The 72,089-nt window shown below is 35.4% G+C and overlaps 5 protein-coding genes across 5 annotated transcripts; 1 reads left to right on the forward strand and 4 right to left on the reverse strand.

Moving 5' to 3' along the window:
- Nucleotides 1-744: 744 nt before the first annotated feature.
- Nucleotides 745-12,491, reverse strand: LOC142640987 (NAD-dependent protein deacetylase SRT1). Its single transcript, XM_075815331.1, has 14 exons — nucleotides 12,084-12,491; nucleotides 10,462-10,491; nucleotides 10,267-10,359; nucleotides 9,713-9,832; nucleotides 9,118-9,218; nucleotides 7,909-8,017; nucleotides 7,150-7,229; nucleotides 6,859-6,937; nucleotides 5,952-6,005; nucleotides 5,591-5,687; nucleotides 4,814-4,896; nucleotides 4,328-4,395; nucleotides 1,970-2,072; nucleotides 745-1,319 (listed from the first exon to the last, which is right to left on the reverse strand). Exons 1-14 carry the CDS (start codon nucleotides 12,180-12,182, stop codon nucleotides 1,020-1,022), a joined length of 1,416 nt encoding a protein of 471 aa, XP_075671446.1. The 5' UTR covers nucleotides 12,183-12,491; the 3' UTR covers nucleotides 745-1,019.
- A 22,095-nt stretch (nucleotides 12,492-34,586) lies between these two features.
- Nucleotides 34,587-35,693, reverse strand: LOC142638831 (uncharacterized). The gene is made up of 2 exons (XM_075812892.1): nucleotides 35,646-35,693; nucleotides 34,587-35,525 (listed from the first exon to the last, which is right to left on the reverse strand). The coding sequence occupies exons 1-2, from the start codon at nucleotides 35,691-35,693 to the stop codon at nucleotides 34,587-34,589; spliced, it is 987 nt and encodes a 328-aa protein (XP_075669007.1).
- Nucleotides 35,694-40,064: 4,371 nt separating this feature from the next.
- Nucleotides 40,065-46,487, forward strand: LOC142641760 (nudix hydrolase 10-like). Its single transcript, XM_075816241.1, has 9 exons — nucleotides 40,065-40,193; nucleotides 41,187-41,393; nucleotides 42,906-42,971; nucleotides 43,512-43,649; nucleotides 44,186-44,263; nucleotides 44,352-44,402; nucleotides 44,495-44,529; nucleotides 45,590-45,698; nucleotides 46,176-46,487. The coding sequence occupies exons 2-9, from the start codon at nucleotides 41,229-41,231 to the stop codon at nucleotides 46,386-46,388; spliced, it is 855 nt and encodes a 284-aa protein (XP_075672356.1). The 5' UTR covers nucleotides 40,065-40,193; nucleotides 41,187-41,228; the 3' UTR covers nucleotides 46,389-46,487.
- Nucleotides 46,488-51,555: 5,068 nt separating this feature from the next.
- LOC142639271 (fasciclin-like arabinogalactan protein 1) lies at nucleotides 51,556-53,130 on the reverse strand. The gene has a single exon (XM_075813443.1). It carries the CDS (start codon nucleotides 53,000-53,002, stop codon nucleotides 51,764-51,766), a length of 1,239 nt encoding a protein of 412 aa, XP_075669558.1. The 5' UTR covers nucleotides 53,003-53,130; the 3' UTR covers nucleotides 51,556-51,763.
- A 10,825-nt stretch (nucleotides 53,131-63,955) lies between these two features.
- On the reverse strand, nucleotides 63,956-64,941 carry LOC142638795 (protein TIC 20-v, chloroplastic). The gene has a single exon (XM_075812860.1). It carries the CDS (start codon nucleotides 64,790-64,792, stop codon nucleotides 64,124-64,126), a length of 669 nt encoding a protein of 222 aa, XP_075668975.1. The 5' UTR covers nucleotides 64,793-64,941; the 3' UTR covers nucleotides 63,956-64,123.
- Between the last annotated feature and the right edge of the window lie 7,148 nt (nucleotides 64,942-72,089).

The raw sequence follows: 72,089 nt of genomic DNA on the forward strand, positions 1-72,089 counted from the left end.
AAAACATTAAACGCAGACTCTTTCATTTTTCAGTGCAATACTCCTATGCATCAGACATTGGGCTGGCTCGCGGTCATGCATTGTGCCTATGCATGCCTCCTCAATGCATATGAGGACTAGAGGTAAGCCAATCCAATCCTTTCACTTTTCACGTGTACACTGATTATTTTTATGCACATTCTATTTTTATTTTGTAAACATGATTAACAATTATATAAACTTATTATGAGAAGCAACGATTACAATATTTAATAAAAATGCATTTATCGGATAAGTTAAGACAACAACTTTGTTAATTTTATGAGTTTTCATTGGTCTTTTAAGGGAATATTAATTGTCGTTTTCTTAAAGAACAATCCTTATAAATTGTGGATTCATCTCATCTTTAACCATTTCTTGTCCTAACTGAAAGTCTAGGGACCGAGCTTGGGGCTATTGGCCTTTGAACTGACCCCCTTCTGAATTTCTAACGTTTCTTCATTGCATTGGGTCAAATGGATACAAATTACACTCAAAATAAAACCAAGCGTGTCAAGAAGGTGCCATGCTTACCATTTCAAGGCGGTATCGACCACCGCATGCCTCACAACAAGAAGGGTCCAGAGGCGTTTTATTTTCACGTCTCACAGAATGCTCATTGCATAGTGACAACTAGATATCTTTCTTGTGTGCTAAATGCTAATATTTGGTTATACGACATCATTTAAATTATAAATTTGTAGGAGAAATATTAACACATTTGAAGATTGCAATCACTAGTACATACTAAAAATAAGGGGTGGGGGAGGAGTCAATTGAGAAGCTATTAGCCAATGGTCACAATGGAATCCTCAATGATCTCAGAAACTTACAGACTGAAATTCTGCTAACCAATTAACCAACACATCATCCCCTACCCATATAACTGGGGAGACCGAGTGTAGTATCTAACAAAATTCACCCAGTCCCTACATATTATAATTTTTGTTAGTTTTAATGAATACCATATATACAAAACTCAAACCACAACCTTCTATTTTCTAATATCTAGATTTTCTCCTATGCACTTTTGATCGCTTCCTAGATGTTCCAGTACCATTTACACTTTCCCTTTGCCTTTTTACATTGCCGTTACTGAGAGAATCGGCTAAGACGTTGGAGGTTTTGATGTACTGAACAATGTTGGTTACAATGGCATAGACAGTTACCTCACTTTTCGGCATCATGATGGCCGTTCTCTCAATAACTGCATTCTGCCCGCAGCATAAATCTTGAATTGCTGTGTCTCTCAGCCTTTGAAGTACAGCGTCTTTGTCAGGGTTAAAGCAATCAATTGAAACCTGCAAAGAGATAGGTATAATTTGTCTGGCTTTGGTAGGAACAAGATTATTATACAAATGTGAGAGCAAATGAGTTATACACTTATAATCGTCTGATCTTCAGCCGTCTGTTTTATCTACAGACAGAAATGCTAACAAACATGCATACATGTATATACATATGAGCATACATATTTTCATTCTCACATACAGGTACTCAAATCATTTGGAGAGGTCGAGTACAAACTAAAAACGCTGACAAAAGCAATGGCTGACGTGTGATGACCAACAGGCTGGCATATTTTAGAAGTTATTCAGAAACTTTAAATATTTGTAGCGTGCTCATGATTGCTAAGGATCCTTCTGTCATTTCTATTATTTTTTCTTTTTTTAAAAATCTAGAACGTTGTCAAAGAAAGGAGCACCCTAACAGTAATTCAACACCAAAGAAGCACTGTAAGCTACCATCAGTATCGTGCACCATTGTTTTATCAAGAAAGTGAAAAAAACATTTCAGAGATGGCCTAATGAGCTCTAGCATAAACGTCACATCCTCACCCCATATTAACAGGACAAAAGGTGACCTCAAAATGTGTGCAAATTACAAAATTAACAACCTAAATAAAAGAAATCACACACATGAAATAAGTAGAACTGGTCCCTCTTCTCACCTTAAAATCAATAGGGATATTAATTTCAACAGACTGACAGCCACAACCATCAATGAAGTTGACTTTTAAGACCAATTCAAATGATTTTGCCTGCATGGTTCTCCTGACACATAACAATAACAACATGTAAGAAGATAAAGAAGCATAAATAAAATAATGTCTAGCCAACCTATCAGGGGAAAGAAGTGATTAATATTTTCCATTATAGGTGTTTAGTAGGTGAACTCGAAAAGCGGAGAGAACAAAACATTTGTTGAACTCATATTATATTCATGTATTGATTTTTTTTTTTCATGAACTAGAGGCATAAGATTGTCGAATAATCTAATTCTCTCCTATTTTCCTCCCATATTGAGAAGATTAAAAATGGCAGATTTCTTCCACTTTTCTATTCTACCAAATGAGATATAATATCAATCCATCTTCCATTTCCTTTCCAAACTTTTCTATCCTCTCACTATTCCACCCAACCATGCACACTCTAAGGGTCAAAAAGTCCATTCACATTCTGATTATAAACAGTCAAGCAACTTGCCCAATCCAAAATTATTGGCAAGCACCATACATCATTTTTTTTTTGGTAAGTAATTGTAATTTATTAAACTTGGAAAAGCGTATACGGGAAGTATACAGAGATTTAAAAAACAGAAAGAAACTAAAGAAAGAAAATGAAGCTATAAGATTAGCAATTCTTTTTTGATAAGTAATAAGACTTATATTCATCATGAAAGAACAAAAACAAACAAGTACAGGTGTTCATGATGGTGAACACAAAAAACAGCAAACAAAAACAACAAAAAAGAAAAGAGGAGGGCAGCTTAGGGGGCACTTCTAAGGGAAGAAAGAAACTCCAAAACAGAAGAACAGTTAGAAGAACCCCAGAACCTAGCCCAATCAAAAAGAGTATTTTGGCCGAGAGCTTGTAATTGTTCAAGCATTCTCTCTGGATCCCCAAAAGATCGCCGGTTTCTTTCCAACCAAACGACCCACATCAAACAACTAGGAACCATATTCCATACGTCCGAAGAAAATTTCTCCAACCAATTACTCCAACAGGACACCAAACTCTCCACTGAACCTGGCATGACCCATTGGATCCCAAAAGCTTGCAACATATGCACCCACAAAGAATAAGCTACAGGACAGTGGATGAGAAGATGGTCCACAGATTCCGCCGAACAGTGGCACATATAGCACCTATTCGCCAAAGGGAGGCCCCGGAGCATCAAATTATCCAAGGTAAGAATCTGACCATGGGCAGCGGTCCACAAGGAGAAAGCCACCCTCTTAGGAACCTTGACTTTCCAAATCCCCTTCCAAGGGAAGTAAGAATGGGATGTACCCCTGATCTTGTAATAGAAAGACCAAATATCGAACTTCCCATTCTCATTAAGACACCAATTAGGTCTATCACACCCAATACCTCTTGGGATACGAGATTGAATGAGATTTAGGAAAGAGAAGGCAGCCTCAAATTCCCTCTCATGGAAATTCCTATAAAATCTCACATTCCAATACCTACTACTCCCATCCTCCTGAATATCCAACAAATCAGAAATACAAGCTTCCTTGTCACTGGAACACGCATATAACTGAGGATATAGCATTTTAAGTGAGGTATCCCCAACCCACCTATCATGCCAAAAACGAATGCGGGAACCATCACCCACCACAAAAGCCAAGTGTTTGGAGAACGTCTCCCATCCGGTCTTAATACCACGCCAAAGGCCACACCCATGGGCCCTTCTACATTCTTTAGTCGTCCACCCCCCTTGACCCTCACCATATTTGGTGGCAATAACCCTCCGCCAAAGAGCAATGAGTCTAAAATATGGCAAGTACCATACATCATTCACTGAATCATATACAATTAAGTTTCGTGATGCCATATTTTCTCATTTTGAAGCAAATCCATTTAAATATGGAAAGCTTATTTTTTACTTAAAATGCATATATGATTAACTATACAACAATAACAAAGCCATGGTCTCAAAACTTTGGGTCAACCATGGATCCTCAAGAGACTTTTTGGGATTGGCCACATGTACTTTTCTCCACCATTCTATCCTATCCAAAATCATAGTCTCTATTACCACCTCAATTAACATATCCTTTTTTTATTACATCTACTAGTGTTATTTTAGGTCTTCCTCTTCCTCTTTTTGTTCCCTTAACTAGAATGAAATCTATCTAAATTTTTGAAGCTCCAATGGAATCTTTACAGTGCGGAACAGTATGACATTGCAAATTACTGAATATTTAGGTCTTCCTTTTCTTTCTTTTTTGGCAAAACACAGCATAAAAACTGTTCTATTAAACAAAAAAGGCATAAATACTATGGGATAGTGCTGACACCACCTTTTCAGCCGAAATGGTTGCATTTGTAGGATAGCTTCTTTATAATCTTGGTTGTCCAAGAAGGAAACCTGTAGACATGCAGCAGAAAAATTAATTCTAATTGGAAGGCTACATAAACAAAATGACTTGGTAACTAAAATGTTTGAAACAGGGAGTATGATAACCATCCTAAAGTGGTCTTACATAAGTTAATCTTTTGGAGTAACAGTCATTGATTTCACATTTACAGTTTATTTGTTTACCATGGAGAAGCGGAGAAGTTAACACCAGAGCAATAAAATGACTAAAATATATTTCTTGTTAATAAAGACAAGCATACAACCTTGCATTAAAGTAGTCAAAATAAACTGTAAATATGCATTCATGGATTGCTCACAGCCTTGCTTTGAGAGTTAGAATAAAGACTCTCACAGAATTTTACAAAGACTTTGGAATTCTTGTTCAAGGGAAATGAGCAGCTGCATGAATTTCTAAACATAAAATCACCTCAACAGATTTGATGAAGGGCAATGGAGCTCGCCGTCCATGTGCACTAGCAACTTGGAGGGTCCAGTTCACATATTTTCTATCTGTAGTTCAAGCAGAAAGATTATGTAAAAAAGCTATAGTTCAAGTAGAAAGATTATGTAAGAAAACTATAAGACTAAAAGCCTCAAATAATTAGAAGAAGCTCCTATAACTCCTTGTTTCGGTTGCTTCATAAGAATGACATCTAGGAACTAGTAATATAACAGAGACAATTATTTGACCCTCACAGGGTTAATTAGTTTTTTAACAGAAAACAATTTCATAAAAAATTTCACCTATACTTGGCCCAATTAAATTGAGTGACATGAACCAGAAAAAGGTCCTTGTTCAAAGTCTAATGAAGTTCTTATGTCTGCTGAAACAGAAATCAAGGAGATTTTGTCCAGATGCAATATGCATTACACAAAGTAAAATAGGAAGGTCAAGTATAGTTGTTTGCGGAAGACATGAGCTTTAATGCCAAATCTAATAGTAAACTCAGGGACAACGTAAGCATCCAGTTTATTCTATAAAATAGATAAATAAATAATATATATTTTAAAAGTACAAATCCAGTTTTGAATGTAGATGGTGAAGCCCATCACTACCACTTAAATTTGTCATTGTCAACAAATAGCCTAAAGATGAGCCCATTGGACTTGGATAGAAAACATCTGCTTCTCATAAATGACACAAATGTCATTGTGACAGCATTCCAGACTAAGATACATAATATTGCAAAGCCAAGAAATTTACCTATACTTAATGCTTGAGTTAGAATGACCTCAAAAAGATCAATCCTTACAAATGGTGGAATCTGCAGTTTAAGAAACTCCATGGCACTTGCAATGACCTGTTCTATTTCAAATTAATTAATAATTTATTGCAAACATATGCCTGATAATAAGCAATTAAAAGCTAAGTGCAGTTACAATGTTAAAACTGACAAGCTCCAATTGAAATATATCTTTATTATAAGACTTGAATGCTAAGACACACAGATTCCATATAAGAAATGCAAACAGTGCCTCTTGATGCTATTTCAAAAGTTCAGAAACAGAGGGGAAAAGAAAACAGGAAAGATCTCTCTGCAATTAAAAGACACAAATTGCAATACCTTATCTACCCGCCCATGGATCACTAAACTTGCTTTCTTGTCCTTTGGAGTTTTCTGTAAAGTTGAAGAATGCACATTTTAGGCAACAAGAGTTTAGGCTAACAAGCAAAAATGTATACACCATTCTCAAAAATATTGAACCAGCAATTAAGGGAGAAATAGAGAGACTGACAATTCAATATTGCACTTGTTAGAATATTGGTTAGATGATTAAATTTACCATTTCCTATAGCTTAAGCTTGTGGGAAAATCAAGAATTTATCATGGTATTAGAGCACATGATTTTGAGTTCAAACAGTGTCTTTGCTCTAATTTGATTTAAAAAAATTAAAGTCTCGTGTTGGGATCCATTTATTAAGGGGAAGTTTGAGTCCACACTTGAGGGGAAGTGTTAGAATGTTGGTTAAATAATTAAATTCACCATTCTCTAATAGCTTAAGCTTGAGAGTCAATTGGTAATTTATCAGCACCAGTTTATTATAATATACGGAACTGGCTTCTAAACAGGAAAGAATGAACTGTAATTAAGGAAAGGGTTTTAGTAAACAAATAGATCATAAGCCAAATAACAAAACTTATAAAATACCCTAGTGTCAGCTGGTACAAACGTTCACTCAAACACACAAAATCCAGATTTGTTATCTAATTGTGGTCTTAGATATTTAAGAGCATTGGTAAGAAATTGTTACGTGAGACAGACAATAAAATGATAACTTGTTATTGTTAACTGATAATAAAATTAAGCAACTAATATTAGAGTGAGTTTATATGTGCAAGCCCCAACCACTCATCATCACTCCAGCTTTCAATTTGGATTATGATTGAGCAGTTAATGCACTTTTTCTCCCCCCCCCCCCCCCCCACCCTAAGTAGGCAGTGAATTCATTTTGAACAAGAGATGAAGTACCTGAAGATTCACAATTATAATCTTTCCCCCACCACGGAGTGATTTAAGAGGTAGGTTACATGCTGGAGTTATTTGCAAACTGCAGAGAGAAATTATGCACATGACCATTAAACAAAGCATGAATGCGAGAAGACTCATAATTGAACCACAAGTGATCGTCAATCCAATTTGCCAAGGATGTCAACAAAAGAACTGAAAACGGGGCAATGTACTATGAATTTTTCATAAAAGATAAGTTGAGAATTCTGCAGGGGGCAGTTTAATACTGTCAAGTAAAAATCTTGCCCTTACCTTGTCCCCAAGCATAATACAACATCAGCCATCCTGCAGTGCTTCTCAGCAGGATCCATCTCCTTAGGGGGTAAGGCATCCTGCAGAAAGAGAGTATTTATCAGGAAACTGTTCTTCAATGAATTTTTTTAAAAATATATATACACACACACACACACATAGACACCAGCATCATCCAGTTTTCTTCACTATTTTTAGCCTATACATACATACATATTAACTCCATGAAGCATTTATCATTTTATGTTTCATAGAATGGCACATTGCACTGTGGCAAATCTTAGCCTTTTAACAATTCCTAGTGACTGCCCAAATATCAGCTGTTATTTATGAATATCATAGATATGTAAAAATACTATGAAACATAAAATTATATCAGCCTTTTAAAAATACTCTCTTTTTTTAATATATAAATAGTACTTTGAAAAAATACTTCACTACAGAGAGTATAAAAAGAGAATTCTTCCCTGCATAAATCATAACAATTGTCATCGAAATTGGTCCATAACCCTTTTTCCGGGCTTGGGATCAGCTGTGAACAAAATATACTGTATATGATACTAAGTATAAGGACAAGCAGAGTTATTTTATGTTCCTATGAATATAAATTTCACTAAATTTCCTTCCTAGTAATTAATAAACTTGCATTAGAAACAAATTGTTTAGTCTGAAATCACGTCCAAGCAGTCATTGATCCCAAATAATAATTTTAAATTTTGATCCTCACCAAACTGAAACAAGTAAAAATAAAATTATTACCTCCCAGTCAAGAACTGTATCCTTGAGTTTAGCACCACATTTTACATCAGAACACCGCCTTGATGTCTCCTTCAAACCAATAGTTTCCACCTCAAAATCCCGCAAGTACCTAAACAGATGTAAATAATAATTTAAATTTATGTTGTTATAAAAGTGATACCCATACACAGGAATAATAATTCTGAATCTTGGATGGCTTGTGATAGGATGAGATGGTGTTTGAATGGGAGAGGTAAGTTTGATGTTCACTCTTATTATATGGCAATTTGTGGAACCAATACTAATTCATTCCCTTGGAATAGTATATGGTGTGTCAAGGCCCCAAAGAGGGTGTCCTTTGTCTAGACATTAGCTTGGGGTACGATTCTTAGCTATGACAATCTTATCAAGATGTTCTCTGTAGTTGGCTGGTGCTGTATGTCTCGGTGCAATGGGAAACGGTGGACCATTTTGTTGCTCTACTGTGATGTTGCTTAGGTTCTGTGGAGTGCATTTTTTGATTTGTTTGAGGCTCATTGGCGGTGTCATTGACAGTAGCAGACCCATTATTTGGGTAGAGGAATTGCTTTGGGAAGCACTCTTCAGATGTTTGGAATCTTACTTCATTATCTTAAATGTGGATAGTGTGGAAAGAACATAATAGCCATACTTTTGAGGATATTGAGAGACCTCTTGATCAGATGAAATTCTTGTTGGTTCATACCTTGTTTGATCAGTCTCGCAGGGTTTTACACATTGTAATTCTTTTTCCTTTTCTTTTTTTAATTTTATGAATATTGTAATTCTATTTTTGAGTTCTACGACTCGCTTCAATTTTCTGTATGATTCTTTGTAATTCTTAAGATACTTTATGTTCATCATTGTGCAGTGAGTTTACTATCGTAAACACATTGTACTTTTCTTATCAATAAAATTCTTATTACCTATCAAAACAAAAAAAACAAAAAAAGGAGCATGAAGTAATCCACTCATTCCATAAATATTATTACTTATCAAAAAATAATAATTCTAACTTCATAAATGGAAGACAGAAACTTTCCACAGAGTAATAAGAACATCAACAATTTACTACATTTTCAGACCAAATATCAACTTAGAATATTAATGAACCCAAAAAGAAAGTGGGAGGGGGGGGGGGGGGAGAAACATCCAAAGATAGTAACACAATATGATTAGAAAATCAGTTTCTGTCGAAATATATAGCCTTACTCTACTCCACATGAAGGGCAAGCTTCCATAAACGAGTTCCCATGCAATTCAGCAAGTTTCTCCCTTGGAATTCCAGACCGAAGATGGAGGCCATCAACATTCTAGGATTTAAAACAACGGATTGTAAGATATGAAATATGTTTTCAAATAACTCCACATAAAACCCAATTGGTGGAATTAAGACACAAGAAAAACATTAAGTGATTACATCTTTTGACGCATCAAAAAAAAAAAGTCTTTGCATCTTTTGACATTATTTTGCACTTAGCATTATTTGGAAAAGAATAAGCAATGTTGCCAAAACAAGTCAAAGACCCAGAATGCCAGCATAGTATCAGTAGTAGTCTAAACTATTCCAAATAGCAAAAAATATATGAACCTTCATCTCCACACATTTATGGTAACAGGGCCCAAAAAAAAAACCACTTTAACAATTGATAGCTTGAAATTACGAGCGAGCATCAAAAGAAGGCAACAGATTTTAAGCAAAATTATGATGAAACTAGATTAAGCACTCATTAATAAAAGTTCGAGCTGAAGTATTTCCCAATGGGATAATATCAGAAATACAGTCAAGGAAATAATGCAGCCATACCTGACTAATAAGGAACTTCAAAATACCAGCCTTCTCAAGTTCAACCAAAGCCATATGAGTCAAGCTTGGCATTGCACGGTGAAATGGCAGCGATGCTTCAGGCAAGGCTTTGCCTTCACGCTGTACTGATAATTGACGATTAGAAGATACATACATAGGGATTTACAATGGATGATTATTTTTCTGAATGCTAAGGCAAACCATGGTAAGGTGCATGTGGCAAACAACTGCACTAAAAGCATGGCAGCTGTTGAGAACTTAATGAAATGTATGCCTTCATCTTTTTTTTCAGGTAAAGTTGCTTACAAACATAAATATCATATGAGTAACATTTGAACAATAAGAAAAAAGAACACAAAACTTTATAATAGATCTTAAATTAATTGTAAAAAAGTTGACTATAAGCTGCTTATTAAATTTAAGCAGCCCATTCTAGGTTAAACAGAAATTATTGAGGCAGGGGATAAAGGATTACTAAATTAATACAGTTCGAATAAAGAACAAAGAGGGTCTTATTTAGACTCATGACACTGTATGAATTTCACAATTATCACCTGAAGGGTCCATATTCCCTTGGGACCTCGGAAATCTGGTATACCACAAGAAGTTGATATTCCTGCACCTGTAAACACCACTAGATGCTTACTCTGCAAGTAGAAACAAAAAAATGTGACAGCATTGATTAATAGAAAATCTCAAATGAATTTAGCTAACATCAATTAGATGAGTGAGATGCTACAAGTTCAAACCTTTTTTACCATCGTGGCAAGTCGTTCAATCTGCAGAAAAATGCTAAGGTCAGCAAAAATAGTAAAGACATAAAAATTCCTAATAATTCAATTTATTAAACACAGGAAGAAATTTTTTAAAGAAACCAACAGCACATAAGTGAAGAAGTTTGCAATAATAATAATTGAATAAGCAACTAGATGTATACTATCTTCCACGGGGTATGAATAGTGATTTTGGTTTAACTGAACCAATAAAATTTAAAAAGGCTAATTCAAAACTACAATTGAGTGGAAAAGGGCTTTTCACCAGAATGAATATAATTCACATTAGATAGTTCAACAGTGTATCACAATGAAATCTGAACAAGGAAGAACAAACCAACATTTTGAGTGTCTTCTGATTTTTTTGGATGCCAAAAGATGACAATAAGGAGGAAAAAATATAAAAATCCTAAGCTTACAAATATATGTGGACGATTCAAAACATATATTTTTTTCTTTCTCCTTACATCACATAATCTATCAAGGATCCATAGCCAACCCCAAATATTGGGACTAACGCGTTGTTGTTGTTGTTGTTGTTGTTGTCGTTGTTGTACATCACCTAAAAATCCAATTGAATTTTTCTTAAGACCAACTATATAGTAGGCAATATTAAACCACATTAATTTTTTTAATCATTTCACACTATCAAAATCCATTATTCTATTGCATCTTTCTCCCACTTGATCCTTATGAAAAAGCCATATTTCTATTACATCATTGATAATTCCAAAATATTACCTTCTGTTCCTCATCATGAGAGTATCAGGATGTACCTCAATTATATACCAAAACAGAGCTTAGTTCTACAACTATCCAAAAATTCGATTTAAATCCTTAAACCTTAATGGCTACAACCCTAGGCATGTATAATTTCAACATCCCAAGTCCAAAAACACGATTCACCCCATCACAATCCTTCAACTACTGCATGCATAGTTTCACATCACAACACAATTGGCATCTCAAGTCCAAAAACACAATTCACCCCATCACAATCCTTCAACTACTGCATGCATAGTTTCACATCACAGCACAATTGGCATCTCAAGTCCAAAAACACAATTCACCCCATCACAATCCTTCAACTACTGCATGCATAGTTTCACATCTCAACACAATTGGCATCCCAAAGAAAAGATAGTAACCTTTGCAAATTCCCATGAAATACATATGGGTGATCAATAATGCCTCACATTATTAACCTACAATACCGAACCATCATACCTATATCACAAAATCAATAATGGGTATACGAATTTCAGCTTAATAACCAACAAAGCAAAGTGAAATTAAATTCCTGGAGTCCAAATGCCAAAACCCAGAAATGGGATCTCACAAAACAAGCCAGAATAGAACAAAGAACAAATTTCCACAGCAAAACAAATTGTAGAACCACCAACAAAAAACCCAAACTTTCACCAAGTTTAAGCACATAAAACAAAGTTACATTCATGGGTATCACAGTGTCATACAAGATCATCAAAATTTATCAAACCCATAAGGTCAATTAGCAAGCAAACTAGAAGCACCCAAAAAAGAAAAAAGAAAAGACCCAAAGGAGCAAGAATGTGAATGGGGAAAGATAAAGTCTCTACCTTTTCTTGCAAAACATGAGGTGGGTCGAAATATTCTGTCATTCCAACATTGCCCACATCTTCTATGTACGAAAGCTTCTCTGCATAGCCTAAAGACATGGTGTGTCTCACTCACTCTTTTCTCTCAGCTGGCTTTCTCTCTCTAAAAACCTCTCTCGCTCTCTCTCTCTCTCTCTAGAAAGTTGATAAAAACCTATAAAGTTTGAGACTTGGGAGAAGAGAGAGACCCTTTAGCTTCTTCTTCCCCCTCTTTCTCTCTCTATTGCTCACACAGACAGGGCATTTATAATTACAAACATTTTTTTGCTTCTTTTAAGGAGACCCCTCAAAAGCCAAAACTAGTACTCATGACACACTTCCCTGCATATCAGGAAAGAAATTCTTGCATACACTACACCTCTCTGGATTACCACAATGCCCTTGATTTTCCTTCTATTATAGAAGGTTTTTTGTCAATACCTTTTATTGAATTTAGTGACTTTTTGTGTTCCTATCACGCTTTTATCGCAACATTGATAAAGTCATTAATAGATAATCACTTTTTTCACTACCTTTTTAATTGATAATTTCAAAATTGTAATACAAAAGTCATATCTTTAAATTTTCTTAATAGAGAAACTAATGCTTTATGTTCATTGTCCACTTTAAAGTTTGAACTTGTGTTCTTAAATATTTTTAATAGAGGAATTATTGTTTTATATTTATTGTTCATTCCAAAATTGTGATACAAAAATTGTATTCTTAAATATTCTTAAAATTTGATAAAGGTATTTTTTAATAAAGGTAGTTGTTAATACCTTTTATTGACTTTAGTGACTTTTTGTGTTCCTATCGTAGCTTTTATCGCAACATTGATAAAAGGTCTGTTTGGATAGAACTTATTTTGCTGAAACTGAAAACTGAAAATTGAAAACTGAAAACACTGTAGCAAAATAATTTTTAAATGTGTGAATAATATTGTGGGACCCATTTTTAATGAAAAAGTTGTTGAAAAGTGAAATTTGTGGGACCCATGAACAGTAATTTTGTGTACTGTTCATAGCTGAAAGTCAATATATGCGGCTGGGTTTAAAAAAAAAAAAAACAAAAGCCAAAATGCGGACGTGGACGCAGAACGTGGATCCAAACGCCCTCAAAGTCATTAATAGATAATCACCTTTTTTACTGCCTTTTTAATTGATAATTTCAAAATTGTAATGCAAAAGTTGTATCTTTAAATTTTCTTAATAGAGAAACTAATACTTTATGTTCATTGTCCACTTTAAAGGTTGAACTTGTGTTCTTGAATATTTCTAATATAGGAATTATTTTTTTATATTTATTGTTCATTTCAAAATTGTGATACAAAAGTTGTATCCTTAAAAGAAAAATTATTGTTTTATGTTATTGTTATATACTTTGTATATATAACATCTATAATTTCATACGGATATATACAATTTTTGTTGTTGTTCATGTTCATATTTAAAACTTAAATTGGGTGATGTGTTTGATGTAAACTAAAGTCAGGTAATTGTGGGTTCCAGTTATCTCAATTGGTAAAATTTCTTATGGTTAAATAAGAAATTTGGGGTTCAATCTCCGCTTACACTAAAAATAGATTGGTATCTTAGTCTAGGGGTGTCCGCGGGTCGGGTTTGTGCCCAACTCGAACTCGACCCGAAACATTTCAGGTGGGTGAAATTGAAAACCGAAATCGACCCGAAATGCTAGTCGGATCTAGCGGTTTGGGTCTCATCGAGTTTCAAGTTGTATTGCCGGTGATGTTATTTTGGCCGGATCCATCGAGATCTGGCTAAATCACAACGAGATCTCGCCGGATCTCAACGAGATCGCGCTGGATCTTGTCGGATATGGACTGGATATCAATGAGATCTTGCCGGATCTCGTCAGATTTGATGGGATTTCAAGTAACCTTCGCCGGAGAACTCCAATACCATCGGTCTTTGTAAGTTTTCGTTGAAAATCCTTCGAATATCACTGGAGGTTTCTGGGTTTATGATCAGGTCTGGTTGCTCAGGTTTTGGGAAAGGAAACTCGCCAACCGACCCGAAGGCGTCGGGTTCTGTGGGCAGCCACCCACCGCCGACCGTCGGAGTGTCGGTTCGGGCGGTTTCTAATTTTGGCTCGGGCATGTTACTCGGGTTGGTCGGGTATTCAGGTTAAGTGGACAGTCCTATCTTAGTATGATGATAAAGATCTATCATTAAGAACAAAGGTTATAGAATGAAACCCACTTTAAAAAACATACGGTAATCAATGCTCTTCTCAATATCCTTGGGCTAATACGCTTTTTTGGGGCCACATGTGTGCCAACTTCACTAGCCCATTTTGCTAAAAATTATGTACAAAAGGAATGGGTTGGACATATAAAAGTTTGCACTTGTTCAAATTACGCTCTAATTTCCAACTATGAAACTTTTCATTCTGCAAATATGCGTGTGTATGTGTGTGTATATATATATATATATAATGGGTTCAAGTTACACCAGGTGTAACTTTGTAAATGTTACACCTTTTTTACACCGTATATTTGTAGGAAATCAAACGGTTAAACAAATATATTAGCCACCTCAACCAACCTACTTAATAAGGATCTTTTATGTTTCTCTTCCTTATTTATTACAAATTAAATTTATCCTAATTTCTCTCTCTTGGTTCCCCAATATAAAACGAAATTCTCTTCTTCTTTCTCTCACCTATTATCTCTCTCTTGCTTACCCAGTATTAAAAAAAAAAAAATCTCTAGAGAAGCAGATCTGCTTCTTTCTCTCAATGTGATTTGGGTAGAGAAAGAAAAGATAAAAACAAAATGATTTTTTTTTACGAATTAAAAAAAAAAAAAGAAGAAGAAGAAGAAGAAGAAGAAGAACTTACGGAATTAAGAAGCTTGACCAAAGCTTTGAGGTTTTTTACTCTTTGATTCTGAGATTTATTTTTTTCCCATTTACGAGACTTGGTTAATTGATTTTGAGTAGAAATGTCAGTATGAGTTTGAGTTATGTTTTGTATGAGGCTTTGTTTTGTATTTGTGGTTGACACCTCTAGCAACTCATGTATGGTCTTGGTGAGCTGTTATGATTTTTAGATACACTAATTTATACAATCATTTTATATCTATAAAGTTTTCTATCAATTATTCTTTTTAAAGAGAGTACGTGAATAAGGAGATTAGGAAAACTGAAAACCCCAACCAAATTATATCAATTGTAAGAAGAAAGGGACATCATTAAACAACACCAGACGAGGTCTATGAAAAGTAATAAATGAGGATAGAGAAAATTTGTTATTACTTGGGTAAATAAGGTAGAAAGCAAAAATCATTTAATGTTGTTTTTTCAACCGTTGAATCTATTAGAAATTTACGGTATAAAAAATGTGTAACTCTTAAGGAGTTACATTAGGTGTAACTTGAACCTATTTTTATATATATATATACACACACACATATATATAGATGAGTTCAAGTTATACTAAGAAAGTTACACGTTTTTTACACCGTAGATTAAAAAAAAATTAAAAAATAACATTAAATGTTATTACTTTTCATCTGATTACCTTATTAATTCCAAAATATTTTTCTCTCTCCTCTTATTTATTGCTTTTCACTTATTAAAAAGGCACACCACACACCACCATTTTTGAGAACCTGCAAAACACAAACTCGTCTACAGTAGTACACCTTGCCATTGCCAAAGTGGGAGTTTCAGCAAAGAAACAATTGCACGGTACACTAGAAATTTGTTAGGTTGGCACTGTTTGCAAATCAAGCATTTTAGAGCTGTTTTCCTACCAAACTTAATTACCATATATCTATAAGAGTTTCTAAAGAGTTTTACTTTAGAAAGAATCCAAAAAAAAAGTCAAGTTAAATTTTAATTTATTTTTAATGATTCCTCCCATTTGTAATCAGTAATCATATAGGGTATTTCCTCAACAACAAAAAAAAAAAATCATATAGGGTAGGTAGCATCCCAAAGTCTATGGGAGAAGATTTGTAGTATTCTAGCTTAGACACCCGTTTGAGGAAGCTAGAAATGTCATGGATAAGCTTCAGATAATCCAATTGCACACAGCAAAAAATACCAACATACAAGGAGGCAAATGATTTACACAATAAGCCTTTTGTACTCCTACTAAACGGATATGGCTGGGAGAAATCCAACCCATCATATGTGATTTACAGCAACCTCTATAGTTTCTTCAATAAAATTTCTATCGTTCACTTCAAAAATTGAAAGTTTGAGATAAAATTTTGGCCTTTATCAAAAACAAAAAATGAAGTGCTCTTCAACGGGGTGGAAAGAAAAAAGAAAAAAAAAAGTGTGGAAAGTAATAAATAAAGAGAGAGAGAGAAAAAAAGTTATTAATTAGGCAAATTATATGAAAAGCAATAAATGTTTAATTGTTTGTTTTTAATCGTTAGATCTTTTAGAAATTTACGATATAAAAAAGCAAAAAGGTGTAACTTTATAAGAGCTACACCAGGTGTAACTTTATAAGAGTCTAGCTAATTCAACTAGTAAAATCTCTGATGGTTGAATTAAAAGATCTGGGGTCCCTGCCTACACCAAAAACTAATTGATGTCTTGGTTTAGCGATAAAGAGCTATCATATAAAGTTACACATTTTTTACATCTTAGATTTCTAAAAGATCTTATGATTGAAATAATATTATTAAATGCTATTATTTTCCATTCAATTATGTGTCTTATCACTTATGTAGATACTGGAGGGGGGGAAAAAAAAGATATCTCTTATTATCTTAATTTTATTATAAAAACTCTATAAACGTAACATTTCTGGTTGAATGGTTTGAAATATGTTACTAGCATTTATCAACAATATCTAGGAATTCTAATAGACAGCCATTAATTGTCATTTGTTGGCTTTTGTGAGTTAAGTTAAGGAAAATATGCATTAATGATTTGCCTAGTGAGGCATTTAGAGCATCTCCAATAGGCTCTCTAAAGCCTTATTTGGAGAGCAAACACAGAAAAATCATCCTTTATCGCGGCTAGAGCATTTTCAGCGTGGTTTTGGTAAGTTAATCGTAGAATTTAATAGAAGACTAATGAAGAACTGAATTAACTATACTTGAAACTTTTAGGATTGAAATGACAAAACTCTAATTTAGAGGACTGAAATGACAAAAGGTGAAATTTAAATGATCAGTTTTTTCGTCCTTCCTTTTACTCCCGTCTCTAGTCTGACAACCTAGGCGCTCCCTTTTTCGTCCTCTGCGACTATCTTCCTTCATTCCCTTGTCACTAGTTTTTTCCACATCCTTTATCGCGGCTAGAACATTTTCAGCGTTCATGTACTTCCATGCTTTCAGGAGCATCTCTACCATTGTCTTAGGGGGATTCTTCATGAGTGAAACTACGAACTCTCTGGACTTCAATCCAGCTTTAAAGGTTGTTAACTGCACCTTGTCGTCAGCTTCGTCTACCTCTAGAGTCTCCCGAGTAAAGCGTTTCACATACGACCTTAAGGTCTCTTTCTCCCCTTGTCTAATAGTGAGTAAATGGTCTGCTAGCCTTTTCGGGCGTTGTCCCCTGACGAAGTGGCGCAAAAAGGCACTGCTTAACTGTTCAAAGCTGTCAATGGACGATATTGGTAATTTCGTGAACCACTCTCTCGCAGTTCCTTTGAGAGTGATGGGGAAAGAACGACACAATATTTTGTTAGGAGGCTGTTGAAGACCTAGTGTCGTCTTAAAGTTGTTGAGGTGGTCCAAGGGGTCCTTGAGTCCGTCGAATGGTTCAAGTTAAGGCAGGCGAAATTTTGATGACACCGGGCATTCCAGAACTGCTACCGTGAAGGGGGAATCCGTCGTCTTGACCATTCTATCCAAGTTTCGATTTGTTTTTCTTTAATGGCGTTCCTCAACTCATCCATCTCCTTTCTCATTTCCCGAAGAAGCTTTGAACTCGATCCCTTTGGGGTAGTTGGTCTTCTGCAATCGCTCCGTCTTTAGCTATCCCCCTTGTCTTCCTAATTGACCCTAGAGCGGTTGTCTTCCTGCTGGAGTCGCTGCCTCATCTCGTGATTTTGTCTGGTGAGCTCTTCCACACTAGCTGTAAGTGCTTGGATCTGCAAAGCCAATGTTGCAGGATCTTGATTGGATTCCATCTAGACTTTAGAGAATGGCTGTAACTATATTCTTGAACCTTAGTGTGAAAATGTCGCTCCCCACAGACAACGCCAAACTGATGATGCCTGAATCGTCAGTCAAGTGGGTTCGTCCAGATGATGCCAGGCCCTCGCCACTTCTCCTGCACAAAGAGACTAAGGCTTTCCTAAGATGGACACCGGTGTGGTGCATGCCACAACGTCTCTAATGCCAAAGTTGGTACATAGAAATCTTTTGAGAGAAAATGAGAAGCATAAAAGTATTTACTTGGGTAAGGATTATGTACCTTCTGTGTTCCTAGCTTTATGATTTTTGGCCGTTGGGGCCTTTGATTATGGTTTTAATGCTCTTCTTGTAACATTTTAGGGCTTATTACTGCAGATCTTGATGGGGTTCCAACGGTCTGACAGCTGGTTAGTAACCGTCCTGGGCATTGAATCCTCTTACTTATGACTTGCTTGCCCTCGTCCATGCCGCTTTGTGGGTGGACGAAGGTTTCTCATGAGTTTGTCAAAGAAAGATATCTCATCAGTCCCATCAACTCTTATAAAGTTACATATTTTTTACATCGTAGATTTCTAAAAAAATTAATAGTTGAAAAAATTATGTGTCTTATCACTTATGTAGATATTGGAGGAAAAAAAAGATATCTCTTATTATCTTAATTTTATTATAAAAATATTATAAACATAGCATTTCTCATTGAATGGTTTGAAATATGATACTAGCATTTATCGACAGTATTTGGGAATTCTAATAGACAACCATTAATTGTCACTTGTTCACTTTTGTGAGTTGAGTTAAGAAGGATAAGCATTAATGATTTGCATAGTGAGGCATTTAGAACTGATTAGCTGCACTTTGACACTGGCCAATTACTGTGAGTTTGGAATAACTCATTTTATTGATTTATTTTGTTTAAAAATAAAATAATAATTGTACTTAAAAAAAAGAGACATAAACTGGTTGAAAAGATAAATAAACCAACTTACAATTTACAAACCGTACCAAACATGAAACATGCCTAGCCAATAAATTTACCTGGGAAACAAACAAACTTCCAAATATTTTAAATTCTATCTGAAGTTGAAAGTTTTCCCCCCATTGTTTTCACGTTATATTCAGTTTACACATAATATGACAAGATTAGTGTAATGTAAACACCCAGGAGCCTAAAAGTGGTAAAGGGAGTTCTGACTTTGAATGTGCTTTAAGTTTTCAGATTAACTTTTATAATCATGAACAAAATGGTGACTATACTATTTCTATTTGTTGGCACATTACATTAGCAAATGACCTTATGATTCATGCTTCAAAGCAAGAAACATCATGGGGTCAATCAGATTAGACTGCTGATGGACCTTCAACTATTCAGCAAAAAAAGAAAAAGAAAAAAAGAAGAAGATGGAGCTTCAACTTGGCTCACACGTTTTACCTACCACCATTGTTGTACTATCAGCCCTTGTGTATTCTATAGAATGTCCTAGAAGTACTGTTTTTTTCTCTTATTAAAAAAAAAATATCTTTCTTTTTTTCTTACCGACCTAAATAAATTAAGGATGGGTGTTTCTGTAGCAAAAATCAATAATCAAATATTTTTATTAATGAAATCTTGCACAATTCCTTTAAAAAAAAATTGATTGATTGTAATAAAAAATTCAAATCTTAACTAATGTACTTCGACACTCGTTAATTGAACCCTTAAAAATTAAAATTTAAAGAGATTTTTGTTTCTTTTTTTTTAAATTAAGGGAAATTGTCATTAATTTGATCATAGACAAATCACACAGCTAAACCTTAAAAAAAAATGTGGGAGTTTTTTTTTTATATATTAAAAATGAGGAAGATAGTTTTATTATTGTAAAGAGGAATACAAGGGTATGAGCATTAGCTATGCCTTGGGGCTTGGGCCACTTCTAGCAAAGTAAGAAAAAGGTGGGACGGAAAGATTTGATCCATGACTAAAGAAAACAGCACACGATCAGAGAAGAAGCTATTGGAGACCATAAGCCCAACAAAAGATTCAAAATTATGCTTCATAGCCCATCTACATAGCGTATGTACCATTACTGAGAGAATTTGCATAGTTTGCATCATGCAAAATGGCCTAAATAGAAAATTTTGGCCTATCAACCTAAAAAAAAAAATTTCACATAAGTCTTGTAAAGTAATGCATCTATCGTCCATTTTTCATTGTAGTTATTGGAAAAACTTTGTAAATTTATTGTACAATGTATATGCATTTTTTATTCATTCTTTATGATTTTCGATCATGAAGGAAGATAATTGATGATAGTTGTAACGTGTAAAAATTGAGAAACAATTAAAAAATAAAAAAATTTATATTTTAATAAAATAAATAATATAATAGATAATTTGAGATTCTGATATGAGTGTTTATAAAAAATGGTTATGTAAAATAGAAAAGTAGGTTTTTATGCTAAAATAGACAAAAAATAAGTTTGTATGAGCTTATACAAATGCTCTAATGCATTTTATATGTTTTGATGGAGATGTTGACTCATTTTTTTCATTTTAGTTGCCATCTAGAAAGTGAATTGAAATATATATATATATATATATATATATATATATATATATATTTAAATAGAAGAGAAAGTCTATAAACACATAAAATTTGACAAAAAATCTTATAACTGCTGATGTGCCAGATTGTTAGTTGTAACTCGTAAGTAAAAAAGTAATACTAGTAGTAGGTCCAGATAAGAACCAATAAAAGCTTTGATAATTCAACTGTTGTAAAAAAAAAACTTGTGAAAACATATATGTGGCATTGCTCTATTTAAAATCGTTAATATTTTATCTAAATTCAAATAATTATATGAATAAACTTTCATTCACATCGTGAATATTTATGCAGAGCAACTACAACATCAGCCTCTCTTTTTTAAGAAGGTTTAAACTACGGGAAGGGGAAAAGAAGAAATGAAAAATACACATTTACTAGCTCATAAATATATTTTATGAATTTAATGAATGAATGTCACCATGCATATGAGAAGAGAGAACACCATTCTTCGTACTCCAGGAGTATCTAAAAATTACTGTGTCTAATACCTTACCTCATTGGTCATCAACATGGCATCATTCCTTTCCTTGTTCCCATTTTATTTCTTGTTGTCCCTTAACCTTCCATTACGGCGTCGTGGCCCCCAATTTACATGAGCTTTGATGAAGATTTTACAATTTCTTCCAAATACGATAATGACCTTTAGATCTCTATGCTCCAAGAGTATCTAAAAATTACTCTGTGTCTAGTATCTTATCTTATCGCTCTTCACCATGGCATCATTCTTTTCCTTGTTCCCATTTTATTTCTTGTTGTCCCTTACCCTCCCATTATGGCATTGTGGCCCCCAATCTAAGATCTCCACTAAATCCAACAGATTTCTTAAGATCTCCATTAGCTTGCTAACATCAATGTCACCCTAGGTCACAGCATTGATAGATTCATTCAATTGCTAATTATAACTTTATTGGATTGGTCAACACAACCCAGATGTTCTTGGTCAACACAACCCAGATGTTCTTGGTCAAACCCAATGTGATTGGCTTGAAGAGAGAACACCATTCTTCGTGCTCCAGGAGTATCTAAAAATTACTGTGTCTAATACCTTACCTCATTGGTCATCAACATGGCATCATTCCTTTCCTTGTTCCCATTTTATTTCTTGTTGTCCCTTAACCTTCCATTACGGCGTCATGGCCCCCAATCTACATGAGCTTTGATGAAGATCTTACAATTTCTTCCAAATACGATAATGACCTTTAGATCTCTATGCTCCAAGAGTATCTAAAAATTATTCTGTGTCTAGTATCTTATCTCATCGCTCTTCACCATGGCATCATTCTTTTCCTTGTTCCCATTTTATTTCTTGTTGTCCCTTACCCTCCCATTATGGCATTGTGGCCCCCAATCTAAGATCTCCACTAAATCCAACAGATTTCTTAAGATCTCCATAAGCTTGCTAACATCAATGTCACCCTAGGTCACAGTATTGATAGATTCATTCAATTGCTAATTATAACTTTATTGGATTGGTCAACACAACCCAGATGTTCTTGGTCAAACCCAATGTGATTGGCTTGAAGAGAGAACACCATTCTTCGTGCTCCAGGAGTATCTAAAAATTACTGTGTCTAATACCTTACCTCATTGGTCATCAACATGGCATCATTCCTTTCCTTGTTCCCATTTTATTTCTTGTTGTCCCTTAACCTTCCATTACGGCGTCATGGCCCCCAATCTACATGAGCTTTGATGAAGATCTTACAATTTCTTCCAAATACGATAATGACCTTTAGATCTCTATGCTCCAAGAGTATCTAAAAATTATTCTGTGTCTAGTATCTTATCTCATCGCTCTTCACCATGGCATCATTCTTTTCCTTGTTCCCATTTTATTTCTTGTTGTCCCTTACCCTCCCATTATGGCATTGTGGCCCCCAATCTAAGATCTCCACTAAATCCAACAGATTTCTTAAGATCTCCATAAGCTTGCTAACATCAATGTCACCCTAGGTCACAACATTGATAGATTCATTCAATTGCTAATTATAACTTTATTGGATTGGTCAACACAACCCAGATGTTCTTGGTCAAACCCAATGTGATTGGCTTGATTGGATTTGGCAGGTTGAATCAGTTGATACTTTACTCAAAACCAATTAACTTGATCAACCCTAATTTCACTATTAAAGTAGTAAGATACTTGGATACAAAAATAAAATAATATTTGACTGTTATTGATTGTCATCATGTTACTCTTTTATTTTGTGCCAAAATGCAAAAAGATCTCCTAGGATTTGGAATAGTTAGCAAACTAACTCATCTCCTATCAATTTTGTATTATTGACCTTTGAGGTTTATGAATTGTCCAAATTCACCATTCTATCTCAATTTCACTAACTATAAATGATAAAAAAATGGTCACATGTTGTGCATGCGATCACTTTAATTAATTAATATATATACACATCACTTTCAAAATAAAATATTTATTTTAAAATTTAATTTAATGTTTTATAAATTTTGAATTTAAATTTAATTAATTGGAAAAAAATCACATTCGACTAAATGAAAATCGTAAAATTAAATTGAATTAAAAAAATTACATTTGACTAAACCTATTTGATTAATAAGAAAACATAAAAAATTACATGAATACAATTTTGAATCCTATTACAATTAATTGAATCCTCTTATTACAAGCTAAGATGCTACTAGCATCATAGAAAAATTACCCATAAGGAACAATGGAATCAATCATTACAAAATTTTGGATGTCCTACATTTGAATCTTTTTATTGCTAGCTAAAATTTTTTAAGGGTTACAAAAAATTACTTATCTCGAACAAAGAAAAAAACTATGACAACAAAAACAAAATCTCCATATACAATTCCACCAACCAAGCATATCAAATCAACCATCGCCCATTCTTCCACAACCTTGACAAAAAACAGAACATTTCTAGAAAAGTCACAATTGTTTTGCTCCAAAAGAGAGAAGGAAGATCCACGAAACAAAGATAAAGTCTTCCACGGGCTTGACAAAAAACAGAACATTTCCAGAAAACTCACAATGTTTTGGTCCAAAAGAGAAGGGGGATCCACAAAACAAAGACAAAGTCGACGCCTAAATTTATATATATATATATATATATATATATATATATATATATATATTTTTTTTTTTTTTAAGATTTTATTTCACAATAAAGTGGTCATGTGTACTTTCTAAAAAAAAAAAAAAAGTGGTAATGTGTACAATATATATTTGTCCCTTTTTTGGTAATTATAGTTTTTTTTAAAAATTAAATGATAATAGATGCTATTTATTTAAAATCACGTTATACAATGAGAAAGAGAAATTCTGGGCATTTTTCTAGTCAAACAATGATTTTCTCATTTTCTTTTGCATCACTAATAAGAGAAAAAGCAGCTTGATTAAATTGTAAAAGCAAAATAACAAAGGACACAAAATAAAAACTTTCACAAATCAAACTAATATCCTCAAATACCCATGCAACTTCCATAAGAAAATCCCATCTGAATTCATGGGAATATGCTTTCCTCATAACCTTAAGGTTAAGACTTAAGATTATCCTACCACAATAGAGCTAAACTGCCTCCACCCTAATTCAATTCTTGAAACTCCAAGGCCATGTCTCATCCCAATTTTCAAAACCACAAATGTCACATCAAGTTTCAATAAGAGACTTGACTTGGGGGACCTTTCTCCCTCGCTTAATGAGAAATATGATATACTTTTCACAAATGTCAAATCAAGTTTCAATAAGAGACTTGACTTGGGAGACATTTCTCCCTCGCTGAACAAGAAACATGATATACTTTCTCCTCGTTGAACAGTGTGAATTGTCTTTGGGAATCCAAGCCAATGACAATTTAGGCTTCAAATTTTCATGCCGTAGAAGGGGGTTTGGATACCAACCCCAATATTTGGACGTGATATAGACTCTTTGCCTTTCTAAGCACTTGTCTCTTATATATAACTAGCCGTGAACCCACGCGTTACGCATGATAATTATTTTTATGATGGTTTTATTAAATTTTTTTTATAAAATTTAAACTAATTTAATAAAGAGTAATGTATTTTGTAATTATATTTTTATTTATTATAAGAATAATCATAATGTAATATAGGAACAATCATAAATTTAATAATTGTTGTCGTACTAAAATGAAAAAAATACAATTTTTCTTAGGAATTCAAAAGGCAAGTTAACAAAAATATTTATTTTTTAATAAAAGTTATTTATAACATTTTGTGTATCATTAAAAAGAATACAAAATTTGAAAATTATTCTTTTAGTTTTCAACAAACTTTCTCAAACTCATTTTTTTTGCCTACAATCCAAAACACTGAAAAAGTAACTAAAAAAATTAATAAAACTTAAATATGATTAATTGAACCAATTAGGAAAACAATTTGTTGTTTATAGTATACTAAGATTATTTTCTTTGCAGAAATTGTAATTTTGTTCACCCAAAACATGTTATCGAATAAATAATTATTAGCAAAATATAAGAATTAAATTTCCATATATGCATTGTTATAAAATAATAATAATTAAAGTAAAATTGTGAAAGATAAAATTTTTCTCTCATCCAATAATTTTTGTTTAGCCAACCTTTGCTTTTCTCTAAATAAATGGCATTATAGAGTACTTCTAATATAATTATTAAGAGTATTTTTTCCACCACAAAGGATTATAAAATAAACAAAAATTATTAAAGTCTCATAGTTTAACATCTAAATTGAGCACTATAAAAATCATGTTATCAAATTAAAAAACTACCAAATTAAATTATCCAAATCATGTTATGTAGTAGAACAATATTATATTTTTATATGCTATATTTAATATTTTATAACGCAATAGGATAAGATTTAACAATCAAAGAGAGAAAAAAAAAACCACAACAATTATAAAAAAAAAACAAAATTGAATCGTATTAACCTAAAGTAGATTAAAGAATATAAAATACTATCAACCTAAAGCAAAGATGCAAGAAAAATAAAAAATAAAAATCCACCCAAAATTTGTGTGTGTGTGTGAGAGAGAGAGAGAGAGAGAGAGAGATAGAGAGAGAGAGACCTTTTTTTTATTGTAAGGGAAAACTATGCATAGAATGAAAGAAAAAGTGACAAATTTATAGTAAGAGTGTGTGAATAAGAAGAGACAAAAATAACGAAAGATGAAGAGAAAGATGAAAAGTGATATTAATATAGAGGGTAGTGGGTAGTGGGGAGATGAGAAGGTGAGAGAAGGAGAAAGGTTGGAGAAGTAGTGGAGAGATAAAAAGGTAGGAGAGGAAAAAATGTTAGAGAAGTGTAAATATGAAATAAAAAAATATTTAAAAAATTATAATAAAATGGAAAGAAAAAAGATAATAATGTGGACGTTGATGTGGTTCAACGTGAGCACAACGATATTAAACACTACATTTCAACTTTTAATAATATATAAATATAGATATAGATGTCAATGTCCAGTTCTATGGTCCCACTAATAGGCTCAGAGTCACTCTTTCTTTTTTCTTTTACTTATTAATGTGATGGAGGGAATTATCTTCATTCAATTTCTCATTCTCACGAATAATACATTTCTAAGTCCTTAAGGAAGACTTGATGGGGCCCAAAACCTCTTTATGATCAGCTAATACAATTTCATGGTCTTCTGATTCCGATAAAATTACTCCTATTAGCAGTAGGGTGAATTAAGATGGAAGGATCAATTTGGACGATTCTTAAAACTCAAAACTCAAAAGTTGATACTACAAAATTGATAGTACATGAGTTCAACTTGCAACTGACCCAAACCTATAGAGCCTTTTTGTATTTGTTTTTTTTTTTTTGTTGGAGAGGGGGTGTTTGGATGCATTGCTCATAAGTGAATTTAATATCTTTATTCAATCTCTCATTCTCACAAACAATACATTTCTAAGTCCTTATGACCTGTTTGGGAGTTTAGAGAGGGAGGAGAGTAGAGGGGAGTAGAGGGGAGGGGAGTAGTGGAGAGGAGAGTAGAGGAGAATGATTACTCTCCACCTTGTTTGGATATTTTTATAATTAGTAAGGGGGAAGGGAGTAATTAGTCATTTTCCTTGTTTTTAACATTGTAATTTTATAAATATAATAAGGGTAAATTAGGTAATTTACTTTATTAATAATTTTATGTGCTCTACTCTCCTTCCAAATCTCTCCAATTTGGGGGAATTAAAAATGAGGGGTTGGAGGTAGTTGAAACTCCTTCAAACCCCTCCCCCTCCTTCCTTAAAAAACTCACAAACAAGGTAATTGAATTACTCCCATTTCCTCTACTCTACTCCCCCTCTTTTTTTAAACATCCAAACAGGCCATTAAAGAAGACTTGATGGGGGCCAAAACCTCCTTATGATCAGCTAATACTATTTCATGATATTCTGATTCCGATAAAATTACTCCCATTAGCAGTAGATGGAATTAAGATGGAAAGATCAATTTGGACAATTCTTAAAGCTGAGAAGGTCATACTACAAAATTGATAGTACATGAAGTTAATTTGCAACTGACCCAAACCTATAAAGCCTGTTTGTATTTGCTATGGTGGGGAGGGGGGGGGTGTTTGGATGCATTGCTCATAGGTGAATTTACACAAAAATCAAACGTAATACTTACGCATACACACCCTAATACTATGATTTTATACTTTTACTAATGATGACTTTAGGTTAAAATTATCCAAACTAGTGCCTAGCTTTTACTATTTCTAGAAATTCGTTGTGATGTTCAATCTTCATCATTCAATCACAATTGTACAAACTTTAGCATCTTCACTACTTTGACCTAAAACAATCAATCATGATTCAAGCCACTCAAATGGATAATGTGGCATTGTGCAATGAGAAGCTCGAGCAAGTGATGTACTATAGATTTTTTTTTTTTTTACAAAAAAAAAAATCTAAAATTAGTGGGAATATATAGCAGTTCTAAGTTCTAACTTTGACTATAGTTTGGCATATAGAGAGGACTTTTATTGTTTTATGTTTGCTGGTGAGAAACAAAACTGGGGTTTAATCAAACTAGGATAAAAAGATCCTTGTCTCATTACTCTTGTCCGTTGTTTATATTCGACTACTTTTAATGGACTTTGCCCTCAAGAGTCAAGACCAACATTGGACTACATACTATGTACCACCTTTTGATACGTTTCAAATTGAAGCTGTGTGAGTCAAAATATGCATGTAAACCAACCTGGCTTTTTAATCATCACAGATTCACAATTGATTACTCTGTGAACTCATACTTCTTAGATGATTGACATTGACAGTTTTTATCTTCTTTAGATTCACTAACGACAAACAAGAATTCATCGTTATTCAAAGTTTCAAACTATCTACAGGACTAAAGGCAATTTTGGGTGAAGGCTTTCAAACACGGAGGTTGACAAATCCCTGTTACAATTACATCATGACTAATGCCTTGGAAATCAAAACCATGAGCAAAGTCTGCAAAGTAATTAGTGGTGGTTATAGTTTGAAGCACAAGTGTCACATTAGGAGTTGATTTCAAGAAAAATATTGATTTGAAAATAAGAGAAATATTATAGTATTTTTATAATAGATAATATAATATTAGTTATTATTGATTATAATTTAAATCTGCCACTAAAATTATACTACTAATAATCCGTAATAACCTGTCATTTTTTTTTTTTTTAAATTTAAGTTTTATTGATTAAATCCATGTGTGGTTTTGAGCATCTGAGCGTATTTGAAATGATTAGGTGTAACTGTATAAGCAAGCTAAAATTCATGTACTTTGATGGGGAAAAATAAAAAATCTTCGAAACTCAAATCCATCGCATTTTGTTAAAGTTAATGTCAAACAAATTATACAAGTAATTATTCAAACTTCCTAGTTCTATATCCTTGAATCCACGTGCAACTCCCTTTTACTAAGGGTTCGTTTGGATAGAACTTATTGCTGAAAATTGAAAACACTGTAGCAAAATAAATTTTAAATGGGTAAAAATCACTGTTCATTCCAAAAGTTACTGTTCATTGGACTAAAATCACTGTTCATGACCAATGAACAGTAACAAACACGTGTTGAAAAAAAAGAAAAGAAAAAAAAAAAGCAAAACTTGGACGTGGACGGGTATTCAAACGCCCTCTAAGAATCTCTTTTTCATTTCTTTTTTCTATTTTATTTTATGGGAAAAGATATATTACTTTTTCCTTTTTCTTTTTGAGTGAAAAAGATCTATCACATTTTTTTGGAGTGAAAAAGATCTATCACATTTTTTTGGAGTGAAAAAGATCTATCACATTAGAAAGCAAGCACTATCCTCGTTACATCCTTACATGACGTATAAAGCTAATAATAGGATGAACTCAGTTATTGAGGTCATGCTTGCTCAGCGAATAAAAAAAAAAAATGATTGGGGTCTTCTCATTTAGCAATTTGATATGATGCCATCAAAAAAAGTTAGAAATAAAAGGGGCAACAATGCTACACACAACGAATTTCAGTTTATTATTCAGACACAAAAAAAAAAAAAAAAAACCGAATTTCAGTTTATTGTTGTTATTGCGGCTAATAAAAGGGGCAACAATGCTAGATACAATGAATTTCTGTTTATTGTTGTGATTAATATAATATCATTTTACATGAGATTATTATTAATATTACTTTTATTACGCACCACATAGCCTTAGTTGTAGAGGGGAAAAAATTGTATTATTTGACTTATCGGCTTATCACAAAAGGGGTTGTTAAGAATGTTGCTCAAATTCATTATTGTTCTTGCTTTGCATATTAGAAGTTAGGATATAATGGTAAATTAATTTGTTCGTATCCCCTCGTATGTGTACTTTGGATTTTGGGTACATGAAGACCAAAACTGAACTATTAAACGAGCAAAATCTTAAATATAAAAATGTGTTTGTGAACAAACTTGTGAGCATGAAGATCGATTTAACTATTGAGTTTAATTTTATTATAGTTTTATACGTGTACTTTTGCTTAAAAATATATTTATAAAGATATGAGATTGAATTGTATAAGTTTGTGAGTAAGTTCACATGATATCAAATTATTATTTGTAGTTCATTGATGATTTAATTAGTCCATTTGTGATAAAAATTCAATGATTTGTGAATGAATAAAAAATTTTAGACAGTTTTACTATATCCAATCTTTAACGTATAATATTGTTTTTTGTATTGAACTTGAGCTAGACACTTGTTCAAAATTAAATTAGATTATTAAGATATAACTTTTAATACTCGACTGAGCTTGGATAGATTAAAGAATTATAATTACCAAAAAACTATCTCTTTGTAATCCCTTTGTAGGGATATCATATCACAGCATGTGGGCTTCAATTGATTTGGCAATCCACCTCTTCCTTAACTTTTTCCCCTTATCGTTTGTATTGACTTGCCAAATCAACACCACTGAAACCAACATGTAACAAAGTCCCAATATGCTCATATGAGAGGGTACAAACTACAAAGTGGCTCATTTTTCAACTCGATATGCTCATATTATCGGGTGATAAATCGATGCTCATCAACCGAACTCGACCCCTTGAACACCTACCTATGCTAATTATATCATAATGGAATTAAGATATGCCACTCATTGCACTTCTCATACTTAGGGTCAAATGTAGTGTAGGAGTCAATTTTTTTATAGGTGGGAAAATGAGCAAGCGAACAGATGTATAGGAGGGAATCAATAATTGTGCACGTGTTTTGACTCACATAATTTTGTAAGACTCTTGTGAGATATTGTTTAATAACATGGTGTAAACCCTTATGGATGTGAGACTACGATAACGATGGTCAATACTCTTTTGAAAAAGAAAGAAGAAGACTCAAAGTAATCTATTTAGACTGACCCACCAAAACTAACATAAACAATGTCAATTCTATAATCAGTATTGCCAATTCTATAATCAATATTGCTAGCCCCACACACAAACACGCTACGATGCTACACTTTGCATGTGACAAACGGTAAGTAATAGCTAAATATCTATAAAATAATGGGTTAGTAAAAAAAAATTGTTTGGTGTAGACTCATTGATATTATTTAATAACATGGTGTAAATCCTTATGGATGTGAGACTATGATAACGATGGCCATTACTCATTTGAAGAAGAAAGAAGAAGACTCAAAGTAATCTGTTTAGACTGACCAACCAAAACTAACATAAACAATGTCAATACTATAATCTTTTTTTGGTTAAAGGAGGAGACTGCATTAGAATTAACTAGCCATAAAAGGCGAAGTGCTGGTTGAAAGCCTTAAGGAGTACAAACTAGAAGCATCAGAATCTAAAATAATACATAGTTCTTCCGATACAGGAGTGTCTAAAACAACAAAATCCCCAACAAGGGTACAGCCTCCTTTGGCAAGATAATCCACACATCTATTCGCTTCTCGAAAGACATGGCTGGTCTTGACTTGCTGAAATTGGCGAAGGAGGAACCTGCTGTAAGTGCACAATTGCACCTGGACCCAAAGACAATCGTGGGCTCAGGCCCAATGAGCCTTAAACAATGAAATTTGTAGAGTGTGGGTATGAAATCTAGTTTAGAGATACTGGAAACTTAATAACCCGGCTAAGATGTAAAAATACTGGCGAATAGTAAATGATTATTTCAAAGGAGCCTCCTCAGACATAAGCCGAGGACAATTTCTGTATTATTTCTCTTTCTTTCTTGAAGGTTACAATGCTTAGTTTATTTCTTCGTAACTGATCGATCTCCCTCTTCTTTGGCCTATACTCCCTTTAAATACTTCTTCTCTTGGTGCTTTATACATGTGTTGCCCAAATCTTCCTTTTCCTCTCTGACACCACCTTCTTCAAGTGTTTTAAATAGTAACCAGAAGGTTCAATTCTACTGTTCAAGGGTCACTTTCCCATTAATGCGGCCTGGGAGGTGGGTGCAGGGTCTTTAATGTGGAGGTAGCAGCCTTTTCCTAAGATATTTCTCTAACACTGGTGCCTCTAGATGGTACAGGGATCCCCCCTTTAACCAACAGTCTTTCTGGAACTCTGTCTTGATCATTCTAGCGAGTCTCCGAGTCCTCCTGGGTCTATCCGAGGAGAAACTCACCCTTAGATGTATCCTCGGACCCTCGGCGTATGAGCCGATTTGCAGTATTAACAGACTTTTAATCAAGAACAGATTGTCACTCCTTGTTAGAGCCCCAATGCCCAAATACCTGCTTGTGTCCTTTTACTCCCCACACCTGCAATCATTAAGCAGAAAAGAAAAGGACTTATTGTAAGGCTTGGAAGAGTGTAGCATATTGACCACAGTTTTTGCATCCAACTCAACAAGAAGTTGTGAGATGCCGAGCTGGGATGCTAGCAGCAAGCCATCCTTCAACGCCCAAAATTCTGCTATGATACTGGAAGCAAACCCGATATGCCTCATGTATCATTTGACCCACTTCCCTTAATGATCTCGTATTAGACCGCCCCCACCCACCTTGCCAGGATTTCCAATAGCAGCTCCATCAGAATTTAATTTAAACCAGTTAAGGGGTGATTTAAACCAGCGCACTTGAATAGCTATATTGCGCTTGGTTCTTTGAGTTTTGCTCACACAATAAAAGTACTCTCTCATAACCTGGATACACGAGAGATACAACTTCAGGTTGGCTAGGGAGTTTTCAAAAACAACTTTATTTCTATGCTTCCATAACCACCAAACAGCGAAATATTGAGCACGAAGGAAGACCATTGGCCTGAATATGGCTGTTGCACAAGCAGTTTGTCTTAAGCCAATCCAACAGGTCAAGACTTAGAAAATCAGCTAAAGCTTGAGGCACTCCAATGCTCAACCAAAATTTCCTCGCAAATGGGCAGTCTTTGAGAGTATGTATGATAGACTCCTCCTGCGCATTGCATAAGGGGCACAGCACAGTACAATTAATTCCCTTATTTTTAATCACTCGCCTGGTTGGTATGCTAGCATGGTTGCACAACCAAAGAAGTGTCTTATTTTTGGAAATGTATCCACGCCCCAAACCTAGCAACTCGAGAATGAGGGAGGTTTAGGTTGATCAGTAATAGCCAAGAGGTAGGTTGAAGCCATATTGAATTCTCCATCGGCGGAAAACTTCCACATCAAAGTATCCTCCCTCTCACAAAAAGATTGGGTAGGTATGGCTTGGATTCTATCAACAACCACCTTAGGAAGATTGAAGGACATTTTATCTAAATTCCAATACCCGTTTTGATGGATTTTAGAAATAGTCTGAGTTTTCTCATGTTGGGCAAGAGGGCCTTCAATCAGCTCTCTCATAGCATTGCCCTTAACCCAATTACTCTCCCAAGAACTCATATTCGACTTATTTCCCACATTCCATCGCATGCCTTGCTTAAAGATTGGAAACCCCATTTTAATTGCAGCCCAGTTAGAGGAGCAAGGAAGCTTATCAAGGTCTAAAGAGTTCCTGGGGATGCTGAGAGCAGTATTTACTCAATAGAACCTTTGCCTACATTGAATCTTTGTCTTGATAGAGTATCCAATTAAGCTTGGAAAGCAAGGCAATGTTTTTGGCCCTTGCTGCCTGAATGTCGAGCCCCCCCCTTATCCTTAGGCATGATTATTTTGCTCCAACTCATAAGGTGAAGCTTCCTTCTTTCCGTAGATGAGCCCCAAAGGAAATCTCTATTGACCTTATCAAGTTTTTCACATAAATGGCTCAATAAAGCTACCCCTTGCATGACATGATTTGGGATCGTAGCCATGACAGAATTGATAAGAACCGTTCTTATAGCAAATGATAGGAATTTAGATTTCCACCTCGAGAGCTTTGAGATTGCTCTCTCCACAAGAAAGTTGTACCTATTCCAAGCTACTCCTTTGTGATTTAGGGGGAAACCCAAGTACTTTCCTAGTTTGAGGTTTCAGCAATATCAAGCACATCACAGATATCCTCTCTAATGTTTGGAGGGACATTAGGTGAGAAATAAGTGCGTGACTTTTCAGCACTAATTAGCTGCCTGGATTCCTTGCAGAATTTACTTAGCACCTTTTTAATGGATTTAGCCCTTGCCTTATTAGCTTTGGCAAAAAGCATTAGGTCATCTGCGAAGAAAAGGTGTGAGATTCCCAAATTTTGCCTAGAAGCTTTTAGAGGGATCCAGTCTTTCATCCTACAACTTACATTGATGAGGAATCCAAGATCCTCCATGCAAAGAATGAAAAAATACAGAGAAAGTGGGTCACCTTGACGTATCCCTCTTGTGGGTTTAAAGGAGCTTGACTTGCCTCCATTTATGAGAATAGAGATAGTTGTAGAAGACACACAACTCATAATCAACTTAATCATCTCATTAGGAAAACAAAATGCTTTGAGGATGTTGTGGATGAATGACCATTCAAGATGATCATATGTCTTAACAAGGTCAACCATGATAGCCATAAAGCCCACTCTACACTTCTTTTTATCAAGAGAATGAATAAGTTTTTGTGCAACAACAACATTGTCCAAACCCCTTCTTCCCGGGACAAAGGTAGTTTAATTTGGGGAGATAAGTTTATCCAAGAAGGGTCTAATGCACCCAACAATGATTTTTGTAACCACCTTATAGATGGAGTTGCATAGACTAATTGATCTAAAGTTATTCAAGCTTTCTGGGCTAGAGCATTTCGGGATAAGAGAGATCAAGGTCGCATTAAGAAAGTCTGGGATCACCCTTGAATAAAAAATATTTAAAACTTCCATACAAATAGATTTTTTTAACATTGTTCCAAAAATATTGGAAAACCCTCGCATGTAAACCATTAGGTCAAGGGGCTTTAATAGGCTTTAAAGCCCAAAGGCCTTGCCTAATTTCTTCTTCCAAGACAGGGGCATCCAAAATGGACCCCTCTTCCTCAGTAAGGGAGCTGCAACTAAAATAGTGGACCCCTGAATCAAAGGGGGAAGTTTAAAACTCCGTTTGGAAAATCTCTTTAAAGCCCGAGAGTATGTAGTTTTTGATCCCCTCTTCATTGGTAATCCACTCCCAACAAAATTTTTTAACATCCTAATCTTGTTCCTATGCCTCTTGACCAACGTGGATACATGAAAGAAGGAGGTGTTAGAGTCATCATAAGTAGCCCAATTAAGACGATACTTTAAGGCCCAATATTCCTCCTCTTGCTGCATTATTAAATTATACTCTTCAATGAGGCTTCTCTCCAAATGGATCAAGAAACAATTAGGGCCATTAGAAAGAGCTTTTTGGGCCTCATTAAGCCTAGCTAACACCCTTTTCTTCCGGGCAAAAATATTTCCAAAGACCGATTTGTTCCACTGTTTAGCATTGTCCACAAAGCTCTTAACAGCTGTTTGGAGGTTAGGATTAGGCTCCCAAGTTTTTCTTACAACATTAGGAAAATCTGGGTGGTGCATCCACATGGTGTGAAACCTAAAGGGCTTTTCAGTTGCCGTGGGAGGGGGTCTAGTTAATTCTAGGAGAACAAGGCAATGATCAGGAAAATCCCTAGGCAAATAGGTCACTGAGGCTTCGAGGTAAAGAGTTCTCCAAGCAGGGTTTGCAAAGCATCTATCAATGCGCTCTAAAATAAGGTCAGATATTTGTCTACGATTTAACCAAGTGAACTTAGGTCCAGAGAAACCTAGGTCCAGGAAATTACAATCATCCAAGCAAGATTTAAAATCCAATGCTCTATTAAGATTCATTTGCCTACCCCCAAGTTTATCATTTTCGCAAAGAATTTCATTAAAGTCACCAAGGAATAACTAGTGAAGATTATGTAAAAGAGCTACTTGAGACAAATTAGCCTATAAAATTTTTCTTTTAGCTAAATGAGGACTCGCATAGACAGAAGAAATAAGCCAAGTAAAATCAGAATTGCATACCTTTATAGTGGCATGAATCTCTTGTTCTGTGGCACCCAGTACAAACATTTCTGCCTTAGACGTCCCACTTTGACCAAGTTGATTAAAGGTTTGGAGAGATCAATTTGGACACACAAATGTGCATAGCTTGCTCTTGAACCCGATGCAGTGTAAAAATCAATTCTCAGAACAGGTCCAATAGATGAGCCAATTTCTCTGAGCACTGTAGAATTCAATAGGAAGCTCTGAAAATTTGATCCAAACAGCCACTAATGAGAACGAAGCTTCAAAAGCTTTAAAATATGGTTTCCGTGGTTTAATTGCTAGAAAGTGCTCCCCAATAAACCAGGGGCCACCTTGAAGCACTTTGTCGTAGTTTGAACTTTCACTAAACTTAATTAGGAAAAAATCCATTCTAAGATCAACACAATCCATCTTGGCTGCAGGCTTCCATAAGGTATTGATTTTGAAAGTGAGGTAACTGTATCCCATAGTTTTGCCGTACACTTTTACTATCGATTGCTTAGTCCAAGGAGCTCTGATTCGAGACTTGGTCTCTTTAGAAAGTTTCACATCCACCATACTCTCCACTAGGTCATCAACCTCTGTGTTTGATTCTACCTCAGCCTCTTTCTCCCTGTCAAACCGAAATGCTTGTGCGTAGGCACCAGGGATGTCGCCCACCAGACTGTTCTTATAGCTAACCTGGGAACAGGTTGGCATAAAGGGTTTCTCTACAAGTTTTCTTTGTCATTCCTCACACTCTTCTCAAGCTCTGCATCTTCCTCACTAGAACGTTGGTTAGCTTGCTGAAACTCAGGCTCCATCGTTTTTTTTCTTTAAAGTGTAAAATGAATATGCTTGTCAATTCTATAATCAATATTGCTAGTCCCACACAGAAACAAACGTGACACTTTTCACGTGACAAATAGTAAGTAATAGCTAAATATCTATAAAATAATGGGTTAGTAAAAAAAAATTATCTGGTGTAGACTCATTGAGACTAAGCTTGTAAGAGCATCCATACTGGTGGCGCCATAAATTTAGCAATATGACTCCACAAAAAGCTATTTTATTTATCTATCTTATTTTCTCACTTTATAAAACACTCAATATCAGTGGTTCTATTTTAGTTTTCAACACAATAAAATAATATATTAACTATAATAAAATAATATATTTACTAAAAAGCAATGTGAACACATAAATAAAATAATATATTTAATATAAATTAGTGTGAACACACAATTTATTAATATTTTTTTTACCTATGCCAAATTATTTGGTTTTGGTTACACTAATGTAGTCATAAATTTGTATTTGGTGGTGCTAAGAATAGCAATATTGCTTTTTAGCACCACCAATATTAATGCTCTAAGTGACTAATGGTAAAGATAATACCATCGGTACCATTCAAGCCTTGAGTAGAAAAATGCTCCCAAATTTTTACCAATAAGGTTACTTCTTTTATTATAATAGTATTAATTAAATCCAAATATTAGCCAATAAATAAAATAATATTTTTTTATAAAATGGAAAACAAGAAAAATAGAGAGAGAAATGCTACGTTCATAACATTTTTCACAACAAATCTTAAGTATCAGGTTGTTATTGACTGTTATTAGTGGGCAAAAATGTAATTTTAGTGGTGACTTCAAATTAGAATTAGTAATAACTTAACACCCAAAATTTGTTGTGAATAATGTTTAGGTTCAAAAGCAAATATTTTTGGTGGGAGAGTCAATTTTGTATAGGTGGGAGTCAATGTTATTGGATGAAAAATGACCAAGTGAACATATGTATAGGTGGGAACCAATAATTGTGCACGTGTTTTTAGTCTTTTCACTCGCATAATTTTGTAAGACTGTTATGAGAAAATTGTTTAATAATATGTTGTAAACCCCTATGGATGTGTGACTATGACACAATGGTCATTTGAAAAAAAAAAAAAGAAGACTCAAAGTAGTCTGTTTAGATTGACCAACCAAAACTAACATAAACAATGCCAATTCTATAATCAATATTGCGAGCCCCACACACAAACACATATTACATTTTGCATGTGACAAAATGTAAGTAATAGATATAAAATAATGAGTTCATGTAACTATGTCACGTAAGATAATTGTGGCAAAGTATATGCATTTGTGTGTGACTAGGGCCGGTTTTATAGTATAGGCAAATGAGGCGGTCGTCAAAGGCCTCCAAGTAAAAAGAAAGCCCTTAAATTTTAACCAATAAGGTTATTTCTTTCATTATAATAATATTAATTAAGTTAAAATATTAGCCAACAAATAAAATAATATTATTTTATCAAATGAAAAATAAGAAAAAAAGAAAGAGAGAAATGCTATGCCCACAACATTTTTCACAACACTTTTATAACAAATTTGAAGTGGCAGGTTGTTACTGGCTATTATTGGTGGACAAAAAAGTAATTTAAGTGATGAGTTTAAATTAGAACTAGTAACAACTTAATGCCTAAGATTTGTTGTGAAAATATTGTGAAAATTATATTTCTTAAAAAAGAAAAAAAGAGCAATACACAAAAAATTTCACAACAGTTGAGTTAATAAACTTGTATTAGTTTTCATTTAAATCCATAACTAACATCACATTTTTACTTACCATTATCAATTTGCCACAACATATGTAAAAAATTCTGTTGAATTTTTTGTTTAGATTTTTCTATAAATAAAAAAGTGATTTATCTTAATTAGTAATTTTGCATCTAAAACAAGAGAATAAAGTTTAAGTAATATTTAATTTAAAAAAAATTAAATTGAAATGTATAAAATGTCTTCTGTAAGGACCTAAAAATTCACAAACTCGTTAAAACTCCTACTGCTAGTTTCCTGATCAAAGGTCCTTATACAATATATTTGGTAGAGAGGGTCCAACAACCAAAAGTCCCCCTCCATCTCTTTCAGCCCCTATTTATATAATTCGCTCCTATCATCTCAACCTTACACCTTGCCATCTATCAAGTTTTTCCTCCCGACACCTGTCTGTCGGTAACAGAACAAAACTCCAACTCTACGTTATACACTGTTCAGGTCATATCTTCATTAATGCAACGGGCAAATCTGGTATCTTCTCATTAATGCGGCCAGAAAGGTTGGTGCCAGTCATTCAATGCAATCTCCTAGGTTACACTGCCACCTTTAGATATGTGCAATACGTCCCTTACGTCACCAGTGTCCATGCCATCTCATCTTCGAGAATCGTCAGGTGAATTTCCCTATTCTTTTATATCATCTTACTTGCTATGTGTCAGCCTTCCCGTCCTCGGGTCCTCGGGCTTCTGGATCCTCGGCACCTCACATCTTCAATTTTTGTCTTTTACCCCTAAGCGCTCAAACCACTCCTATGTGTGACACTAACATTATTATTATTATTATTATTATTTTCTTTATGAACGGACACTAAGCCATGTGACGGTAAAGATAATACCGCGTCTACCATTGAGGCTTTGATGAAACTTTCATTAGTGGCGGCTCTAGGATTATTGTTTAGGGTGGTCAATAATAAACATAAATTATGCAAAATTTAAAACAAAAGAGAAATTAAATATATTGATAGCACAACAAAAACAAAAACTGAAATAACATAATTTTTTACAATTGCTTTCTATGATGTTTCATATATTTATTTTAAATTTGTTAAGATCTACATGAGCCTTTTCTAAAGTTTAAAATTAACAAATTTTTACTTTTGTTGTTGGGTATATTAATTTGTTTTTCCAGATTTTAGATCAAATTGGTTTGTTGTTGAGTATTTTTTTTTTGTATGATTAAAATGTCTAAGATATTGTTATGATCATATTCAAACTTATTTCAGCCGACCTTAAAAAAAATTTAAAGTTAAGGGGTTCAAATATTTATTTTAGGGTGTCAAAACAAAAAATAAAAAATTTATATGTATATATTTTTTGAGGGGCCGGAGGCAATTCAAGGAGTTCATTTGAACCTCGGGCTCCAAGTGGAGCTGTCATTAACTACATCATTATAGACACAACACATTCATTAAAGCTATACTATTTAATCCGTTTAACTCATACCAAATATAATGTAAAATTATATAAAAACTCCTACCATCCCACCACACCCAATGGTGGTGCATTATTGTACTATAATCGACCCACACCACACACGGCTAACCTCACCAACTCTCTCCTTCATACACGTAACCAAGATAAAAAAAAAGACACACATGGGCGTGTCCCGGCGGCTAAGTGAAAGTGGGACCCATGTGACGTATTTGGAGAGCGGAGAGACCCCATTGGTTCTCCAAACCGAGTGGGAACAACGTCACCACGCACTCTCCAAATGGGTCCCTTCGATTGAGTTTAGAGTAGTTTTCCTCGCATCCTACCACCGACTCAATCAATCTTTCGACCCCTTATAAATACCTACAGCCACAATGACCCTTAACTTCAACGTTCCCTTTTTGCGCACACACTCTCACGCACACCAAAAAAAATAAAAATAAAAGAACTCTCGAGAATCTCAATAATCTTCCATACAACTCTCTCTCTCTCTCTGCATTTCTCTCTGAGTTTATCATTCGGTGAGTTCTTTTTGTCAGCACTTTGTTTTATCTATACATAATATATATATGAAATTTTGGGCTTCTTTGATTGTAAAGATGTTGTTTTTATGAAACATTCATTGGATTTTGTTGTTGGGTTTTGATTTTTTAGCTATTTTCTTTAGTGGGTCTTTTTTGGTTTCAAGGATTTTAGTGTTTTACTAATAGAAATGTTGGACTGGCTGGGACCAGACCAGTGAAATACCGTTTGTTGTTATCATATTATCGGATTCTGTTTTTGTTGTTATCATATTATCGGATTCTGTTTTTTTGTTGTTGTTGTTTTTGATGATGATGATGATGTTGTAGACCAGTAGAAGTTGTTGTTTTTGTTTTTGTTAATGGGTTTTCAATTTGTTGATTTTAGGCTGCAATGTAATTGTTATCTCCAAAATTTGGTGTAAGTTGGATTTTTTTTGTCCCTTAATCTTAAAAAGTTGGAACTTTTGGCGGGCAAACAAAAGAAAAGGACAAAATTGTCACTTTTTCTTTTTTGATTTTTAAATTCAATAATTACAATGGAAAAGATGGTTTATATAAAGTGTCTTTCTTGAAAATACTATAAAGGTTAGTTGAGGTACACTTTTCACTATTTTTTATAATATTTTTAAAATATCACTAATATATGTATACGTAAATCTAACTTAGATGAAGTTCCGTTTTAGTATTTAGTTCTCAATTCGTTGATTTTAGACATAGATATAATTTTTGTCTATGAAATTTGGTATAAGTTCGGTTTTTGTCTTTGAATTTAAAATTTTGCAAATTTTGGAGGGAAATAGACAAAATAACTAGATTGATACCTTTTTTTTTAAGGACAAGACTATATAAATATATATTTTTAAAATTTTAGCTTAGATTGGTTGAACTAAAAGAATTAATTGGAAGCTAAACAATAGGTTGTTTATTATGATGTGTGGAAGTGAATGATGATTTTTTTGAGTTATTTTTTATTTATCTATTTTATTTCAGGCGGTGGGATCATATTTGTGACTTTGGTTTGTGGTTGGTACCATGATGGTTTCAAAGAAAGTGTGTGAAAATGGAGGTGAGCATGTTGGGTTGCTGCCGGCAACCAATGATGACCATGGAGGGGTCATTGTCAATATAGAGGAGGCCATGGATGCTAAGGTGTTTGTTACTTTGCTTAGAGATTCAATCTCCGCATGGAGGCAACAGGTTGTTGTTTCTTATGGACCCCCTTTACTATAAATGAGCTTTGGTGCATTACTTAGATGAATGGTGTGAACGTTTGTTTCAATTGCTTATTGTGTCTAACAAATTTTATGTACTAAATATAAGCATCTTGGTATAAATTTTTGTTCAATTTTTTTAATGAATAGTGCACGATAATTTTATTCTTGACATTTTTGATAGTGGGGGTTCAAATGTTATGCATGATTGCACGTTAATGAATGATTTTGTGGCCTTGGAGAGACTGTTGTACTGCCTTGAAAATTGGTTCACAAAAAATCTATGTGGGATTCTTTCGGTGATGGATTTAAGTTGTGATTCTTTATCTTCTTTACTCCTTTAGCTTCGTTTGATGCCATTTGACCAATGGCATAAAAGGTGTTTCTGAATCCCAAAAAAGTGGGCACTAACGAAAGCCACATTGGAGTAGATAGGTGGAAGGCAGATTCTCTGTCTATGTGAGTTAGATTCTAAAAATGTTCTCTCATTTGCTAGTCATGCTTTTACAGTTTTACTAGAGTCCAGAGTCTTTAAGGTGCAAAATTGGAATACAACACTATTTTTTTCTTCTAGTGACAGCACATATGGTAGTGCTACAACTTCCCTAGTAGAAATGCCAGGGAGAGGTTGTCCTTGCCATTGTGACTGAGAAAGGAAGGCAAAAATTATATGTCAAAATTCATTGGTAAGGGTTTCTCTTGAATGTACATAACATAGTACACAGAATATTTTTCTTTCTTTCTTTCCACATATTTTCTTGATTTTATTATAAATACAAAGTGTGCACTCTTGAACTGATCTGCACATGGGGTTTGCTACCTAGTGCTTCTCATTCTTAAGTTGGAATCTAACATTACTGTTATGGAGTTGGATGTATCTGATGCTAAATATCTTTTGAAGTACGGTATTTGAAGTTGAGTGTTTAACTATTGAAATCTAAAGCTTTCACAGAGTGGTGGTTAGGACAAAAGAAACTTGTAGTAGGAAAAGAGGATCAAATTGTATTTGTGGCAGCTTTTTGTTTTTGTTTTTATTCTATATTGACTTGTGCTAGGTTAAAAGGCATAAATATAAAAGAGGAAAAGCTGCTATATACAATTAGAGTAACAAATGCAACTCAAACAAGAGCCTTAGTTGTTGGTTAAAGCATAAGCCAGTCCACATATAGCCCAGGGTTAACATAATATTTGACCCTTTTGTATTAATTTGGATGAATGTAACTGGATGGTTCTGATGAAACTCATAGCAGGTACAATTTGGTGTCAAGCGGTTTGAAATAAAGTTTGACAAAAATTGATCTAATGGTATAAACCGGCATGAGTTTTAAACTATTGTTAAGTTAGTGATCTTCACAATTACATGGTTTTTACTTTTCTTTTTGAAATTTATTTGTAAGTATTAAGTTGTCAGCTACACAGATTCTTATCTGTTGATGAAAATAAAGGTATTTTTCTTTGCTAGCTTTGATTAATTTTTTAATATACTTATATTTTACAGGGCAAGAAGGGCATCTGGATTAAATTACCGATTGGACTTGTAAATCTTGTTGAACCTACAGTCAAGGTAATCATTGTCTGCCTCTAAAGAACATAGTGTTGACAAACAAGTAGTTGCTAAAAGTGGGTGTCAAATTACCCCCATAAGCATCTCAATGACCATTCCTTTGACTTGAACCAACCATGTTGAATCTGCCACCCATTACATAAGTAATATTTTAGAAAGATTAGAAAGAATCAGTGTCATACTTTATTTTCATTTTTTAACTCAGTTTTCTTTGTTTGTTTAAAGCTGAGGTTTTGATGTTCTGTTATCTAACCAGTGCATGAGCTTGGTGCTTAATTAAGGCCTAGAAGCATCATCATCATGATTGACTCATGGTCTTGAGACACTTTCTCTTCTTTTTTTATTTATTTATTTTTTAATGTTTTGATCCTCTTGTTGACACTTTTTATTTTTAAAATGAAAGAGTATATTTGAACAGATAATTTTTTCTCTATTTCTTTTTTTTAATATTCTTCCAATTTGAAGATCAAGTTCTCAATCATGGTTTGTTGATTGATGCATATTAATTTCTCTTTTGTGCATCTGTCATAATGTTGGCAGGAGGGATTTCGGTACCACCATGCCGAGCCAACTTACCTGATGTTGGTTCGCTGGATTCCTGAAACCACTGATACTATTCCCGCAAATGCTTCACACCGAGTAGGTATTGGTGCTATTGTCTTGAATGATAAAAGAGAGGTAGGTACTTCCTCTGAAGTTACTGGTATTTCTCCTATTTATTTTGGATAAACATACATCATAAGTCGTAGAAAATGTCCTCCATGGTACATTTAAACACTGGTCACAGTCAACAGATTGAAATTTATAATACTGGTTCTAACATTCACAAGAATTATTTTCTTCCTAGCTATTTTGGTTGCTGGAACAGAATAAAGTAATATCTAAAAAAGTGCCTTATGGTTATCTTTGAGTAATGGCAATTATTGACGTGGATTATATTCATAATTCATTTATATAATGGTGTGAAGCAATCTAACCAGATCTCAATACCATATACAGAGCTTGCTCTCATTTTATTGACATGATGTTTTTACGAACTCTGGTGCTTCATTGTAATTTCACTTTTGTTCACAATTTCTATTGATTATTGGTTTGACTCTTATCAGAGTTGGTTCTTGTCTTCAAGTAGGTTCAACAGTATTTGCTTTATTTAAAATTTAACTCTTTTTATTCTCCCATAGTGCTGATTTTGAATTTCTCTCTCTATGTGCTAGTTGCTTGTAGTTCAGGAAAAAAGTGGTAAATTGAAAGGAATGGGTGTGTGGAAAATCCCTACTGGAGTTGTTGATGAGGTATTTTCCTTAACTGATCTGATTTTACATTATTTGAAACCCAAACGCATTTTATTACCAGATATTAAAGGAGCTCCTTAATCTGCAGGGTGAGAATATTAATGAGGCTGCTATAAGAGAAGTAAAAGAAGAAACAGGAGTAAGAGTTGTATATCAATAAATGTTGTTCATTTTCTAAGTTATTTATTGGTATGATGCTTGTATTAAGATGAAAGGTTTTTACTGCTTCAGATTGATGCAAAATTTGTGGAGATACTGGCATTCAGGTATAAGTTCTTATTGTCTCAAATATTCCTTTCAACATGTATTTAATATCAGCAGTTATAGATGGTGTTGTATCATATAAGATACAGAGCATGATCAGGAACTGAGCCACAATACCACCTCTTATTCATACTTTTGTACCATTATCTTTTGCTTTCTGGGTTACAATAAAAAATGAGATGTGATGGATAGGTTTGGAGTTGGGCAGCGGTAGTCCTATGTGTTAAGTCCATGAACACCTAACATGAAATAGGTTTCACCTTACCAATAATTTAGTTCTAATTAAAACAAAGAAATTAAAAGTTAGTTTCTGGTCATGACTGTGAAATCCAGTGACCAGTTGTGACAAGTTTGGCTGTATTGGTATTGGACAAGGTTTCTATATCGAATTTTTCTTAGATTTGAGTTACATTCCATCTAGCCTTTGGGCCTTATCTTATGAGGTTATGGGTTCCATTGGGTTAGGTCAGTCTTAGCTTTCAAATGCCAACATGAAGAAGACTTGGTCATTAATGGAATTCTGAATTTGTAATAGCTTGGTTTCTGTCTTTCTGGCCCAAAAGATATTCCTTCAATGGCAAATCTTAATTTTTTCTTCCCATGAGCTCCATCTCAAAATACACTTTCTCCCCTCATACGAATAAGTTGAAAGGTGACATCATAGATACAAAACCCATTGGGTGCATGTAACTTACCAACAAAAAATAATCTTACTTTTTTTGGTTCAAATGTAAAACATACCATCAAATTTTTAAGAAGTTCAACTGAAATCAACAAGCTTGCAAGTGTTAGTTAGATGCAACACCCAAAGAAAGTCAACAAATTCTCAATTAATTTTGGAGTTAGTAACTTGGATTTCTTTTCCTCTAGCACTCCACTCCACCTTGCTATGTCTGTTGATAAGTCTCTTACTGTAATGAACATGAACCTTCTGGGTTTTGTAAAGTTCTTGTATAATCTATCTAAAGTGTATTCTACAAATCTTGTAGGAGTTACCCTGATGCATTCATTTCCCTCTCTCTCTCTCTGTCTCTCTCTCTCTGTCTCTCTCACATCTTACAGGCAAGCACACAAGTTGTTTTTTAAGAAGTCGGATCTATTTTTCATTTGCATGATGCAACCTCTGTCCTCAGACATAACAAAGCAAGATCTTGAAATTGAGGCAGCCCAGGTAAATCTTGGTTGACAGTGTTATGTGACATAATATATATAACAACCAGGAAATAAAATGTTTAAATCTATAGTTTTACACTGCTTGTAACAAAGTTCTTTCTACAGCAATCTTAGCTTCATTAGCCTATAAAACAATTCAATCCCCAATGCTTTCAAAGTATTGTATTTGACAAGGAAGAACTAATAATTCTGGAAATCAATTAACAAGGACTTGAGCTCAAATGAAATGTGGACTTGAGTGCGTTGTTCCACACATACACACACAGCCCATGGAGGTGTCAGCTATCTATCTACTTTTATCAGCTTAAAAAATCTGTGCTGAGATCAGATGCTTGCAGGATCTGTCAATGTGGATTGCTCCCTTTAGCTGCTCTGATGTGAATGTTAATTTCTTTTGATATTTTTTATGAGCCCGCTTTCAAAATGCATATCATAACTGACTGATATTGGCATGGTTGACATTTTTTCTCCTCAGTGGATGCCATTTGAGGAATATGCAGCTCAACCTGTTGCCCAGGATCATCAGCTTTATAAGTACATTGCTGAACTATGCTTGGCAAAGGAACAGGGTGACTACACTGGCTTATCACCGTTGTCTATAACTTCATTTTTCCACAACAATTTGAGTCATTTATATTTGAACAGCCGACATCTGAACCAGTCCCCGGTTTCTTCTGATCAATCTTAGACAAGAATACAATTGATATCTGTTGTATCAGTTCCCTATCACTCTATATTATTTAATTATTTGAATGAATAAATATTCCTCTTTGCTCCATGACCAAAACTTGTAAATCGCATATGCTTCTTTTTTTTTTCTTCAATGTTTTTCTATTCTATATGGACGACATAAATCAGGCGTTTCATTAGCCACTCTTGAGTGCAAGGTGTAACTTGGAAGGGTTTATAAGCTTTGTCTTTGTAAGAGTTGAATGGCTGAAAAGACTGTTTAGTGGTCCTTAATTAATAAGGATTAGGGCTTTTGTTGGGTTGAGCTGAGAAAATCCTACTTTATGTTGTACTGTTCAATGTATTGACAGTAATAAACAACAATTAAGTCTTATTGCCAAAATTTTAGAGTCGGGTTATCGAATCTCAACAAATTAGTTAAGGTCGACCCTATGTAATCCTCTCCACTATTCTATCCTATCTAAAGTCATAATCTTTATTACCACATCCATTCTTGACTGTATATAGGCCTTTAAAGAGAAGGAAAATGGATAAAAGAAACTATGTTGTCCTTATGTAAACCTAAGCTACTTGCACACCATTGTGACAGATGGTTTGCCATGCGGCACCTAATCCGGGATGCAGAAGAAAATGTTGAAAGATCCAAAAACATAGTAGGCGCAGGGGGTGACAAAACTGAACAAGTGTGTAGTGTAGAATCATCTAAATCCTTTATAGCTTCCTACACACCTATCCTCTGTATCCAAGTTCTCTTTTTGAAGATTCTACTCAGTAGAAAAGAAGTATGTTTTTAGCAAAAAAATTGTTTCTTATTGCAATTTGGTTATCATTCCCCAACCTTGGTTATGTAGCATCAGGGAAGGTTTCTAAAGATGCCATTCCTACACCAATTGCTTGTATAAACTGCACAAATTGTCAGTATCCGTATCAATGCAATACACCACCCCCACCTCTCTCTGGCTATCCTTCACCGCCACCCCCACCGCTTTCAGACTACTCACCGCCACCGCTGCCGCCGCCACCTGCTCAAGGAAAATGCCCACCAACACGGGGTGTTCAGTGCTGCCAGCCCCCTCCTCCCAGTACTTACCAGTACCCTCCTCCCATCTATAGTTATGTTCCTTATAACAACTTCTCTGCTTCAACTCCTTTGCCAACCCCCTTCTTTTCCATTGTAATATCAGTATTTTCCTTTGCAGTTTTGCCTTAGGTGTGCATGTGTGTTTTCAGGTCTTACTGTTTACTAGAACATATGTTATCTGAGTTGGAAATAGCTTGCAATAAATTAAACCTTCTCTGTTGTAATCAGTACTGATATTAGCTATTAGTGTTATTTTCAACTTCTTTAATCACCATAAATAATCTCTCTCTCTTTTTTCTTTCTGCCTGTTTTCATAATGTCTACTATGGATGGCTTTTGTGTTTATATTTGATCATCATGCTCTTTTTCTTTTTCTATTTTTGAAAAAAATTATTAGTTTACATTTCACTCTTCATGTAAAAATTATGTCGTAAAATAAATTAATGTGTACAATATTATATATTATTCATGCAAGTGTATGATTTACATTATCAGTAAATGTAAAATGTAAACCAGTAACTGTTTGTGTTTGTGGATGTGTGTTTTGGCTGTTTATCTGTGAGAGAAAGGTGTTGGGACAAAGGGGTTTAAGGCTCTGCCAGGTAGCAGGAAGAGCCTGTGTATATCCTCTGAGTGGCATAGTTGTTTGATTGTTTGTCCTACACGAGGGGCTTGTAGCGGTTTCCTTGGATTTAAATTGCTTTTGTCTCTTTCTTTTAGTCTTTGTCAAAATGACATTGACAAGCACCTCAACGTTAAGAAGGAAATACTTATCTCTTTACAACGGAATTCGTGTTAAGCCGTCCACATTTCAGTTGTTCGTTTAGATATCCCTTTTATTGCTAAAATTAAAAATTTATTAATAAAAATACTATAGTAAAATATTTTTTATTGTTGCAAATTATGAATTTTTATTATTTGACTGGTCTATAAACAGTGTTATAGGACCAACAACAAAAAAACGCAACGCACACAGCCAGTACGCAAATAGTCCATTAAGAGCTCCAGTTAACCAGACTTATTAATAAAACATTAATTTACACTTTAGTACTTTATACTTTTGTTATCAAAACTCTCCTTATATAATACATTATTTTAAGGACATCAGTTAATCAGACTCATTGCTAAAACATCAGTCCACACGAATTGTAAACAAGCTTTAAGTTTTTTTTTTTTTTTGTTCCCTTCCTTTTTAGTATGGTTTTCATCTTTCAATATGAAGAAATATGAATTTTAATATAAAAACAGCTCTTGGTAGTTACTAAATCGATTAGGTCTACAGGAATGGTGAGGTAATCGACTTTTTTTTTTTTAAGGCTAGAAGGTGAGATAATTGATTAGATCGGCAGAAATCATCCATAACAATAGTATGAGTTGTTCTAGTACCACAAAAAAAATCTACAACTTCTGCTGCAACTCTCTTACGTGAAAAATTATGACGAACTACTTACTATTTTCAAATAAATCTATTACTTTTTCTCCCCCACCCTTAGCCCCAAGGAAAGATTTGCAGCAAAATTGTGAACTTCTTTGTTTGTGGTACTAGATTTTTTGCAATAACCACAACTCTCTTAATGAAAATGCTTGCTTTATCATTGAAATTTGGAATTTTTTTTTTCTTTCTTAATTGGTTTAGCGGGCATTGCCCTTTTATAAGAAGAGGCAAGGTTTGAATACCCCTTCTCTCATGGTCCCATCGTTAAAAGAAGGGTCACTGACTTGGAATAACACTTTCATGAAGCTTGTACTGCCGACAGTGGACAGATATGCATGCCTTTTGTGTTTTTTTCGCTTTTCTTTGAGCCAATGAGGGTATCTTTTTGTGGTCCTCAAACAGTATATGCGTGAAACATGCCTGTGAAAAGGACCTGGTGTGTGATAGAACATGAGCTGCCTTTACTCATAGCAACACTGTTGGTATTTCATAGATCACACAAAGGATTCAGGAACATGCTAAATCACATATCACAGTTTGTGAATCACATGGTCCTCACAGGATATGCATAGCCTAAAAGGGACATGTTGTGTTAGGGAACATGAGCTTGCCTATTCTTATATTAAGCCTAAATAGATATTAATAATAGATAACAAATCAATAACTCTCTCCAGAGCTTATCTATATCTACTCTTGAACTCTATTACTTGGTTTCTCATATCATGTCAATTACACAAGAATGTACTAATATTTTTCATTTCTCTTAAATCTCACACTAATTTTCATGGCATTATTTTCTACTGATGCGGTTTCTAATACAATGTCAACCACCAAATAACACATTCCTAACAATTTAAGCAAAAATACATAAATAAATAACAAATTTCTAGGAATATATTAATTTATGTTGAACAAGATTTTTGCCACATTAGTACATTGTCTCTTATTTCCTAGACTGGTTTATCAGTTCTCTCATAGTTGAACTAAGGTGTTCATTGGCACAGCAGCCTGGGACATTAATTTATCATTTTGAAGACTCAACTTTCTAGCTGTAATCATGTGAATCATTTGAAGATGTGATAAAGATCAGAATCCATTGTCACTGACACAAAATTAGAGACTGCATTCCTATTGTTGCTTCTTATGGAAGAAAAAGAGTTCATATAGGTTTTCTTCTCAAAATCAGATAAAACTTGATTTCCTGTAAATAAACGATAAAATTTCCTTTTTAAGATCATTTTCCTCCAACACCTAGGCATGTGTGATGCATTTTGACAGACAGGACTTAGAAATTTATGGTGTGAGAGATCTCCTAGTTTCAAGGGGTCCAAAAACTGCACTCTTGTATGTGTTGTAGAATGCAACATTACTCATGCTTTTTCTCTAATGTTACTTTTTTAATCTTCCAAATTTTCAAATTGAAAAGGGAACAGACAGAAATTTACAATATGAACTCCGAAGCAAAAAATGGGTGTGCATGTTGCAAAATGAACTCCAATGCAATAACATTACTCATGCTTATGCTTAAAAAGAAATCATGTATTTCTTTAATGTACCAATTATCAATATTTGCTTATCTACAATCTTTTTTAAAACTCACGATATGGACACGGGTCCAAAATTACCCAATTGTCTACATTGTATCTTATCCAGTGCTCCAATGCCCTGGACAGAGGCTTCACCCCCACTTTTTCAAGATATAAGTATACTTTTGGTCACCTTCCACAAAATAAGCAAAAAGCTAATCCAAAGTGTTCAAACTTCAAACCAGACGAGCAAACTCACTGGAAAAAGCTACCAATGATAAGACAAAAAGTGCAATAATTAGTGTTTACCTTTACCATTAAGATTTACACTATCATGGAACTTCAATTACCAATAATTGAGTTGCTAGAGTTTTCAAAGTAAACTATTGATATTTATCAATTATTGATAGTTTACCTTTCCCCTTATAATTTTACACTATCATGAAAATCCCATGCAAGCAACCACTCAGTGTGGTGGTGTACTACAATCATATCAATAATTGACTTGCGAAGTGTTCAAACTTCAAACTAGACAAGAACTTACCAAAAAAATCCTAACCCATGATCTGATGATCAGAAACAGAAGTACAATTATTGGTGTTTATGCCCTTTAGCATGAAACTCCCATGCAAGCAATCAATCAGTGTGGTGTTGTACTTCAAATATCAACAACTGACTTGCCAAGTGTTCAAACTACAAACTAGACAAGAAATTATTAAACAAAACTACCTATGATAAGAAACAAAAGTACAATTATTAGTGTTTACCTCTGCCCAGAAGATTTACTGCAACTCCAAATTTATAAAATTAAAAAAAAAAAAATGTATGAAGATTCTATCCATCCATTTCAAACAATTTAACTAGATAGTACTAGAATGGTGACAACCAAATTTATTAAAATATTAACGATTCCGTAAAACCCAATTCTATTGACACAACATTTCTCATACTTATTTCGCAATTGCTTGTATGATAAGTTGTGATCGGTGGATAATAAAAACAGTAACAGCTACCAAGTACGAACCCACATGAAGTTTCTTCCCTACCAATCACAATTGTCCACTTCTTGATAATAATTAAATTCAATAAATCTATTGTATATAGATAATTAAACATTATTATAAAAAAAAAATCATAAGATCTCTTCAAACATTCACCAATAAAAATCCAATTACAAATGTTTGAAATTCTCTCCGAGAAAGAAAAAAAAAATGCACACACACTAAAAAAAAGAAAGAAACTAAAAACTAGAAAAATTAAATCACTATCTCACTTATTCTGTTCCTCAATAAATACCAAATTATAAATTAAATTAAAAAAAAAAAAAACACTTACAGCATTGTCTTCACAATCCACCACACACAGACGATCAACGATCCAAACCTCGCACCGTCGAATCTGACGGCTGCGTTCTGATCCGCCACCTGATCCGCCGCATCGTCAGCCGGAGACGGAGTGTCGGCTTCGTCCGACGGAGACGGCGCCTTCTTCGACTTCTTCGTGCTCGGCTTGGGAGAATCCGCGGTCACGTCTGGAGCCGGAGCCGGCGCCGGAGTTTCAGCCTGAGCCTTAAACAGCTCCTTCGGCAGCAAAACCTTGTCGATCGTGTAGATCGCGATCGGCTGTTCGTCTATCAAAGTTCCGGTGATCTTCGCCGTCACTACCTTCGTCTTCAACGTCACGTCCATTCCGTCGTTCTGCACCGTGAAGTCGAACTTGCTAGCTCCGTCAGTGGCCAGCGTGTTCATGTCGCCGTTGTTCGACTTCAACATTGCCAAGGACTGATAAACCGGAACGCCGTGGTACTCGAGTAACGCCGTTTTCCTCGCCGCCGTCAAATTCTTGTACTTCGGCAAAAACGCCTTGAAAGCGTCGTCGCCCGGACAAAACACCGTCAGTCCACCTTCGGCATTGCTCTCAAATGTCTTCTTGGCGTCCACGTCAGCAATAAGAGTGTCGGCGAAGACTTTGCAACCGTGAGCGGACATGACGGCGGTTATGTTCGTTTCGGCCGGACCGGGAGCCGGAGCCGCCGCCACGTCGGACGGGAGGACCTTGCTGATCTGGATGACGGAGAGATTGTAGGGGATTTCCTTGACGGATTTGACGAAATAGGTGTTGATCAGGTTGTTGTTGTCCTCGGGGGAGAAGCCGACCTTTCCGCCCTTGAGGTCGGTGATGTTGACGAAGCCGGAGGAGCCAGGGGCGGAGCCGGTGGCCTGAAACATGGTGGCGGCCAGGGCGGTGCCGTTGGTGATCTGGTGGAGCTTTTTGGCGCCAAAGTAGTCTAGGAGGACGTGGAGGGAGAGGATGTTCTTGACGGTGTAGATGGAAGGGTGAGTGGAGAGGAGGTCGGACATGGCGGCGTTGTCGACGGCGCAGACCGTTATGGTGGTGCGGCTGTTGATCTCGCCGGCGAGGTGCGTGAGGGAGAGGTAGTGGTTGAAGGTAGAGAACTCTGGGTGATCGGCGAGTAGGCGCGTGATGTTGTGCGCGTGGGCGTTGGGAGTGAAAATGAAAAGGAGGGAAATGGAGAGGAGAGTAACCGTCGTAACTGAACGGAGCTGCATTGTCGTTTTGAGAAAGCGGAGAAAAAAAAACGGTGGCGTTTTTGGGCTGTGAGAGAAAGTGGCAGTGAGAGCTGTGTGTGTGAGCTCTGAGGGAAACACAGAGAGAGAGAGACAGTGAGGGAAGAGAAGTGAGTGGGGAGTGTAGTAAGTATAGTGGGCTTAGTGGAAATGAGGCTTGGATTTGGGTTTAATTACATGTTATGCCATTAGGATTGTGTGTGTTTTTTGTTTTGGGGGACCCACTTTATGTTTTGTTTGTTTGTTCTTGGAGTGATAAGTGAGATTTTATTTGTTTATTTTAAATGTTATTGATAGATGGTCTAGGGGTGAGGATAAAAGTATCTACATTCATTTTTTCTAATTCTATCCTATTTTATCATCTAAAAAATTACTTTATCAATTATACTATACTATTTTTTAATACTCCAACATTAAAACTTTTATTTTTCTATTCTACACATTAAAATAATATATCTTTACACATTAAAATAATATATCTTTACAATAAAATTTTTTTTTCCTTTTTTTTTTCCTCAAACCTATCCCCACTGAACTTTTCACCCCTTCTCTTTCAGACTCCTCCATACAACTACAGATCGGCGAAACTTGAAAAAAAAAAACCCACACGTCGATCAACGGCACAGCCACCAGGTCGGCGAAGCTAAAAAATCACCCCGATCAACGGCACAGCCACCACAACACCGACCTTCCAGAGTCCTCCTCCATACAACTCCTCCATCATCCAATCGAAAAAAAAAAAAAAAAAAAAAAAAAAAAAAAAAAAAAAAAAAAAAAAAAAAAAAAAAAAAAACCCACCACCTCCAAAGAAACCCACGCCGATCTCGAGCTCCGATTTATACCAAAACCCACAACAAAAACCCACACGCCGATCTGGAGCTCCGATTTATACCAAAAACCCATAAACAAAAACCCACACCTCCAAAAATCATACCAGAACACACAACAAAAACCCACACGCCGATCTGGAGCTCCGATTCATACCAGAAACCCATAAACAAAAACCCACACCTCCAAAAATCATACCAGAAACCCACAACAAAAACCCACACCTCCAAAAATCATACCAGAAACCCACAACAAAAAGTTATACCACGCCGATCGGAGCTCCGATTCAAACCATCGGAGCCATGCGCTTCCACCGTTGAGCAAACCCACGGGGTTCTTGAGTCTGAACAGTGAGAGAGCAGATGAGAAAGAGAGAAGGAAGAGAATGAAAGATAAGGAGAGAGAAACTCCCGGGGTAAAAGTGGAGAGAGAGAGAGAATTAAAAAATATTTTTTTTATCCCATTAGCTACAGTACCATCTTACATTTAAGATGGTACTGTAGCTCAATTGTATATTTTTTTACAATTGTTGCAAACTACAACATTCAATGGAGCTGGACCTTTGGGCTGAATTGTAAAAAAAATTGCAAAGAAGGGCTCCATTTGCCATTTGCCATTTGCCACATTCATTGTGGATGCTCTAAAGAGTGTGATTTTATATAAAAGAGGATGATAAGAAAGAATAGATAGGACTTTTTTTTTTTTTTGAGAATCAAAAAAGATAGGACTTTTTTTGTTATGATCATCAAAAAAAAAAGATAGGACTTTTTTATTTTGTTATAAAAAAAAAAAGGATACAAAATTTTAATTTTAATTTTTTTAGATTAAAGATTGTTTGTTGTTATTATAGATGGATAAATAAATTATTATTTAGTTTTCTTTTTGTTGAAAATTTATTAATGTATATTTGTATTTTGAAAAAAATAAGAAAAAAAATGAAATTTTAAAAAATTGTACATACAAACTAAAAAGCAAAAACTAGTTATAATTTAGTCTTAAACACATACTTAGTGTTTGTTTGAGAATAACTTATTTAGTTTTTTGCTAAAAGAATTTTGCTGAAAGTTTGCTAAACTATACTTATACCTTAAAAATTTTTGAAAAATAGAAAAAAAAAGTGAAAAAAAAGTGAGGTTTTAAAAAGCTGTACATAAAAATTAAAATCTAAAAGCTGATGCCAAACAGGCTCTTAATTTGTTTTTTTTTTGTTTGAGAATGAGTCTTAATTTGTTTAGGTTGAACCATTTAAGTAATTATTTAAGCTTCTTAATAGATTTTAATGGTTGTTATTATTTTTTTTTTTTAGAGTTTTAACTTATGATATCTGCTTCAAATGATAATTCTTTATCATCAGATCAAGATACCGATCAGTTTTTGGTGTAGGCGGAAATTGAATCCTAGGTCCCTTATTCAATCATTAAAAACTTTACTAATTGAGCTAAATAAAACACGCTTAATGGTTGTTATTGGGGTATTTAAGAACAACTTGAAAAGTTTCAAATTTAGCTAATATTGACACTTCAATGGTGTAGTTGTAATGAGAAATATAGAAAATAAAAAAGGAAATAAAACATAGAAAAATTAGTTCAAAATTGAAACAAACCCAATCCTTCTTTATTTCTTCTTTCTCTTTGATAAATTGAATCATTTTTTTAGGGAGAATAACAACTTTTAATCGATAAGCATCATGCAGTATACACGTGATGTTCATTAAGTTTATATTCCTTGTTCTTTTGATAATTGTTTATTGGCATTGTCCTTGTCGGCTTTAGTCAAGTTGATTGTGTAATTAATTGAGCACTTTAGAAGGGGTTTTTTTTTAATATAAGATAAAATTCTACTCTAGTTTAATTTAAGTGTATATATGTGTAAAGTTTCCTCTTGAAAATTTGAACTCCAGCCTTTGTCTCTCACATCCGCAAACATTTATTGCACAAGAGTGTACGGAGATAACACCTAGAAGTTTTTTTTTTTTTTTAGGAAGTTAGTACAACTTAAACTTCATAAAATTAAATTGTTATCCCCAATCCATATGTTATAGAGAGGCATTTATTATGCACATGGTTGGAGATAAATAAGTATTTATTTATTGGTAAGTAAGGATAACATTAAACTAAAATATCATCAAAGTCTGTACAAATTCAGATTTATTCAACTTCAAAAATTAATAATCTAATGCCATAATAATAATAATAATAATTTATTATTTTAGAAGGAAGGGTCTTGTTATAGTGCCCTAAGAACAATTATTAATAAATCATATTAGAAAATTTTTAACACTACTTTCATGAGAATTATATAAAAACTATCAAAAAATTTAATTATTTTATTATTTTTCATAAAATGCTTTTTGTAAGTGCACAATTGCACCTGAACCCAAAGACAACTACGGGCTCAGGCCCAATGAGCCTTAGACAATAAAATTTGTAGAGCGTGGGCTTGTAACCTAGATTAGAAGTGCTAACAACTTAATAACGGGTTAAAAGTTACAAACACATGTAAATAACAAACGATAACTGAGAAAAGGCCTCCTCGGACGTAAGCCGAGGACCACTTCTGTATTATTGATATTTCTTCCTTAGAAGTTACAGTTCTTCGTTTCTTTCTTTTCTATTCCGATCCCTCTTCCTTTTTGGCCTTTACCCCTCTTAAATACTTCATTCCCTGATATTTTTTGAACAGTGACTAGAAGTTTCCACCTCACTGTTCAGGGGTCACTTCCCCATTAATGCGGCCAGAGAGGTAGGTGCAGAGCCTTTAATGCGGAGGTGGCAGCCTTTGCTCTTGATATTTTCTTTAACATTGGTGCATCTAGAAGGTTCAGGGTGTCCCCCTTTAACCATCAGTCTTTCCAGAGTTGCGCCTTGACCTTCATAATCAAGTTTCGAGTTCTCTTGGATCTGTCCGAGGAGAAGCTCTCCCTCGGCTGTATCCTCGGATCCTCGGCATATGGGCCAATTCGTAGAGTTTAATTCTGGAGCAGGTCGGCCCTCCATGCTACAGTCCAAAGGCTCATATACCCACTTGGGTCTTTTTACTCCCCACACTTTTAAAAATAATTCTTAAACCAATGTCTTTAGGTCGTTCCTTAAAAAATTTCCTAACCTAATTGTGGAGTCAATAGCACAATATATAAATTTTGTAGACACAAGTTGTGCAGATTGCTTGAACCGGCAAAAAAGGGAGTATGCCTCACAGCCTTGTGGAAATGGTACAAACTTTTAGAATAATAATGTGAAGAAGGTTTGGGAGATGAGTAAAGAAGGCATTTGTGAACTTATCACGTGGGGTTAGCATCTTTTCTAATCACCAAAACACAAGGCACCAAAAAGTAGTTACTTAAATAGTATTGCACACCGAAGACCATGCTGCAAGTATAGTATCAGAAGCAATTCTCGCGCTGGAAAGTCAGTTCACACACACATAGGGCCCCCAAATGCAGATTTTGGGTCCCTTTTTTATTTTGTGACAAAATGATCTCCAATTTGTGTTGTGTAAGTCATCAAGATTAATAATTTAATACAGATTTTGGGTCCCTTTTTTTATGTGTTTCAAAACTAATGGATTCAATTTTATCAATGCAGTTTATTAAATGCTGTGTCTTAGTTTATTCAATTAGATTTATCATGTGACTACATTGACCAAGAAGATGTAACAATGTATCTCATTGGCTAATTTATTTATGTGATTGGGAAACCTATAAATTCAACCTACTCTTTTTGCAATGGATGATGAAAATTTTAGTAAGTTTTAGCTGTAAAGTTTTCAAACAAGAAAGTGTGTTTGGTTAGGTTTATGTTGTCAATAATTAATTTATTTACTTTTTCAAAAATATGAATGAAAATAAGGTAAAATCCAAAAACTATTCATGAGGTTGGATCGATATTAAGAGAAAAAGATCTAATTTGAACCCTAAGTAGTAAGCAAAACTAGCACTTAACACTGTTTTGAAAGGTCCCCTACTCCTTCAAGTTCATTGCTTCTTTTTTCATCTATGGTTGCTATCCATCTAGTATTGGCTACCCAGAAACTTTCTTGTGCATATAAAATTGTCACAAAACAATCACCACGAGACATATGCCGTCAAGGACCAGTTATTGAATATGTGCAAATATGTTTAATTTTATCGATGAAATTCAATTTTAACAGACTATTAAGATCAACTTTAAACATATTCGATGCCAAATTTTGTATCAATTTTACTGCCCAGAAAAAGTTAGATGTCATGATACAATTAGTAACACAATTAAATGACCTTACTCTAAATTATTTTTGAGGAAAAAATAGAATATTAATAGCGTGCAAAAAGCTTTTTGTATTCTACCCTAAAAAGTAGTAGACGGCAAGCCAAATTAGCCAATGGGCTGACTTTTAAATAAGTACGTCAAAATTCGAGTGCCTGATTGCAAATCAACAATCACTACCCGTCAAAATAGTTGACTACAAGATGAATCTTAACCAAACAAAGTGTGACACGTGTACCGTATATCTTTTTATTTCCAGAAACACTTACACCGTTGATTTGACTGACTAGTTGTCAGATTGGTATGTCGGCGAAGTAGTCAGTGACACGACAGCAAAAGATTTCAGGTTAGGGGTAATTGTGTAGTTTACATGAAATAGAGGGGTAGTTTGGTAGAAAGGAGTGTGTGGAAGCAAAGTGATACAGTAGTCCAAATATTGCCAGGCTGGCCACCAACGCATAGAGGTGTGCCACGTGGACATATGATGATAAATTATCTTACGTCGGCAGAATTCTCCACCGACAATTGTTTAATTAGCTTGGCTGGAAGCACAATTACCTTCAACGGTTATTATTATGATGTTCATGTTGCTTGATTTGGCTAGGTTTTATTTTGTTTTGTTTTTGGGTTTATTTTGCTTATTTATTTATATCCAAAATTTTAAAGGCTTAATTTTTTTTTTAAGTACAATATAAAAGTTGTGTAACCTGATAAATTACTGAAATTGTGATTTAAGTAATAAATCGTAACTAGGTTTTAATTGTTTTTTAGACCGTGATTAAACAGTTTGTATATGATAAATATTACTCATAGATCAAAGTATAATTGTAATTTTGATCTCTAAAAGAGTAGAGAAGATAAAAATGGTGTCTCTAAATGACAAAAAGAAGTCAAATTGATAAGAAAATAGTAGATCTATGTACATAAGAATGGAGAATACGGACGACATAGTAGATTATGTTTGGATGGTTTTTTAGTTCATACAATCTTAATAGTAGAATCACATGACTTGGGAAAGGTTTGGATTGCATACTTAAATTATTAAGGGTATTGTTAAAAGGTGTCTATATGCATTTGTTAAAGTAGAGTTTTATAATATAATCGATTGAATTTTTATAAGAAGTCACAACACATTCAATCTAAAACATATGTATCTATTAATTTTTATTATTTCTTAATATATGTGAAACTCATTGAAGCTTCTTTAACGAACGCATAAAAACATTTGTTAACAAAAGTGATTTGTAAAAGAAATTTTGATTTTGATTTTTTTTTTTGAGAGGAAGGGGAGAGAACAATTAATACATGTCCATGCATTGTTAAGAGGAGATAATGTTTAGAAAATTAATTAATCAATGAAATGGATGTGGTTGATTGAAAGTTACATTTGTATTCTGTGGCTATGCAAATTAATCTTGCTTTTTTATTAATTTTGGGCAGAAACTTGAGGTCTTTAGCTCAATCTCTTAACAGAAGTTCATAAATACGAATAAACAATGCAAATGCCACTGCAACATTACCTGTATCCATTTCTTTGGGGGTGCTCGAGCTAATCAAGCAATGGCGTGACAATCAAAGGTTGTTCCTTGGCTTGGTTTGACCCTCAAGAGCTTGCTTTAGCTCTGAAAAAAAATTAAAAACAAATCTAATTAATATATCAATTTCCAATGGCTCTCTTATTGTAGTTTTAGCTGGAGTTGTGAAGACAAAAGTCTTTGTCTTTGAAATACAAGGCTAGAAGCATGTGCTTGGGCCAAAATCTTCTTGTTAGAATAATGTTATACACTTATTAAGGAGTGTTGAATGTCACTAGGCCAAGTTGCTCTACATGTTGAACCATCATTTAAACAAACTTTGTTTGGAGGGCATTTAAACAAACGTTTTCAATCATTTTAACGTGTTAAGTTATAGGCATTTTACTCTTATTTCTCGTTAAGAGCAAAAAAAAAAAAAAGAGAATAAAAAATGTTATTTCACATTCGAGGACACCATAATCAAAACAAATTAAGTTATATATGCCAACGATAAGTTGAGACTTCCTAACCTCTCTCAAGAAACATGTTCTGATTTCAAATCCTCTAGAGTAGGGCCTTACACATAGAAATAATAATAATAAGTTACATACAGCCATAATTAATGTCATCTAGATTTGAATTTGAAGTGAGATTTGGGCACCGTTTGCAATTTAAACACATAGGGCTGTTCTTATGTCTTCTGAATTATGCAAGTGGTAGGCCCATATCCAAGTCATTTTCCCACATTTAGTCAAACCCACCAATCTATGGAAAATGACCACTAAAACTATATTTAAACAAAATCTAGAAGATATGTTATACATTCACAGAGCGACCTTTTTGTTTTCCAGTTAAATTTGTGCTGTTTTGGTGGGCACAAGATTGTGTGAGCTTTCAAGATGTTAGTTGGGACGAGGAATATATCATATTCATTATTCTCATCAAATAAACTATCTCTTCTCCCAAAAACTTAAATAACTTAAATTATTAGAAACCAGTAAATTAGTCATTTCACAATCATTCTTTAACACTAACATTTTCTCATTCTTTATTTTGAAAACCAACATCAATATAACAATTGCTAGATAATCTAAAAGATGGCATGGAACATTTTCCACAATTATAAGATGATTAAAGAAGAAGAAGGTGGAACCTTTCCACTGTGTTGGACTGGCTTTCCAAGATTGCTAGGTATTTATAATTTGGAGTGAAGTATGTACTAGCACACTAAGTGCTATTCTGGTTGATCACATTATAGAGACATTGTCTTGGAGAATTTTTACAGCCCAATGCAATGAGCTAAGCCTAAGATTAAACTTTCACATTTCAAGTCTAAATATTTCCAAATGCCTTAGGGGGCCTGTTTGGTAATGTTATTCTAATAACGTTGTTTAATTATTGTGGAAATACATGTGGGTGAAAAAGTATTGTGAAAATATATGTTGTGTTATTTAAATAACGAAAACTGTTGTTCAAACAACGTTACCAAACAGATCTTGGTCATTGAAAGACTAGACGATATGAGTTTTGTCTTTCATACCATAAGCGGGTGAAATAATTGATTGAGAATGAAACAATATGGATAAGTGAATAGATGAGGCCAAATTAAGACAACCTACTAGACCAAAAAGGAGACCAAATGGACACAAAAGCCCAAAGCCCAAACTTGCTCTTCACGAAGTTATTATTTGGGCTTGAGCCTAAAAGTATTTCTATGACTTGCGGGAGTTGTGACTAGGAAGGCATAAAAGAGCCTTTTTCTTCACCTAGTTTTGGGTTTGGGAGGTTTTGCAAATGGAGTTGGAGTGTTTGAATTGAAAGAACATGATGAGTGTACTGTGCAGAAAAGCTAAATACATACAACACCTAAATCTCAAATATGCATTGGCACCAAAAAAAATGAAAAAGAAAATCTCAAATATGCATTTAATGTTAATTTAATAAAAATTTTGTATGCTGTCTTGAACCCAAAAATTACAATAATTTTAGAATTACACTCTTTCACACATCCTTTTTTACAACTTTCCTATATGACTGAGTGAGTGGTAAAAAAAAAGTAATGAGTCCAAGTGATAGTAATAGGCTGCCATATAAAATAGTTGTGGACCTTGTGGTAAAAGGTGTGAAAGTTTGTAGTTGTAGAATTTTTGTAATTTTTGGGATCAAGACAACATATAAAAATTGTTGTTAAATCAACATTAAATGCATATTTGAGATTTTAGGTGTGTGTATGTAGCCTTTTTCTGCACAGTACACTCTTCATAGGCTTGCAAACACTCTGGTCCTAGAATAGCTAAAGCAACTCCAAAAGCTGTAACTCCTCTTATAACAACAAACTAAATCTAACCAATTCTTCTACCAAGACAACGAAAAGGGCCTCAACAGACATCCTATACTTGTTTAAAGGCAACCGCAACGGATGAAACATAACTTTTGGAGGAAGATAACAAAGGGAAATTATTCATTTTATTTTCCCAACACCACCACACACACACACACAAAACATTAGATCAAAGTCACAATGCTAAGAGAGATGTATCAACGTGCATTGGAGCTTGTCTGGAAAGAAGCTGAAAAGGCTTTAATATATACGTATATATGAGGAATGTTGGACATGAAACTCAGATGTACGTTGAATACCTTTCCAAGCATTCCCAATTTGTCACATTGGTGCTGGTGTACTAACTAATACTATTCATTTTAATTTTAGGTTACATTTCTTGCACCGATTAGGGACACATTGGAGATAGGCCTCTACACTACCGACTACACCCTGGTTTAGCCAGAGGATGAGGACTCTTTGTTTATTCTATTTCATTCAATTCAAGAGTACTTATACAATCATAATACCTTGAAATGGACCAAAATCACTGAACTCCAACGGAAGTATCCTGACACTCATGACATTCTGGTATCAACATTTACTGCTATCAACGGCCCTTCTACCAAACAGTTCCATCCATCACCAATTCATGCCTTCAAGCTTCAGCAATGACTATTTGACATACTTCCACAAATTCTTACAATATGAATTCCACAATGAAGGGAACTTGAACTCTATTATTCCCGTCAAATTAGCAATGGCCTAGACATCCAATGCTTCCCCAAGCAACACAAGGAAAACCAAGCTACAACTGTAACTAATCTAATGTTATACATGGACAAATGTGTACAAAACTAGCGATGGTAAATTCAGCTCTTCCTCCATGCACAGCTTCTTATTCTTTCATCCAATGTTTTCATTCTCATTTTAGTTTGGCATTTTCTGCACAGCTTAGGGACACACTGGAAATAAATAGGCCTCTACGTCCACTGATCCACAAGGTGTTAGCCAAAGGAAAATGACTTTGTCTATGAAATTATGACCACATTCTGTTCCATTCAATTCAAGAAAATATACACCCCTCAAGATGGACCAAAATTCACTAATCACCAGCAGAAGTATCTTGACACTTACCACATTCTGTTATCAAAATTTAACAAGATCACCATCCCTGCTACCACATAGTTGCATACACCACTGTTTCATGCCTTCAGCAATAATTATTTTAATACGTAGTTCACAAATTCTTACCCTACGAACTTCAATAAGGGAACTTGAACTCCAGTATTCCCATTAGCTTAGCAATAGCCTATACATCAAAGGCTTCCCCAAGCAACATGAGGGAAACCAAAAAACAACTGTAACATATCTAATGCTCTACACAGACACAGGTGACAAAATGAGCAGAGCTGGGAATATTGCACATAACTAGCCATGTATGGCTTCTTAGTCTTTCATCCAATAAGACTGCAATACCAAATAGCATGTCAAGATACTTTTAAGTAAACTGTAGAGATACCCTCTCCAATTTGGTGCCACTGCTGCTCAACACCTCTTAGATGTGCATAAGAAAGATAAATCATTGAAACCACTGTTTTCAAGTTCCGTACTGTTGCAACTGAGCTTTTCCTTTGTCATTGCTTCTCTATCAAAGTAATACAGTGACACCATCCCAAATTGACAGCAACAAGCAACACTAGCACGAATTTACCCATAACACAATAATTTAGACTAGATAATTCATCAAGATATTCCTTTGCCTCCACTAGGAACACTCAAGCACAGCAAAGACACAAATTTTGATAATTGCCAATCCATTCAATTTAACATGTCCCTAACAATGTGAAAAAGAAAAAGTTCTTACTAGCGCACAAGGTTCCCGCTTCTGTGAGATCTAGGAGAGGAAGTTGTCAGACAGTCTTACTCCTAATGAGAAATTCCCTAATTTCCCATACATACATACATATACATACATACATACATATATATATATATATTATAAACAATAATAATAACAAAAATCAAATGAAGAATATCCCCATTTTCATATAAACTAAAGCATAATGACACAACAATAGCAGCTATGACTTTTTCTTTTTTAACCAAAGTACATTGAAATGTAAAATTTTAGAGCATTTCTTACAAAACAATATTACAAATTGGCTACAAAATAATGTTCAAATGGGTGTTCAAATCAAAGAACTTGCCTATCAGCAGCATCAGCAACAATGGGCAATCTGGGCAGCTGGCCCAGCAAGCAAGAAGAAGACCCATAAATCAAACTCACAAAAAGGAACAAAAACACAGTGCTATCCAAGCTCATCAACAAATCCAACCCCAACCCACCTCTTGGATTAAAGCTCCTCTCCAAAACATCAGGAAAAATCAGCAGCACATCAAGCACAATAGCTTGCATGGTATTGAACCTCACATACCTACTAAAATTTTGGTTCCTCACGACCACAAAGTAAAGTGTCAAAAACACCAAAAACCCATTAAAGGGAAAGCTCTTAAACACCCTTATAGCTGGTACCAGAGGTTGTATGGCAGCTTGAATGGGAGCGAACTGAGTGATAACATATTTACCATACTGAATGCCATCAAAAAAGGGGTAAAAGTAACAAACGGCTGAGATTAAACGGTCAGATGTGTCAGCTGGGTTGTCACCATTGGATTTGGCAGTTATGTGTTCACTTCTTCTGGGTTTAGTTGGGATTTTATTTCTGGGTTTGGTTGCAAAGTTAGTTAGAGTGATGAGATAAGGTTGGTTTGTGAAGGAAGATAGGAATGGAGAGTGAAGTGGCTTACGAGAGAGAGTGAAAGTTGTTGGGTTTAATGGGTAGAGAAGGTTGGACATGGCCATGTCTTTTTTGAGAGTTTTGAGGATTGGTTTTGTGAATTTTGATTGGTGACTGAGGAAGAAGCAAAATTTTGAGAGAGAAAGAATACCCAGTAAGAAAATCGAGGAATATCTTTTGCAAGATGCGATTTTGCCTTTCCAAAATCTACAAAAGCTGCTGTATTAGTGAATTTTATCAGTTGTAATGGCGACTCTGTTATTGTTATTAGACTTTAGAGGGTTTGGTTCATTACTAAAAAACTATTACGTCGAATTCTTCTGCTTTGCATATCGACACAATAAGTTAGTGAAACTTTTAGGGCAGGTTGGGTTTGAATAAAAAATAGATGTATTTTGTATTTATTTTCAGTTTAAATTTTTTTGCCTTTATTTGTATTCATTTTTCATTTTCATTATCAAAAAAATAGTATTTGAATACAAAAACTAAATATAACTTTTTAGTGTTTTTATTTTCTTAAAAATGAATACAGTGACGTTTTCACTATAAAAAAAAAAAATTGTAGATCCCACTAACACTGGCTTCCACCATCAAAACTCTCTCTCTCTCTCTCTCAATTGCGTTGAAATTTTAATTGAAAAATATAAAGTGAAAAAAGAAGAAGCAAAAACTAGACCAGAAAATAATGTTAAACATGAAGTGGGTTAGGTAGAAAAAATGAATATAAGATTTGAGAAACAAAAAATGATTTCATAAAATAAAAATAGAATATGAATTCAGCTCCAATGATAACCAAAGAGGGCCTTTATATCTTCAAAAGATATAAACTTTGTATTTTGTTGTTATTATTATTATTATTATTATTATTTATACCATTTGTTTTGTTTTATTTAATGTAGATTCTTACTATTGACTAGTTAAAAAAAAAAAAAAAAATAGTGATTCACATGTGAATACGAATAAGACATTACACGAAGTTACTAACTGGTTTGTAGACAATGACAATAACTTCACTCAAATTCTTCTACTTTGCATGTCGACACAAGAAGTTTTAATGAAACTTTTAATATCTTCAAAAGATCTAAACTTTGTATTTTGTTATTATTATTATTATTTATAATATTTATTTTATTTAATGTAGGTTCTTACAATTGACAAGTTAAAAAAAAATAGTGATTCACATGTGAATAAGACATAGCACAAAACTACAAATTAATTTGTAGACAATGACTACAACTTCACTTAATAGTTTTTTATTTATTTATTAAATGTAAATTTTGACAAATTCACTATTGAATTACATTTTATTTTTATATTCTCCATACTTGTAAAATTTTCAAAAAAATAAAAAATTGATAGCTATATCATCAATTAAATGTTTAAATTTCAAATTTTTTAATATAAAATTATACACAAAAAATTAAACTTATTGATCGTATAGTTGATGATGCTAAGAAGATCAGTGGGCTAGATGCTTCGGACTTGATAGAACCACTTGCTCTCTCTGCGGCCTGAAGAAAAAAGAGAAGCCAATCAAAGGCGACCGGGGCTGCCGGCCAAAAACCCTCCGATGGTAAAGTTAGTTTTTCTCGCTATATTTTTGGAGTTCCAACTTTTTTGGAATAAAATTCACATACCTTTGCTTTGTCAGAATCAGTGTTTATATAGCGTTCCCATAGACGGTTATTGAATACTGGAACCTCCCCTGGATTCGAGGAGGCAAAAGGATTAAATGTAACTGCCATAACCGTTTAGGAGTTACATTTCCATTTCACAACGGATATATGACAGTTATGCGTAGAATAAGGGATTATCATATTATATTCGAAGATTTTCCTAAGTGTGATATCCTCGTCCTGGAATTCCGTCGAGTGTGCTTGAATTCCAATTGCATCCTCGTCCACCAATCTTTATGTGGACGAGTCCTCTCGGGATAAACCGTGCGCCTCCCATGGACGAGGGATGGAGCTTCGCCATCATCCTCAGGACGGCCTTGCCCGTTACCCTCGTTCTGAGGATAACTCCTGGACGGCTGCAGGGGTGACGACCGTCCAGGAACGGTCAGCGTTTTCGTCCCACATCAGTTGCCCCCTCGTCCAGGAGTTATGCAACGTATCGACAGATTTTAGGACGAGTTCATCCCCCTTTACCCCTTTTTTCCTCTTCTTCTTCTTTTTTATTTTTTTTTATGCACTGCGTGTCGCACATCCATAGGGGACCAGTCATTTGTTTTTATTCCTTCGAGGCATGCGCCACGTGTCACCTTTTAGTTGGTTCCGTTGTTGTGGTTACCGAGACTTTTCTGCCTATAAATAGTGGTTTCCCCCTCATGCCCCTTTCACTTTTTCAAATTCTATGTTTTGACACTCTCGTCCGTCGCTTCGTCTAAGAAATACCTTCAGCGTCTTTAGTGTCCTTCGTCTAGAGCCAGGTAATCTTTCTACACTTATTTTAGCTTTCCTTTTTAAGTGTTAGGGTGTTTTCAATGGCCTCCTGCTCGTCTAGCGACAGTGTGGCCAAGGCCATAGGCAAGTACCACGACGACTCTAGCTATGATACTTCTAGCAATGTCAGTAGTAGTAGTGGTCATACAACTGAGGAATACACATCTGGGGTTCCTGGAATCCCCATAGAAATCTTTCAAGAGAGTGTTAGGACGAGGACAGCCTCTGGGGCTGACACCTCGACGAGCTCCCCGCCGTCCTCCCTTTTGGACGAACGGGAAACTGTGTATAGTTGTGCTCTAGAGGTTCCTTCTAGGACGGACGAGAGAAGGTTAGACGCCCTTAGGACTTGGTTTCAGATTCCTGATGATCTAAACCCTAGGTTAGCTGTCCGAGGTGAATGGTGTTGCCAGCCTCGTTTTGGGATAGGTATCTATGAGGCTTATTTGTTGGGGGGGCTTAGACTTCCTTTGAATGCCTTTGCTAGGGAACTACTCACTAGGCTGGGCTTGGGAGTGTGTCAGCTCAACCCCAACGCGTGGAGACTAATTGTCTCCATGCAAGCCTTATGCATGGAGGTGTTTGACGGGGACCGTCCTATCACCGTGGACGAGTTCTTGTACTGCTATAAACCCTCCGAGATAAATCAATCTCGAGGCTTCCATCAGTTCACAGCCAGGGGCAATGACTGTAGACTAATTAAGTCTTTGCCCTCGTCTGACAGAAACTGGAAGACGGAATTTTTCTTCGTCTCTGGTTTCTGGGCGAGGCATCCCGTTGAGGTTGGTAGAGACTCTTTTGCTCCTTATACTGGAGACATAGGGAACCTTCGTCCAGAAGGTATGTTATGCTCTTCATTTTTGTTTTCTTTTTATTATACTCTCTTTGGACGATGGTCTAACCATAACTTCTTTCTTCCCTTACCAGCCGTTGGACGACCTTCTCTAAGCAAGTTCCACCGAGATCGCGTCCACAGGGCCCGTCTACATTCTGAACGAGACTTTCACTCGTTAGTGACCCTTAAGCGTCTACATAAGTGGGGACTTGGCCCTGAACCGTCCGTCGAAGCCTTAGCACACGAGCTAACTACCCGTAGACGTGAATGCTCCTTTTAAGACGTGTTTTCCATTTTTGTTTTACTTTCATTATTTTTTATTTATCTATATATATATATATATATATTTTTTTTTTTTTTTAGGAATGGCAACCATGAAGGGAAACAAGGGGAAGGAAGTGGTCGACGAGGCAGCTAGATCTAAACCTCAACCCCAACCTCGTCTTGTTTCTGGAGAGAAAAGGAAGAGCTTGTCTAAGAAGCATGTGGACTTGGCTAGCTTGCCAAGTCGTCGAGGGAAGAAGGCTAAGTCTGGGTCGTCCAGGCCTGAAACTGCTAGGCCTGATCCTCCTTCCCAGCCGCCCGTCCTGGTCGTTGACGCAGCCACGTCCTTGCCTTTCACAGCCTCTTGGAATCGTTCCCAAGCCAGATCCTCATTCTCCAATAAATTGGTAGAAATCCTTCGAGGCTGGGACGAGTCAAGAGCAGGAGACTTGGACGGAGTGACGCTAAGGGAAGGATCCTCGTCTATGACCCCTGCCGAGGCGGCTTTCGCCAAGGCGTCTGCTTCCGCATTCTCCTCCCTGGGAAGTTGAATAAAACTTATGGCTGAAAATTTTCGAGCAAGGCGTTTCACCTTGTTGAGGTACTTCTTCATTCGATCTTCCTTGACATCACACATCCCATTTACTTGGTTAATGACCAGTTGAGAGTCTCCTCTGATTGTTAACGACTCCGCCCCTAAGGACTTAGCCAATTCCAACCCCTTGAGTAGAGCCTCGTACTCAGCCTCGTTGTTGGTAGTTGGATACTGCAGCCGGGTCGCATACTCCAACTTGTCACCTTCAGGGGATTTCAGTACAATTCCAATCCCTCCTACATACGATGTGGACGATCCGTCTACATTAACCACCCACGTTTCATTCCCTTCGTCTATGTTCAGGTCGTCTTGATCGGGGGTGAATTCTGCAATGAAATCTACCAACGCTTGCGCTTTTATTGTGCTCCTTAGGAGGTACCTGACATCAAACTCGCTAAGCTCAACGGCCCACTGTACTAGCCGTCCAGCAGCTTCCAACTTGCTCATCGCCTTTTTTATGGGATGGTCTGTTAGGACGTTGATGACGTGTGCCTGAAAATAATGTCTCAGCTTCCTGGAAGCCGTTATTAATGCGAAGGCTAGTTTCTCCATCATCGGGTACCGTCCTTCTGCCCCTCTCATCGCGTGGCTTGTGTAGTAGACCGACTTTTGGACTCTCCCCTCTTCTCTGACTAACGCTGAGCTTACTGCGTGTGGGGATACTGCCAAATACAAGTATAACTCTTCCCCAGGTACAGACGGACTCAACAGTGGTGCCGTCATTAGATACGTCTTCAAGTCTTGGAAGGCCTTTTGACACTCGTCCGTCCATTCAAAAGCCTTCCTAAGGACTTTAAAGAATGGTAAACATTTGTCAGTAGCTTTCGATACAAACCTGTTGAGGGCGGCGACTCGTCCAGTAAGAGACTGGACTTCCTTGATATTTTTCGGTGGCTCCATGTTCAGTATCGCCTGGATTTTATCCGGATTTGCCTCAATTCCCCTGTGCGACACCATAAACCCTAAGAATTTACCCGATGAAACCCCGAAAGCACACTTGCTCGGATTTAATTTCATGTGGTACCGTCGCAACGTATTAAAAGTCTCTTGAAGGTCGTCCAGATGTTTATCCTCGTCCTGGCTCTTCACCAGCATGTCGTCCACATAAACCTCCACATTTCGCCCGATTTGAGGACGGAACATATGGTTAACTAGCCTTTGGTAGGTTGCCCCCGCGTTCTTCAAACCGAAGGGCATTGCCTTGTAGCAATACAAACCTTGGCTCGTGATGAATGAGGTCTTCTCCTGATCCGCTTCATTCATCTGAATCTGGTTATAGCCTGAGAAAGCGTCCATGAAGCTAAGTAGCCTGTGACCTGCCGTCGAGTCCACTAACTGGTCAATGCGCGGCAATAGGTAGCTATCCTTGGGGCAAGCTTTGTTTAGATCAGTGAAGTCTACGCACATCCGCCATTTACCATTGGTTTTCTTGACCATGACTACGTTTGCCAACCAGTCTGGGTAATGCACTTCTCGGATGAACTTCGCGGTGACCAACTTCTGCACCTCTTCCTTAATGGCATTGTCTCGCTCGGGAGCAAAAACTCTTCTCTTCTGACGCACTGGTTTCGAATGGGGATACACGTTCAGGTTGTGGGTAATGACGCTTGGATCAATGTCGGGCATGTCCTCATGACTCCATGCAAAGACATCGAGGTTTTTCTTCAGAAACCGAATCAAAGCGTGCTTTGCCCCCTCTTCCATGCTCGCCCCAACTCTAGTAGACTTCTCGGGCTGGTTATCGTCCAAAGAGACGTCCTCTAATGCTTCAGTGGGCTCAGCCACGACCCTTCTTCCGTCTATACTCATCGCCTGCATGTGCTCGTCCATGGCCAGCATAGCTAAGTAGCATTCTCTGGCAGCCAGCTGGTCTCCTTGTACCTGGCCTACTCCGTGCTCGGTTGGGAATTTGATGGACAGGTGGTAGGTAGAGGTTACCGCTTTCCAGCTATTCAAAGTTGGCCTTCCAATAATTGCATTATATGACGATGCACAATCAACAACAAGGACATTTACCTCCTTGGCTATCTGCTGCGGATACGTTCCGACGACCACTGGCAACGTGATAGTGCCCACAGGTTGCACCTTCATTCCTCCGAATCCCACCAACGGCGAGTTCATTAGTCGAAGCTGATCTCGTCCTAGCCTCATTTGTTGAAATGCGGGGTAGTAGAGAATGTTTGCAGAGCTGCCATTGTCTATCAATACCCTCCTGGTCATGTAGTCAGAGATGAGTAGGGTGATGACTATCGCGTCATCGTGTGGGTGGTGAAGTCGTCCTGCCTCCTCGTCCGTGAACGTAACAGCCTGTTGGTCTACTTCCCTCGTCCTAGGAGGTCGTCCAGACAGTTGGATGTTCTGCACCACCTTCAGGTATGTCTTCCTTGACTTGGACGACTGCGCCGTCGAGTTTCCTCCTACAATTACCCTTATCTCTCCTAGTGGGGGGCGTGATGATTCTTCCACCTTGGCCTTCATTTTCTCATCTCTTTGGTCTCGTCCAAGGAAGTTCCTCAATTTTCCCTGTCTAATGAGATTTTCTATCTGCTGCTTCAAGTCAAAGCACTCGTCCGTATCATGCCCATGGTCCCTATGAAAACGGCAGTACTTGCTCCTATTACGTTTGTTGGGGTCTCCCTTCATTTTGTCCGGCCACTTCAAGGACGGATCATCCTTGATCTGTATAAGAACCTGCTCTAGTGGTATAGTCAGGGGCGTGTATTGCTGGTTCCTCGCGGAGGAACTGACCTTCTTACCATCCTTATCTTTCCTCTCGTCTACCCGAGCTTTCTTTGGACGAGGTCCTTGATCTGAATAACGATGGTGACCCGCTTCCGAACGTTCTGCCCTTTTTCTTTTCTTGGCTATGATAGCGTCCTCAGCGTTCATAAAATTCTGGGCCGAATGGACGAGATCAACCATGGTTTGCGGCTCCTACTCATAGAGCTTATGAATGAATAAGTCAGAATTGACCCCATTGTGGAAAGCGGCCAGTAATAGCTTGTCATCCATCTCGTCTACCGTCAGGGCCTCCCTATTAAAACGGGTGATGAAGGATCGCAAACTCTCATTTTCCCCTTGCTCTATGGTCAGTAGGCTGGAGGAGGAACGCTTGTGACGCTGTCCTCCAATGAAATTGTTGACAAACAACTTACTCAACTCTTCAAAGGATCCTACCGAGTTTGGGGGTATCTTACCGAACCACACTCGCGCTGGTCCTTTAA

Source organism: Castanea sativa, chromosome 6 (genome assembly GCF_040712315.1).
Source record: "Castanea sativa cultivar Marrone di Chiusa Pesio chromosome 6, ASM4071231v1".
NCBI classification, from domain to species: Eukaryota; Viridiplantae; Streptophyta; class Magnoliopsida; order Fagales; family Fagaceae; genus Castanea; species Castanea sativa.

What these genes read in the sequence shown, in the direction of transcription:
- LOC142640987 (XM_075815331.1), bottom strand. Translation starts at nt 12,182, where the DNA reads ATGTCTTTAGGCTATGCAGAGAAGCTTTCGTACATAGAAGATGTGGGC. An exon ending in TGAAGTTCCTTATTAGTCAG is followed by an intron (nt 9,219 to 9,712) that starts GTATGGCTGCAT and finishes TTTAAATCCTAG; the next exon opens with AATGTTGATGGCCTCCATCT. An exon ending in AACTCAAGCATTAAGTATAG is followed by an intron (nt 4,897 to 5,590) that starts GTAAATTTCTTG and finishes CTTGAACTACAG; the next exon opens with ATAGAAAATATGTGAACTGG.
- LOC142638831 (XM_075812892.1), bottom strand. Translation starts at nt 35,693, where the DNA reads ATGTTTGTACTGGGTGCCACAGAACAAGAGATTCATGCCACTATAAAG. An exon ending in AGATTCATGCCACTATAAAG is followed by an intron (nt 35,526 to 35,645) that starts GTATGCAATTCT and finishes AATCTTCACTAG; the next exon opens with TTATTCCTTGGTGACTTTAA.
- LOC142641760 (XM_075816241.1), top strand. Translation starts at nt 41,229, where the DNA reads ATGATGGTTTCAAAGAAAGTGTGTGAAAATGGAGGTGAGCATGTTGGG. An exon ending in TTGTTGAACCTACAGTCAAG is followed by an intron (nt 42,972 to 43,511) that starts GTAATCATTGTC and finishes TAATGTTGGCAG; the next exon opens with GAGGGATTTCGGTACCACCA. An exon ending in TTGAAATTGAGGCAGCCCAG is followed by an intron (nt 45,699 to 46,175) that starts GTAAATCTTGGT and finishes TTTTCTCCTCAG; the next exon opens with TGGATGCCATTTGAGGAATA.
- LOC142639271 (XM_075813443.1), bottom strand. Translation starts at nt 53,002, where the DNA reads ATGCAGCTCCGTTCAGTTACGACGGTTACTCTCCTCTCCATTTCCCTC.
- LOC142638795 (XM_075812860.1), bottom strand. Translation starts at nt 64,792, where the DNA reads ATGGCCATGTCCAACCTTCTCTACCCATTAAACCCAACAACTTTCACT.